Here is a 72089-nt window from a genome sequence, read left to right as displayed (position 1 = left end):
AAGGACAATTTAGACAATTTAAAAGCAGTGTAAGGGAGGTAATCCAATTCCAATTAAAATTTAAAGAATACTGTTATATATATGTTTGATAACTTGATTACCTCCCTTACACTGCTTGAAAATTATGTTAAAGGAAGTGATAAGTGTCTTAAGATTTTATTTTTAGAAGTCACTGTTAATAGTAATCTTAACCATGACTGTAAGTTATTTTATATTCTAATACTTCATGATGTATTTTAATGAGTAGTTAGTGTTGCCAACTTAATCAGAAATTTGAATTGAGATTACTTATGGAAAAAGGGATTAGGGAAGGTGAAAAAAAATGGTGAGGGGTAAATTTTTTCTCATTTCAGATTTGAGAAATTAAAACAAAAATTCTTCAAATATTTTTTTTGAGGAGATTTATATTCAACAGCATGGTTTTTTACTCAAAAGCAAAATAAATAAAGAAATTGAAGGTTCATTAGTCCACATTCATTCTGTGTCAGAAACCTTTGCTGTGTCAACTTTTTAATCACAATCCAAATTCAGAGCTGTATCAAGCTTGAATGTTGTGTCCATACTTGCCTCAACTTTTCCGCTTTCAACCTCTGGGGTCGTATAAAGCTGCACTCTGCGGAGCATCTGGTTTAAGTTTTTGTAAACACTTTAAACTATAATAGATACAAAGAGAGAAACAGTAAGTACCACAGCACTTATGTTGATAACAGTCAGAATCAGTCTGGATGGCTGTAATTGTCAACTAACTCGATGTAGAAGTTATTTCCTATGAATGGTGATTTTTATCCATATTTTGCATTTTTGTTAAAAGGAATATGGAGGCACATTTTAAAAGCCAAAAAAAAATCAATCAATAGAATCTACATATGAGTCAACATGCCCAAATTGTCACACTAGCATTTAGGTCTGTCTGGAGGCACAATTTTAAAGCCAAAAAAAAATCAATAGAATCTACATTTGAGTCAACATGCCCAAACTGTCTGTCTGTCTGTCTGTCTGTGTCTTGTGAGCCTCCTGTCTGTGTCCTGTGAGCCTCTTGTTTAATAAAGTTGACCTACTGCTAAATAAAAAGACGAGTGAGTGTCATAATCAAATGTTTGTTCATTTTAACACCAATGTTTTGTGGGGGTTTTGCATTTCTTTTGGTAAACCTGATAAATAATGCAAAAAAAAAGCACAGAATCGTTCATGACACTTGGAATATCAACAAGATACTTTTTGCCTATCTTCAAACATATATTTCCTGATTTATGTTAATTTTAACCTACGATAGTAGAAGGGCGTTATGTTCTCTGGTCTGTGCGTCCGTTCGTTGTCCTGTCCCACTTCAGGTTAAAGTTTTTGATTAAGGTAGATTTTGATGAAGTTGAGTCCAATCAACTTGAAACTTGGTACACATGTTCCTTATGGTATGATATTTCTTATTTTAATACCAAACCAGAGTTTTTAGCACAATTTCACAAAGAGTGTAAGTTCTCAAATCCCACCAATTTCTATAATTTTCTCCTGTCTCATTTGTTCCCTTCTGTTACTTAGATCCTACTTTTTTACACACTATATACTGCAATATCACCATTTTTCAAGTTCCACATCTTATCCGATATCACCATTTTTGAACACCCTATATCCCTCATTCCATTCTTCTATCATGTTTCGTTTTAATACAAAATAATAAGAGCATTACAAAATTTGGGTAAAATCATTAAGAAAGCAACACCATGACACAAAAATGAAAGTTAAAGGTCAACAGTGCGTCATCAATATAGCATACATAAAATTGAGAATGGAAATGGGGAATGTGTCAAAGAGACAACAACCAGACCATAGAACACTTACAGACAACAGTAGAAGGTCTCAAATAGGTCTTCAATGCAGCGGGAATTTCCCGCAATCGGAGGCGTCCTTCAGCTGGCCTCTAAACAAATATAATAGTTCAGTGATAACTGACGTCATACTAAACATCAAATTATACACAAGAAACTGAAATTATAAATGCCAGCAGAGGCGGATTTAGAGGGTTTTTCAGGGGGCCCGCCCCCCCCCCCCTTTTCTGTGAAAAAAATGGTTGATTATATAGGGAATCATTGAAGCATGACTGGAGCAGGCCCCCTCTTAGGCAGTCAGTGGGCTCCCACTTATGAAAACTTGACACTCGAGTATAATTAGATGGGTATTCGGGCCAGGGATTCGGGCTTCGCAGGATATATGGAAGATAGATATTTTCCGGACCATATTACTGAGTACTTGAACCATACGTATGTTCATAGCTATATTCATGATATATGCAAATGCTATTATAGTCCGACATACGCGTACCGGGTTGGACCATATGAGATTTATACTCATTTGGTAATGTTCCGGATCATATTTAATTTAGTACAATGTATTAGGAGTTTAGGACCATACGTGTATGGTCATGACCATATGCGTATATTCATATAGTCCGACCATATGAGTAAAATACTCGTTTGGTTATTAACGGGCCGGACCATATGAGTATTTGGACCATATAGGTATTTTTTTTCAAATTACATTATAAACGTTTCAATAATACAAAAATTTTATCTAAAAAAAACAATGATGGTTACATGAAAATTTAATTGTTAATTTTTATAATTCAAAAACTACGTAAAAATTAAATATTGATGTCATAGTTAGTTTTTATCGCTAGTTACATTCTTACTAGGCTTGGGTGACATTTACTTCCACAAGGCTTTTTTGCATTTGCAAGTCTTAGTTGTGCAAGATCCTTTTCATGTACACCTTTTGTCTGCGAGTGAAAATCTAGCGTTATTGCAGCTGCGTACAGTGAAACCGAGGTTTTTGGCCATTGTATGTATGTATGTAAATGTATGTACGAAGATCCCTCCGTGAACGGAGCACCCGATTGCTCCGAGGGTACAATGTAATCCCTATCAGGATTAATGGAGATGTTTCGGTCACTTATATACAACCCACCACAGGACAATCCCCAACCCAACACAGAGGGATTGTTAGGAGACACAAGAAAGTCAGTTATTATGGTGTAGGAAACCGTAGAACTCGAAGAAAACCACCGGGCTTCTCGGCGGGAACAGACAAACCGAGGGGATATCTATAGATTGGTCTCCACGTCAAAGTCGGGGACAACTTTGACCAACCGAGGCCCCCAAAGTACCTATTCTAGTTTAATCTCCGGTCTAGGTCCCAGAGATGTGTGTGGGAGGGTCAAAATCACCCTACTAATGGTATTGAATTTCCAGCGCCCCGAGTCAGGATCGAACCTGGGACCTTCAGCACTGTAGCCTTCGGTCTTAACTACTAGGCCACGAACCAACATATGATATATTAAGCTTCTCAATGATCAAAATTAGTTTTTGTCAAAATGCTATATAACCAGTGTAATTTTTCTGAAAAAATGGTTGGCTCAAAGTTTCTGAATTTTTTATACTTTTGTCAAATGGTCAAAGTAAATACTTTGTCATAATTTTATGAAAATTAAATGAGCCAAACTAATTTTAGTGAAGGTGTTGGGTACCATGTACTTAAGAAGTTCTAGATCTCAAATATCGTAAATATGACTGCAATACACCATATTCACACGACATTTTAAATAAACTATGTTACTTTCCAGTAATGGAATTGATTGGTGCGACCCTATAGTCCCTAATCATAGATATACATTATACTCCATTTGAAAGTTTATTAAGAGATGAACAAAAGGTATTTAGTCGATATGTTCAGCAACGCATATTAGAGGAGTAACGAAGGAATTTCACATCGAAATACGCTTGAACATTAAGAAATAACTTATTTTGAATAACGGAATGCACTGCTGCAAGCCGTTAGCCCCTTATCAAGGCAAAATTAATTTACCAAATTAAAGCTTATTGATAGAAGAATAAATTTAGTTTAAACGATATGTGCCGTAATGACCATTATAGAGGGGTTACGGAGGACCTTATTTCAAAAATACGCGTGAAAATAAAGAAATAGCCAATTTTTAATAACGAAATTGATATTTTGAATAATGGAATTGACTGGGGCGACCCTTAAGCCCCTAATTATAGATATACATTTTACTTCATTCAAAAGCTTATGAAGAGATGAACAATTAAGAAATAGCCAATTTTGATAAACCAAATTGATGTTTTGAATAGTGCAATGGGCTGGTGCGACCCTTTAGTCTCTAATTATAGATATACATTATACGTCATTCTAAAGCTTATGAAAAGATGAACAAGGGGTATATAGTCGATGTGTTCAGCAACGCATATTAGAGGAGTAACGAAGAAACTAAACATCGAAATACGCTTGAACATTAAGAAATAGCTTATTTTGAATAACGGAATGGACTACTGCAAGCCGTTAGCCCCAAATCAAGGCAAAATTAATACAACAAATTAAAGCTTATTGATAGAGCAATAAATTGAGTATTAATTATATGTGCTGTAATGACTATTAGAGTGGTTAAGAAGGACCTAATGTTCAAAATACGCGTGAAAATTTAGAAATAGCCAATCTTGAATTATGAAGTGGATATTTTGAATAATCGAATTGACTGGTGCGACCCTTTAGTCCTTAATCAAAGATATACATTATACTCCATTCGAAAGTTTATTAAGAGATGAACAAAAGGTATATAGTCGATATGTTCAGCAACGCATATTAGAGGAGTAACGAAGGAATTTCACATCGAAATACGCTTGAACATTAAGAAATAACTTATTTTGAATAACGGAATGCACTGCTGCAAGCCGTTAGCCCCTTATCAAGGCAAAATTAATTCACCAAATTAAAGCTTATTGATAGAAGAATAAATTTAGTTTAAACGATATGTGCCGTAATGACCATTATAGAGGGGTTACGGAGGACCTTATTTCAAAAATACGCGTGAAAATAAAGAAATAGCCAATTTTTAATAACGAAATTGATATTTTGAATAATGGAATTGACTGGGGCGACCCTTAAGCCCCTAATTATAGATATACATTTTACTTCATTCAAAAGCTTATGAAGAGATGAACAATTAAGAAATAGCCAATTTTGATAAACCAAATTGATGTTTTGAATAGTGCAATGGGCTGGTGCGACCCTTTAGTCTCTAATTATAGATATACATTATACGTCATTCTAAAGCTTATGAAAAGATGAACAAGGGGTATATAGTCGATGTGTTCAGCAACGCATATTAGAGGAGTAACGAAGAAACTAAACATCGAAATACGCTTGAACATTAAGAAATAGCTTATTTTGAATAACGGAATGGACTACTGCAAGCCGTTAGCCCCAAATCAAGGCAAAATTAATACAACAAATTAAAGCTTATTGATAGAGCAATAAATTAAGTATTAATTATATGTGCTGTAATGACTATTAGAGTGGTTAAGAAGAACCTAATGTTCAAAATACGCGTGAAAATTTAGAAATAGCGAATCTTGAATTATGAAGTGGATATTTTGAATAATCGAATTGACTGGTGCGACCCTTTAGTCCTTAATCAAAGATATACATTATACTCCATTCGAAAGCTTATTAAGAGATGAACAAAAGGTATATAGTTGATATGTTCAGCAACGCATATTAGAGGAGTAACGAAGGAATTAAACATCGAAATACGCTTGAACATTAAGACATACATGTAGCTTATTTTGAATAAATTAAAGCTTATTGATCAACGAATAAATTGAGTATTAATGATATGTGCCGTAATAACCGTTAAAGTGGTTAGGAAGGTGCCGTAATAACCATTAGAGGGGTTACGGAGGACCTTATTTCAAAAATACGCTTGAAAATTAAGAAATAGCCAATTTTGAATAACGAAATTGATATTTTGAATAGTGGAATGGACTGGTGTGACCCTTTAGTCCCTAATTATAGATATACATTATACTTCATTCAAAAGCTTATGAAGAGATGAACAAAAGATATATAGTCGATATGTTCAGCAACGCATATTAGACTAGTAACGAAGGAATGAAACATTGAAATACGCTTGAACATTAAGACATACATGTAGCTTATTTTGAATAAATTAAAGCTTATTGATCAACGAATAAATTGAGTATTAATGATATGTGCCGTAATAACCGTTAAAGTGGTTAGGAAGGTGCCGTAATAACCATTAGAGGGGTTACGGAGGACCTTATTTCAAAAATACGCTTGAAAATAAAGAAATAGCCAATTTTAAATAACGAAATTGATATTTTGAATAATGGATTTGACTGGGGCGACCCTTTAGTCCCTAATCATAAATATACATTATACTCCATTCAAAAGCTTTTTAAGAGATTAACAAAAGGTGTATAGTCGATATGTTCAGCAACGCATATTAGAGGAGTACCGAAGGAATTAAACATCGAAATACGTTTGAACATTCAGTAATAGCTTATTTTGAATAACGGAATGGACTGCTGCAAGCCGTTAGCCCTTATCAAGAAAAATTAATACACCAACTTAAAGGTTATTGTTAGAGGAATAAATTTAGTATAAGCGATGTATGCCTTAATAACCATTAGAGGGGTTACAGAGGACCTTATTTCAAAAATACGCGATAAAATTAAGAAATGGCCAATTTTGAATAACGAAATGGATATTTTGAATAGTGGAATGGACTGGTGCGACCCTTTAGTCCCTAATTATAGATATACATTATACTTCATTCAAAAGCTTAAGATGAGATAAACAAAAGGTGTATAGTCGATATGTTCAGCAACGCATATTACAGAAGTTAGGAAGGAATTAAACATCGAAATACGCTTGAACATTAAGAAATTGCTTATTTTGAATAACGGAATGGAATGCTGGAAGCCGTTAGCCCTTATCAAGGCAAAATAAATACAACAAATTAAAGCTTATTGATAGAGGAATAAATTTAGTTTAAACAATATGTGCCGTAATAACCATTAGAGAGCTTACGGAGGACCTTATTTCCAAAATACGCGTGAAAATTAAGAAATAGCCAATTTTGAATTACGAAATTGATATTTTGAATAGTGGAATGGACTAGTGCGACCCTTAAGTCCCTAACTATAGATATACATTATACTTCATTCAAAAGCTTACAAAGAGATGAACAAAGGGTATATAGTCAATATGTTCAGCAACGCATATTAGAGGAGTAACGAAGGAATTAAACATCGAAATACGCTTGAACATTAAGAAATAGCTTATTTTGAATAACGGAATGCACTGCTGCAAGCCGTTAGCCCCTAATCAAGGCAAAATAAATACAACACATTTAAGCTTATTGATAAAGGAATAAATTGAGTATTAATGATATGTCCCGTAATGACAATTAGATAGGTTACGAAGGACCTAATGTCCAAAACACGCGTGAAAATTTAAAAATAGCCAATCTTGAATTATGAAATGGATATTTTGAATAAGGGAATTGACTGGTGCGACCCTTTAGTCCCTAATCATAGCTATACATTATACTCCTTTCGAAAGCTTGTTAAAAGATGAACAAAAGGTATATAGTCGATATGTTCAGCAACGCATATTACAGAAGTAACGAAGGAATTAAACATCGAAATACGCATGAACATTAAGAAATTGCTTATTTTGAATAACGGAACGGACTGCTGGAAGCCGTTAGCCCTTATCAAGGCAAAATTAATAAAACAAATTATAGCTTATTGATAGTGAAATAAATTTAGTTTAAACAATATGTGCCGTAACAACCATTAGAGGGGTTACGGAGGACCTTATTTCCAAAATACGCGTGAAAATTAAGAAATAGCCAATTTTGAATAACGAAATTGATTATTGAATAGTGGAATGGACTGGTGCGACCCTTTAGCCCCTAATTATAGATATACATTATACCTCATTCAAAAGCTTATGAAGAGATGAACAAAAGGTTTATAGTCGATATGTTCAGCAACGCATATTAGTGGAGTAAGAAGAAATTTAAAAACATCGAAATACGACTTGAACATTAAGAAATAGCTTATTTTGAATAGCATTATGGACTGATGCAAGCCGTTAACCCCTAATCAAGGCAAAATTAATACAACAAATTCAAGCTTATTGAAAGAGGAATAAATTGAGTATTAATGATATGTGCCGTAATGACCATTAGAGTGGTTAGGAAGGATCTAATGTCCAAAATACGCGTGAAAATTTAGAAATAGCCAATCTTGAATTATGAAGTGGATATTTTGAATAATCGAATTGACTGGTGCGACCCTTTAGTCCTTAATCAAAGATATACTTTATACTTCATTCGAAAGCTTATTAAGAGATGAACAAAAGGTATATAGTTGATATGTTCAGCAACGCATATTAGAGGAGTAACGAAGGAATTAAACATCAAAATACGCTTGAACATTTAGAAATAGCTTATTTTGAATAACGGAATGGACTGCTGCAAGCCGTTAGCCCTTATCAAGGCAAAATTAATACACCAAATTAAAGGTTATTGATAGAGGAATAAATCAAGTATAAACAATATATGCCGTAATAACCATTAGAGGGGCCACGAAAGACCTTATTTTCAAAATACTCGTGAAAATTAAGAAATAGCCAATTTTGAATAACGAAATTGATAATTTGAATAGTGGAATAGACTGGTGTGACCCTTTAGTCCCTAATTATAGATATACATTATACTTCATTCAAAAGCTTATGAAGAGATGAACAAAAGATATATAGTCGATATGTTCAGCAACGCATATTAGAGTAGTAACGAAGGAATTAAACATTGAAATACGCTTGAACATTAAGACATACATGTAGCTTATTTTGAATAAATTAAAGCTTATTGATCAACGAATAAATTGAGTATTAATGATATGTGCCGTAATGACCGTTAAAGTGGTTAGGAAGGTGCCGTAATAACCATTAGAGGGGTTACGGAGGACCTTATTTCAAAAATACGCTTGAAAATAAAGAAATAGCCAATTTTAAATAACGAAATTGATATTTTGAATAATGGATTTGACTGGGGCGACCCTTTAGTCCCTAATCATAGATATACATTATACTCCATTCAAAAGCTTTTTAAGAGATTAACAAAAGGTGTATAGTCGATATGTTCAGCAACGCATATTAGAGGAGTACCGAAGGAATTAAACATCGAAATACGTTTGAACATTCAGTAATAGCTTATTTTGAATAACGGAATGGACTGCTGCAAGCCGTTAGCCCTTATCAAGAAAAATTAATACACCAACTTAAAGGTTATTGTTAGAGGAATAAATTTAGTATAAGCGATGTATGCCATAATAACCATTAGAGGGGTTACAGAGGACCTTATTTCAAAAATACGCGATAAAATTAAGAAATGGCCAATTTTGAATAACGAAATGGATATTTTGAATAGTGGAATGGACTGGTGCGACCCTTTAGTCCCTAATTATAGATATACATTATACTTCATTCAAAAGCTTACGATGAGATAAACAAAAGGTGTATAGTCGATATGTTCAGCAACGCATATTACAGAAGTTAGGAAGGAATTAAACATCGAAATACGCTTGAACATTAAGAAATTGCTTATTTTGAATAACGGAATGGACTGCTGGAAGCCGTTAGCCCTTATCAAGGCAAAATAAATACAACAAATTAAAGCTTATTGATAGAGGAATAAATTTAGTTTAAACAATATGTGCCGTAATAACCATTAGAGAGCTTACGGAGGACCTTATTTCCAAAATACGCGTGAAAATTAAGAAATAGCCAATTTTGAATTACGAAATTGATATTTTGAATAGTGGAATGGACTAGTGCGACCCTTAAGTCCCTAACTATAGATATACATTATACTTCATTCAAAAGCTTACAAAGGGATGAACAAAGGGTATATAGTCAATATGTTCAGCAACGCATATTAGAGGAGTAACGAAGGAATTAAACATCGAAATACGCTTGAACATTAAGAAATAGCTTATTTTGAATAACGGAATGCACTGCTGCAAGCCGTTAGCCCCTAATCAAGGCAAAATAAATACAACACATTTAAGCTTATTGATAAAGGAATAAATTGAGTATTAATGATATGTCCCGTAATGACAATTAGATAGGTTACGAAGGACCTAATGTCCAAAACACGCTTGAAAATTTAAAAATAGCCAATCTTGAATTATGAAATAGATATTTTGAATAAGGGAATTGACTGGTGCGACCCTTTAGTCCCTAATCATAGCTATACATTATACTCCTTTCGAAAGCTTATTAAAAGATGAACAAAAGGTATATAGTCGATATGTTCAGCAACGCATATTACAGAAGTAACGAAGGAATTAAACATCGAAATACGCATGAACATTAAGAAATTGCTTATTTTGAATAACGGAATGGACTGCTGGAAGCCGTTAGCCCTTATCAAGGCAAAATTAATACAACAAATTATAGCTTACTGATAGTGAAATAAATTGAGTTTAAACAATATGTGCCGTAACAACCATTAGAGGGGTTACGGAGGACCTTATTTCCAAAATACGCGTGAAAATTGAGAAATAGCCAATTTTGAATAACGAAATTGATTATTGAATAGTGGAATGGACTGGTGCGACCCTTTTGTCCCTAATTATAGATATACATTATACCTCATTCAAAAGCTTATGAAGAGATGAACAAAAGGTATATAGTCGATATGTTCAGCAACGCATATTAGTGGAGTAAGAAGAAATTTAAAAACATCGAAATACGACTTGAACATTAAGAAATAGCTTATTTTGAATAGCATTATGGACTGATGCAAGCCGTTAACCCCTAATCAAGGCAAAATTAATACAACAAATTCAAGCTTATTGAAAGAGGAATAAATTGAGTATTAATGATATGTGCCGTAATGACCATTAGAGTGGTTAGGAAGGATCTAATGTCCAAAATACGCGTGAAAATTTAGAAATAGCCAATCTTGAATTATGAAATGGATATTTTGAATAATGGAATTGACTGGTACGATCCTTTAGTCCCTAATCATAGATATACATTATACTTCATTCGAAAGCTTATTAAGAGATGAACAAAAGGTATATAGTCGATATGTTCAGCAACGCATATTAGAGGAGTAACGAAGGAATTAAATATCGAAATACGCTTGAGCATTGAAAAATAGCTTATTTTGAACAACGGAATGGACTGTTACAAGCCGTTAGCCCTTATCAAGGCAAAATTAATAAACCAAATTAAAGATTATTGATAGAGGAATAAATTTAATTTAAACAATATGTGCCGTAATAACCATTAGAGGGTTACGGAGGACCTTATTTCCAAAATACGCGTGAAAATTAAGAAATAGCCAATTTTGAATAACGAAATTGATATTTTGAATAGTGCAATAGACTAGTGCGACCCTTAAGTCCCTAACTATAGATATACATTATACTTCATTCAAAAGCTTACAAAGAGATGAACAAAGGGTATATAGTCAATATGTTCAGCAACGCATATTAGAGGAGTAACGAAGGAATTAAACATCGAAATACGCTTGAACATTAAGAAATAGCTTATTTTGAATAAGGAATGCACTGCTGCAAGCCGTTAGCCCCTAATCAAGGCAAAATAAATACAACACATTTAAGCTTATTGATAAAGGAATAAATTGAGTATTAATGATATGTCCCGTAATGACAATTAGATAGGTTACGAAGGACCTAATGTCCAAAACACGCGTGAAAATTTAAAAATAGCCAATCTTGAATTATGAAATAGATATTTTGAATAAGGGAATTGACTGGTGCGACCCTTTAGTCCCTAATCATAGCTATACATTATACTCCTTTCGAAAGCTTATTAAAAGATGAACAAAAGGTATATAGTTGATATGTTCAGCAACGCATATTACAGAAGTAACGAAGGAATTAAACATCGAAATACGCTTGAACATTAAGAAATTGCTTATTTTGAATAACGGAATGGACTGCTGGAAGCCATTAGCCCTTATCAAGGCAAAATTAATACAACAAATTATAGCTTATTGATAGTGAAATAAATTTAGTTTAAACAATATGTGCCGTAACAACCATTAGAGGGGTTACGGAGGACCTTATTTCCAAAATACGCGTGAAAATTAAGAAATAGCCAATTTTGAATAACGAAATTGATTATTGAATAGTGGAATGGACTGGTGCGACCCTTTAGTCCCTAATTATAGATATACATTATACCTCATTCAAAAGCTTATGAAGTGATGAACAAAAGGTATATAGTCGATATGTTCAGCAACGCATATTAGTGGAGTAAGAAGAAATTTAAAAACATCGAAATACGACTTGAACATTAAGAAATAGCTTATTTTGAATAGCATTATGGACTGATGCAAGCCGTTAACCCCTAATCAAGGCAAAATTAGTACAACAAATTCAAGCTTATTGAAAGAGGAATAAATTGAGTATTAATGATATGTGCCGTAATGACCATTAGAGTGGTTTGGAAGGATCTAATGTCCAAAATACGCGTGAAAATTTAGAAATAGCCAATCTTGAATTATGAAATGGATATTTTGAATAATCGAATTGACTGGTACGATCCTTTAGTCCCTAATCATAGATATACATTATACTTCATTCGAAAGCTTATTAAGAGATGAACAAAAGGTATATAGTCGATATGTTCAGCAACGCATATTAGAGGAGTAACGAAGGAATTAAATATCGAAATACGCTTGAACATTGAGAAATAGCTTATTTTGAACAACGGAATGGACTGTTACAAGCCGTTAGCCCTTATCAAGGCAAAATTAATAAACCAAATTAAAGATTATTGATAGAGGAATAAATTTAATTTAAACAATATGTGCCGTAATAACCATTAGAGGGGTTACGGAGGACCTTATTTCCAAAATACGCGTGAAAATTAAGAAATAGCCAATTTTGAATAACGAAATTGATATTTTGAATAGTGCAATGGACTAGTGCGACCCTTAAGTCCCTAACTATAGATATACATTATACTTCATTCAAAAGCTTACAAAGAGATGAACAAAGGGTATATAGTCAATATGTTCAGCAACGCATATTAGAGTAGTAACGAAGGAATTAAACATCGAAATACGTTTGAACATTAAGAAATAGCTTATTTTGAATAACGGAATGCACTGCTGCAAGCCGTTAGCCCCTAATCAAGGCAAAATAAATACAACACATTTAAGCTTATTGATAAAGGAATAAATTGAGTATTAATGATATGTCCCGTAATGACAATTAGATAGGTTACAAAGGACCTAATGTCCAAAACACGCGTGAAAATTTAGAATTAGCCAATCTTGAATTATGAAATAGATATTTTGAATAAGGGAATTGACTGGTGCGACCCTTTAGTCCCTAATCATACCTATACATTATACTCCTTTCGAAAGCTTATTAAAAGATGAACAAAAGGTATATAGTCGATATGTTCAGCAACGCATATTACAGAAGTAACGAAGGAATTAAACATCGAAATACGCATGAACATTAAGAAATTGCTTATTTTGAATAACGGAATGGACTGCTGGAAGCCGTTAGCCCTTATCAAGGCAAAATTAATACAACAAATTAAAGCTTATTGATAGAGGAATAAATTTAGTTTAAACAATATGTGCCGTAATAACCATTAGAGGGGTTACGGAGGACCTTATTTCCAAAATACGCGTGAAAATTAAGAAATAGCCAATTTTGAATAACGAAATTGATTATTGAATAGTTGAATGGACTGGTGCGACCCTTTAGTCCCTAATTATAGATATACATTATACCTCATTCAAAAGCTTATGAAGAAATGAACAAAAGATATATAGACGATATGTTCAGCAACGCATATTAGTGGAGTAAGAAGGAATTTAAAAACATCGAAATACGGCTTGAACATTAATAATAATAATAATAATAATAATAATAATAATAATATCTTTATTTAGAGAGAGTAACTCATTTGGATTACACCAATTTTCAATAAGGCTCTCTTAATACAATAATAATTACATAACAAATAAACAATGCATCAATAAAAATGGTAAATAAAGATTATGTACAATTTAAAATACAATAAACAATTATGATATGGCATTACAGTAAAAATATGATGGTAATGTTAAAAGTACATAGATTTGTATATATGTTTAAATTCTGATACTGTATTTGATTTTTTTTATTGAATTAGGAAGAGCATTCCACACTTTTGGTCCATTGTACGAGAAACTAGACTTATACAACTCTGTATTTGGTTTTGGAATAATAAAATTATCTGAGGATGAAAATCTCGTATTATATTTTTGGTTTGCAGAAGCTGATACAATAAGACTGGACATATATTCTGGAGCTAAGCCATGTTTTGCCTTATACATTAGTAATGATTTGTGATAAAGTATTCTTTGTGTGATTGGCACAATGTTACATTCGTGAAATAATTCTCTTGAAGGTTTGGTGTAATCATGTTCGTCTAAAATTATTCTTGCTGCCCTTTTTTGCAGTTTTAGTAAACTATCTAATAGAAAGTTATTACAGTTTCCCCATATTGAACAACAATAATCTAAGTGAGGTAAAACGTAAGCGTTATAGTACATTTGTCTAGCTTTATGATTTAAATATTTCTTTATCCTTTTTAGTAAAGCTAAAGAAGAGTTAACTTTTTTGATTATATAATCGATATGAGATGACCAAGATAGAGATGCATCAATAAAAACACCTAGAACTTTTTCACATGTACTTTCTATAATTTGTTGTCCATTTAAAGCAATATTGATGTTTTCATTTGATGTAACGGAAAGCTTTTGTTTAGATCCAATGCATATAGCTTTCGTTTTAGATACATTTACAGCCATTTTATTGTCATCACACCAGCGAAAAATATCTTGTAAAACCGTATTAAGTTTTTGACTGATGCAACTTTTGTTTTGTCCAATGACATTAAGAAATAGCTTATTTTGAATAGCATTATGAACTGATGCAAGCCGTTAATCCCTAATCAAGGCAAAATTAATACAACAAATTCAAGCTTATTGAAAGAGGAATAAATTGAGTATTAATGATATATGCTGTAATGACCATTAGAGTGGTTAGGAAGGATCTAATTTCCAAAATACGCGTGAAAATTTAGAAATAGCCAATCTTGAATTATGAAATGGATATTTTGAATAATGGAATTGACTGGTGCGATCCTTTAGTCCCTAATCATAGATATACATTATACTTCATTCGAAAGCTTATTAAGAGATGAACAAAAGGTATATAGTCGATATGTTCAGCAACGCATATTAGAGGAGTAACGAAGGAATTAGATATCGAAATACGCTTGAACATTGAGAAATAGTTTATTTTGAACAACGGAATGGACTGTTACAAGCCGTTAGCCCTTATCAAGGCAAAATTAATACAACAAATTAAAGCTTATTGATAAAAGAAATAAATTGAGTATTAATGATATGTGACATAATGACCATTAGAGTGCTTAGGAAGGACCTAATGTCCAAAATACACGTGAAAATTTAGAAATAGCCAATTTTGAATTATGAAATGGATAATTTCAATAATGGAATTGACTGGTGCGACCCTTTAGTCCCTAATCATAGATATACATTATACTTCATTCAAAAGCTTTTTAAGAGATGAACAAAAGGTGTATAGTCGATATGTTCAGCAACACATATTAGAGGAGTAAAGAAGGAATTAAACATCGAAATACGCTTGAACATTTAGAAATAGCTTATTTTGAATAACGGAATGAACTGCTGCAAGCCGTTAGCCCTTATCAAGGCAAAATTAATACACCATATTAAAGGTTATTGATAGAGGAATACATTTAGTATACATAATATATGCCGTAATAACCATTAGAGGAGTTACAGAGGACCTTATTTCAAAAATACGCGTGAAAATTTAGAAATAGCCAATCTTGAATTATGAAATAGATATTTTGAATAAGGGAATGGACTGGTGCGACCCTTTAGTCCCTAATTATAGATATACATTATACTTCATTCAAAAGCTGATGAAGAGATAAACAAAAGGTGTATAGTCGATATGTTCAGCAACGCATATTAGAGGAGTAACGAAGGAATTAAACATCGAAATACGTTTGAACATTAAGTAATAGCTTATTTTGAATAACGGAATGGACTGCTGCAAGCCATTAGCCCTTATCAAGCAAAATTAATACACCAAATTAAAGGTTATTGTTAGAGGAATAAATTTAGTATAAACGATATATGCCATAATAACCATTAGAGGGGTTACGGAGGACCTTATTTCAAAAATACGCGAGAAAATTAAGAAATGGCCAATTTTGAATAACGAAATGGATATTTTGAATAGTGGAATGGACTGGTGCAACCCTTTAGTCCCTAATTATAAATATACATTATACTTCATTCAAAAGCTTACGATGAGATAAACAAAAGGTGTATAGTCGATATGTTCAGCAACGCATATTAGAGAAGTATCGAAGGAATTAAACATCGAAATATGCTTGTACATTAAGTAATAGCTTATTTTGAATAACGGAATGGGATGCTGCAAGCCGTTAGCCCCTAATCAAGGCAAAATTAATACAACAAATTAAAGGTTATTAATAAATGAATCAATTGAGTATTAATGATATGTGCCGTAATGCAATTAGAGTGGTTAGGAAGAACCCAATGTCCAAAATACGCGTGAAAATTTAGAAATAGCCAATCTTGAATTATGAAATAGATATTTTGAATAAGGGAATGGACTGGTGCGACCCTTTAGTCCCTAACTGTAGATATACATTGTACTCAATTCGAAAGCTTATTAAGAGATGAACAAAAGGTATATAGTTGATATGTTCAGCAACGCATATTACAGGAGAAACGAAGGAATTAAACATCGAAATACGCTTGAACATTAAGAAATATCTTATTTTGAATAACGGAATGGACTGCTACAAGCCGTTAGCCCTTATCAAGGAAAAATAATACACCAAATAAAAGCTTATTGATAGAGAAATAAATTAAGTTTAAACAATATGTGCCGTAATAACCATTAGAGGGGTTACGGAGGACCTTATTTCCAAAATAGTGTGAAATTTAGAAAAAGCCAATCTTGAATTATGAAATAGATATTTTGAATAATGGAATTGACTGGTGCGACCCTTTAGTCCCTAACTGTAGATATACATTATACTCAATTCGAAAGCTCATTAAGAGATGAACAAAAGGTGTATAGTCGATATGTTCAGTAACGCATATTAGAGGAGTAACGAAGGAATTAAACATCGAAATACGCTTGAACATTAAGAAATATCTTATTTTAAATAACGGAATGGACTGCTGCAAGCCGTTAGCCCTTATCAAGGCAAAATTAATACACGAAATAAAAGCATATTGATAGAGGAATAAATTTAGTTTAAACAATATGTGCCGTAATTACCATTAGAAGGATTACCTTATTTCCAAAATACGCGTGAAAATTAAGAAATAGCCAATTTTGAATAACGAAATTGATATTTTGAATAGTGGAATGGACTGGTGCGACCCTTTAGTACATGTAACTAATTATAGATATACATTATACTTCATTCAAAAGCTTATGAAGAGATAAACAAAAGGTATATAATCGATATGTTCAGCAACGCATATTAGATGAGTAACAAAGGAACTAAACATCGAAATTCGCTTGAACATTAAGAAATAGCTTATTTTGAATAACGGAATGGACTGCTGCAAGCCGTTAGCCCCTTATTTATGCAAAATTAATAACCAAATTAAAGCTTATTGATAAAGGAAAAAATTGAGTATTATTGATATGTGCCGTAATGACCATTAAAGTGGTGAGGAAGAACCTAATGTCCAAAATACGCATGATAGAGGAATAAACGGAGTATAAACGGTATGTGCGACAATGACCATAAAGAAAATCAAGAAATAGCCAATTATGTATATGAAATGGATATTGATTTATAGCATGGACTGCTCCACCATTTAGCCTCTAATTATAGATATGCCTTATAGCTCATTCGCAAGCTTATTAAGAGAGGGAAAAAAATATAAAGTCGATATGTTCTGCAACACATATTAGAGGAATAACGAAGGATCTTAACATCGAAATTCGCTTAAACATTAAGAAATAGCTTATTTTGAATAATGAAATGGACTGCTGCAAGCCCTCAGTCTTTATTAAGGCAACATGTATAGAGGAATAGAGTGACTTTAAACGATATGTTCAGCAATGCATATTAGAGGAGTAACGAAGGAATTAATCATCGAAATACCCTTGAACATTAAGAAATAGCTTATTTTGAATAACGGAATGGACAGAAAACCTGTCAGATAGAAAGATAGCTGTTTCGTCGATGTATTTCCACACCACCTATTATTCAGATTTTTAAAAGATATAAATATGCTAAAAGGGCATGTGTGTCAGAAGTCACCTTAAAACAAATGTCTAAATATTAAAAGAAATAAGAAATGCATCTATTTGCTTTAATTATATTATAATTGTGCAGATCAGAAGATCTTTCTATCATGTCTATATAGCATGTTTTTGAATGATATTTCCCAGTTCAAAGTGTTTTATTAAAACCATATATTTAACACCAAAACAAAATTTTATTTCCAAATTAATACTCGGATACAAACACTTTGGTTTGTTTTGAGACTAAGAAATGAGCGGGAAATGTAACTGTAAGCTATACATTATAAATCATCATGTGTTAACCCAACTAACATGTTTATTTAGATAGTGTCGAAAAATGTTGCGACAGAAGCGGGAAATATAACTGTAAGCAATTATACATAACATGCTGATTACGCATTTCTCACGGATATTTGATACAGGGAAGGTCGTTGTTTTATCATCTCAACCACAAGTACACATTCCATCGTCTAGTTTCCGCTGCAATTTATAATTAATCGACAGTGCTCGACATCATTCTTAAGTATTTTACGTCACCGATAAAGGATTAGATATAAAAAAAATCAAACAATTATTAAATAAATATGATACTTTAAATCTTTTTCATTAATAATATGATACTTTCAGTCTTTTTTCTAACTATTTTAACACATCGACCATCTTTTCATTTTTAAAAGAAACCATGTATATTGAAAAAAAGAATAAATTAGTTTGTTCCAGGGTGTTTATATCCTTCGATTTGGAAAACAAATGTTTGTTCCAAGCAAATATAACTATGCCCCCTTGAAAAGATGAATATTGGGGCTAAAAAATATTTGGTTTTTATTTAGAAATTTTTTTTATTATTTCATGATTCAAAATAAGCTATTTTATAATTTTCACCCGTATTTTGATTTTTAGGTACTTCATAACTCCTCTAATATGCGTTGCGGAACATATTTACTATATACCTTTTGTTCATCTTTTAATAGGCTTTCGAATGAGGTAAAAGGTATATTTGTATTTAGGGGCTGAAGTGTTGCAGCAATCCAATCCATTATTCAAATTATCCATTCAATTGTTCAAAATTGGCTATTTCTTAATTTTCACGCGTATTTTGGCATTTTGGTCCTATGTAACCGTGTGGGTTTTCTATCAATAGCTTTCACATGGAGTTTTTAAAGTTTTCCTAATTTAGGAACTGAGTCATTGCCTCTAAATAAAGTTGTTATTACTGACCAGTCACAGCAGTTCATTCTTTTATTAAAAAGAACTATGTCTTAATGTTTATATAAAAAAGATGTGGTATGATTTCCAATGAGATAACGGTCCATAAGAGATTTAAATGACACTGAATACGCATTATGTATATTTCGACATGTTAGATCCTTCGTTTCTCCTCTAATATACGTTGCGGAACATACTAACTACATATATTTTGTTCTTCTATTGATAGGCTTTCGAATGAGGTATCATGTAAATATGTAATTATGGGTTGAAGGGTCACAGCAATCCATTGCATCATTCAAAATTGGCTATTTCTTAATCTTCACGGTTATTTTAATTTGTGCTCCGTAATCTCGAGCTCCCTAATGGTCATTGCGGCACATATTATTTATAACCTAAACCATTTTGTTTCTCGGTCAATGGACTTTCAAATGGTTATAACGTTTTCCTTAATTAGGGGCTGACGTTCTCAGCAGTCCATTTCATTATTTAAAATAAGCTACATTTGTATTTCTTAATGTTTACATGTACATTGTATTTCGATTTTTAGATCCTTCGTTACTCTCCGCGTTGCGTAGTATATACGATTTGTTCCTCTATGATTAAGCTTTCGAATGAGCTTGAAGGTATTTCTGTAATTATAAGGCTGAAGGGTCACAGCAGTTCATGTCATTATTTCAAAATATTCATTCCGTTATTCAAAATTGGCAATTTCTTTCTTTTCACGCATTTAAGTCATCCGTTACCTCTCTAATGGTCATTGAGGGACATATTATTTATACATTTTATTTCTCTATCAATTAGCTTTCACATGTTGTATAAAGTTTTCCTTCATAAGGGGCTTACGGGTCGCATCAGTCCATTCCATTATTCAGAGTATAAGCTATTAATAAAGCCATAATGTTCACCCGTATTTCGATTTTTAGGTCCTTCATTACTCCTCTGATATACGCTACATTTGGTGACCTTCGGCTGTTGTGTTTTCTATGGTCGGGTTGTTTGACACATTCCCAATTTTATTGCAGATCATATTGACAAAATATCTTTTGTTCCTCTTGTAATAGGCTTTCAAATGAGATATAAAGTCATATGTAATTAGGGCTGAAGGTTCACATCAGTCCATTACATTATTAAAAATATCCATTCCAGTTTTCAAAATTGTTTATTTCTTAATTTTCACGCGTATTTTGGTATTTAGCTCCTCCGTTACACATCTAATTGTCATTGGGGCACATATTAGCTATAAACATTTTGTTCCTCTATTTATAACCTGGCAAATGGTGTATAAAGTTTCCCTTAAGTAGGAGCTTACGGGTTGCAGGAGTTAATTTCATGATTCAAAAAAAGCTATTTTATAATGTTCACCCGTATTTCGATTTTTAGGTACTTCATTTCTCCTCCAATATGCGTTGCGGAACATATTAACTATATACCTTTTGTTCCTCTATAATTAAGCTTTCGAATGAGGTTAAGGGTATTTCTGTAATTAGGGGCTGAAGGGTAACAGTAGCTCATGTCATTATTTCAAAATATTCATTCCATTATTCAAAATTGGCAATTTCTTTCTTTTCACTCATTTAAGTCCTCCGTTACCTCTCTTATGGTCATTGAATGACGTATTACTAATACATTTTGTTTCTCTATCAATAAGCTTTCACGTAGTGTATAAAGTTTTCTTTTATAAGGGGCTGACAGGTCGCATCAGTCCATTCCATTATTCAGAGTAAGCTATTAATAAAACCATATAATGTTCACCCGTATTTCGATTTTTTAGGTCCTTCATTACTCCTATGATATACGCTACATTGAAAACCTGTTGGTGACCTTCGGCTGTTGTGTTTTCTATGGTCGGGTTGTTTGACACATTCCCCATTTCCATTCTCAATTTTATTACAGATCATATTGACTAAATATATGTTGTTCCTCTTGTAGTAGGCTTTAATGAGATTTAAAGTCATATGGAATTAGGTCTGACGGTTCACATCAGTCCATTACATTATTAAAAATATCCATTTCAATTTTTCAAAATTGTCTATTACTTAATATTTAGGTCCTCCATAACCCTTTTAATTGTCATTAGGGCAGTCCCCGCACATATTATCTATAAACATTTTGTTCCTTTATTTATAACCTTGCAAATGGTGTATAAAGTTTTCCTTAATTATAGGGGCTTATGGGTTGCAGAAGTTCATTTCATGATTTAAAATAAGCTATTTTATAATGTTCACCCGTATTTCGATTTTTTAAAGGTAGTTCTTTACTCCTCCAATATGCGTTGCGGAACATATTAACTATATACGTTCTGTTACTCTTTTAATAGGCTTTCGAATGAGGTAAAATGTTTATTTGTAATTAGGATCTGAACTATCGAAGCAATCCATTCCATTATTAAAAATTGGCTTTTTTTATTTTCACGCGTATTTTGGCATTTTGGTCCCCTGTAACCCTATTAAAACGTCATTGTGGTTTCTCTATCAATAAACTGTCTCATTGTCTATAAAGTTTTCCCTAATTAGGGCATGAGTTACTGCCTCTGAATAACGATACTATTACTGACGAGTCGTAGCAGTTCATTATATTATTAAAAAAGCTATTTCATAATGTTTATGTATATTTTGACATTAAGATTCTTTGTTACTCCTGTAATATGCGTTGCGGAACATATTAACTACATACATTTTGTTCCGCTATTAATAGGCTTTCTAATGAGGTATTATGTATATCTGTAATTAGGGGTTGAAGGGTCACAGTAATCCATTCCATGCGTACATGTTATATCTAAAATAAGCTACAGTTGTATTTTTAATGCTCGCATGTATTTCGATTTTTTGTCTTTCGTTACTCCCCCGCATTACATTTTAACTATACAGTTTTTGTTCCTCTATAATTAAGCTTTCGAATGAGGTTAAAGGTATTTCTTAAATTAGGGGCTGAAGGGTGGCAACAGATCATGACATTATTCATCCATGCTTTCATTCAAAATTCTTTCTTTTCACGCGTATTTTTGTCAATTAGATCCTCCGTAACCCTTCTAATGGTCATTGCGACAGCAATGAACTTTCAAATGGTCATAACGTTTTCCTGAATTAAGGGATGAAATGTCGCAGCAGTTCATTCCATCATTTAAGAGAATTTAATCTATTACTTAATGTTAATGCGTATTTCGATATGAAGGTATCGTTACTCCTCTAATATGCGTTGTGGAACACAGTAACTATGTACCTTTTTTCCTCAATTAATAAACTTTTGAATAAGGTATATATAAAGTATATCTGTAATTAGGGACTGAAGTGTCGTTGCAGTCCATTCCATTACTTAAAATATCCATTCCATTATAATCAAAATTGGCCATTTCTTCCTTGTCTTGCGTGTTTTTTCCGTAACCCATGTAGCAATCATTGTGACACAATCGACATGTTTTATAATCAGTGGATAAATAACAGCAAATGTCAAGTGAAAATACATATTTAAAAATAACCTTAATCTTATATATGTCTTGGTTTTCAGGTCGTCCATACATTTAACCTTCACTTTTTATCTTGAAAACAGAAATACAAACTATATCATTATTCATTATACATCCCTTAACATTGAATTTTGACTACTGAAAAATTAATAATGGACATACATCAGTGCAATGCTTTCTGGTCTTAAATTGTCTGATCTAGCCAAAAAATCCTTGCTAAAAATTCTGCATGACCTCCTACGGCACCTATAAGTAGTTAAAGATTTGATGTTACGAAACAAATTAATTTAATTTATGACCTGCATGCACGTATCGCTTAGAAAACGGCCATATACCATAAAGTCAATATTAATCATCGATGTAATTTGCTCTATGGGATGTTTGAAATTTCAACGGAGGCAATTTTTTGGCATGACAAGCCAGCCTCTTAGCGATAAAAGAATATTTTGAAAGAACTTAGCATTTTGCTACCTTTTATTCTTCAGTTCGTTTTTAAAACCTCTTTGTTTCTCCAATTTGAAAAATAGAAAATAAAACTATATATCAAACGAAAACTGAATAAAGTGAGAAACAAGTTTCTTTCATTAGTGAAAAATACTGCTTCCTTACTTATTTCAGAGTTTGAACACTTGGTGCTTAGTTTCACTTCATTCGTAGTTGACAAAGATGGACAGATTCCATGTCGAAGGTCAGTGTCTCTCTCCGGGCGTCCAAGTTTTTTCTCTACATGCCATGAAATAGCGAATAATGATAAAAGTGGCGTTAAAGACCAACAATGAACACACCAATCATTAGATATCCTTCGCGTTTCACAAACAGATCATAGTTTTGTTAAACATAAATATTATTATTTGAAATTGAATTTGACAATAGAAATTTCCTCGAATCGTTTAATGGTGAATCCGAATAACACTGTAATATGTGCCGCTGGATATAAACGGGCTCAAACTTTAATAACTTTCAACAACTAGTGGAATAGATATTTTTAAAGCAAAACTATCTTAATGTTTTGTCAGCTACCTTTAGGAAAGCAATAAGTAATGAGAAGATATATAAGATTTCCAAGGATAAGGTTACATTTCTTACTCAAAGTCGACACCTAATAATGTAGAATATCTATTTCCAATAGAAAAGAGTAATTCTGAGAATAAATAAAGCAATCGCTATTCAAAAGGAGCATTCGCTAACTGAGAAGACATGTTTGGAGGGTTGAGATCTCGAAAAACATGTTAAACCCCGCCGCAATTTGCCCCTGTCCCAAGTCAGGGGTCTCTGGCCTCTATGAGTCTTTTATTCTTAGTTTCTTGTGTATAATTCGGAGTTTAGTATGACGTCCATTATCACTGAACTATATATAATATACATTTTGTTAGGGGACCGGCTAAAGGACACCTCCGTGTGTGGAAGTTTCTCGATACATTGAAGACCCATTGGTGGCCTTCCGCTGTTGTCTGCTCTATGGTCGGGTTGTTGTCGCTTTGACACATTCTCCATTTCCATTCTCAATTTTATGTCTTTGACTAGCAATACTTTGAACCACTGACAACGGTCTCTTTAACGATCCCATGCTCAAAAATGACAAAACTAAAGAACAAAGTATATTGTCCCTGCTAGCCTGAATAGTGTGGGTTTCAGCTCGAGAGTTCCCACTAAAGGCATTTGTTTTTTAGATAAAAAGATTTGTGATACCCAGTCTACAAAATCAAACAAAAGTTCAAAATCTGACTCTCGTCTGTACTAATTGTTTCATTGGCAATTATACTACATTTTCTCATTATTATGTTGCTGCATAAATGTCTCTAAGGATGAAACTTCTGTTGGTGGTTACGGTTCGGAGATGGGCTATTCTGCCCTTGTCAGATTTCTCATACAAGTGTTTCTATATTAGTATTCTAGTTAGAAGAAAATAGCTTGCAGTTATCCGCTATCTCAAGAAGTTACACATTTGCATTAAATAACATGCGATGAAATAAACACTTGAAATGAGTGAAATTCTAAAGATGTCGTAGACATGTTGATTTATCAATTGATTAGGATAAGATATCTTGGTTTTCAATTGATTGCATCCGTGTCGTTCTCTCACAAGTACAAATGAAGATCTCGATCATTGTTCTGTTTATTTCTGTGTCATTTTGTCTCTTGTGGAGGGTAATCACACCACCTAGTCGTTTTATGAAGATCTCGATCATTGTTCTGTTTATTTCTGTGTCATTTTGTCTCTTGTGGAGGGTAATCACACCACCTCGTAGTCTCGATTACCCAGACGCTTGAATTTTACAAAAACGTCTGGGTTTTCGCAATGGTAAAAATTCTTATGACAGATTTCTGTCAGAGACTCGGAACATTTTGGATTATTCCTAGACCCTATGAAAAGTAACGATAGTATCCGAAATGATAGTTTGACCCACAACATCCAAAATGGCAGCCTCCATGAGTGCTTGTTTTTTATCGACTTCAACCACAGAACATCAACATGCAGCTAGCATATACGTGTTAAAGGGTCATGGTGTAATTAATGTGTTGTCAAAAGGCAGTAGGTGAATTGTAGGTTATAGTTGATAGGTTTACAAGCAAAAACAGTAAAGTCGCGCAACATAAATTTATTGAACAGTTGAACATCTGAGATCATCTGAGCACAGGGTTTGAAACAAACCCCTGTGATCTGAGTTTCAAAATAATTTTAATTTAATAATTGTATTAAAAAGACAATGCCTCCAACAGGTTAGGAACAACCCCTCAATTGCATGACTATCCCTTAGGGAGCTACCATTTGATTTTTATGGGGGGGGGGGGGCTAGGATGAAAAATTTTGTCCTGAATTTTTTTTTAGCTGTAATATCTGTCCTGCCTTTTTATTTTTCACTCTGTTCGGTTCTGTCTTTTTTTTTTAGTTTATCCTGACTTTTTTTTACCTCAATTGCCGTCCTTACTTTTTTTTTTTGCAAATGTCTCATCCTGCCTTTTTTTTTTACTCAAAACTCCTGTCCTGCCTATTTTTTTCAAATTTCATCCTAGCCCCCCCATAAAAATCAAATGGTAGCTCCCTTATATGAGTAATACATTTGAAGTGATTAATTTTGTTTTTGTTGTAAAAGCCACTTTTTAGTACAAAATTTATGTCAAATGAGCATATATTTATATTATTTGAAGAAATGTTTCCCATTGGCATTGAAAGAACTATTTACATCTATCTGGTATCGTAAGTTCAAAACATGTCCAAGAGTCCAAATAATTTTGACACTTTGAAAGACTATTTTATATTTTTGCTTACATGTAGATGCAAAAATTATAGGACTAGGCATGTTTTTTCTGTGATGCCTTCCCTCTCTAAACATTCTTTTTTAAATTTGTATGGAGCTTGTGTACCTTATTTGGTCTTCTGTCAGTCCTCTTTGATTTAAAGTCTTTAATATTGTATTTCTTTGTTACCCTGGTAATGGTTTATAATATGAATAAAACACTGCAAGTATGCAACAGCTGTACAAGGTCTTATTTTATTGAGTAAGACCTCAGACTATTATTATAGACAATTTTTTACTCCGGTGATTCAATATTTAATGTATAATAAATTTGTTTTATTTTGTAGAGCAAAGCAGTATTGCATTGATCGATTGCTGTCAATATTCTTCTATGGATTTTTGCAGGATTAAGTAACTCATGATTTTATGTACTGTGCATATGTGTGAATTGTAGTCGTATGCCTTTATATGATATACTGAGTTGCACATCAATCAACAGAATTTCACCAGATATTTTTGGCTGTGAATGGTTTTAACTAAAAGAACAGGAAAATCTGATTATTTTATTTACATGCCCTTCAATTTAACATAAATCTACATACATATATAGCCACATCGAGATAGTGTTTGTTGACCTACTTTCTACTGTATTGTTATTCATTGCAATTTTATTTTCTTAATATACCCTAACAACAAGGATTAGAGGCTTGATAGACTTACTAATTCAGTTTACTAGGTTATTTCTTTTTCCTAGTATTTATAGTCATAAAGAAGGACACAACGCAACAACAAAAACTAAAGAAAGCAACACAAACCCTACCAAAAACCATATATTTTCAGTATCATAGTTCCTGATAGCCTTTTATGAAATATTACAATTTCTGCAGTTGGCAATTAGATAGATAGCTGGGTATTTACAAATAAAGCCATAAAAGGCATGCTTTCAAATTAATAGTATTATTTAACCCTTGTATAGTGTTATGCCTTAAGCTTTAGTTCAGTGGTTGTTGTTGGTTCATGCATGTAATTTTTAATTTTCGATATTTTTTGTTTTGTAATAAATTAGGCCGTCAGTTTCTCATTTGAATTGTTCATATAATTTATGTCTGGGCCTTTAACAGCAGACTATATATGGGTTTTACTCATTGTTGAAGACTGTACAGTTGCCTATAATTGATAACATCCACTTGATTTGAACTTTGATTGAGTTGTCTCATTGGCAATCATACTCAAATGTACCTTTGTTGTTGGGATATACAAGTACCCGGCCACGTCCACTCTATGTAGTATTTCTAATTGTATCCATCTGATGACTAGCCTTTTTCAACTGATTTTTTTATAGTTCGTTCTTATGTTGTACTGTTACACCACTGTCCTAGGTATGGGGGGCGGGTTGGGATACCGCTAACATGTTTAACCCAACCACATTCTGTATGTATGTATATATGTGCCTGTCCCAAGGCAACAGCCTCTAATTCAGTGGTTGTCGTTTGTTTTTCCTTCATCTTTATACAACTGTATATTTGTATTACGTTGTATGGGTTTTGCTCATTGTTGAAGGCTGTACAGTAACCTATAGTTTTTCATTGGAAATTATATCACATCTTTTTTATACTCATCTTCTTATTTTTATGCATGTTAAATAGCCTTGTAGGACTTTCAATCTTAGTTCATTTATGTTTTGAAGTTTTGTATGACATCTATTTTCACTGAACTAGTACACATTTTGTTTTAGAGTTCAGCTAAAGCTTGCCTGAGGGAGCTGGATTTTCTTTGCTGTGATAAGAAGCATTGGTGTCCTTTGGCTGTTTTCTTCTACTTAATTGTCTCTTTGACACATTCCCCATATCTATTATCAATTTAATATATTCAACATTAAAGTAGATTTTTTTATTCCTACTTGTCGTTTGACTGTCCAAAGTAGGCATTTGCAAAACTCCTAGATGGTCTGTGTCCATGACATAAACATGATAAACTGTAATGCCACTTATTTTCTCCATCATAACAATTGAACATTCAGTAATTTAGAAATATCAGTTAGATTAACAATGTTTTTTGCCATGTTAGAGCATTTTAAAGCTTACTATAGGCTATGGATTTTGCTCATAGTTGAAGGTTGAAAGGTGACCTACAAATTGAATGCACAATATTTGAACTCTGGTGGATATAAATCTCAGTGGCAATCATACCATATCTCATTATAATTATAAGCATTCAATGTAATGATTACTTTTCAGAATCATATTAAGGTACACTCGATAGTGTTCTTTCTTCATTCTCTTTGGTTTTAATATTAAAATGCAATTTTTAGGATAAGTGTTTCTAGTTTCAAATTGTATTTTTTTAAGCGGGTTTTATGTCAGAAATAAACAATGTAAAACGAAATACAACAAATAGCTACAGCTAATTTATTTTCATGGTATTGTCAGAGGCGGATTTAGAGGGGGCCAGCGGCCCCTGGCTTCCCCTTTTTTGGAAAGAAATTTGGTTGATTATATAGGGAATCACTGAAGCATGACTGGAGTGGGCCGGACCCCCTCTTAGGCAGTCAGTGGGCCCCAACTTATGAAAATTTCTGGATCTGCCACTGATTGTGTGATAAAGTGCTTATTAATGTACTGGAAACAAATAAGAAATATCTATTTAAAATCACTCAAACACCATACCAATTGTCTATTTAAACTTTAAAAAAATACTTGTACTTCATTCAGCAATGATCTTTGTCATTTGTTTTTTCAACATTCTACTCCATTAATAACAAAAAAGTCTTTTTAGAAAATCATACAACCAAAATAACAAATGCAATTTATTAAGAAATGAGAGGCATTGACGACCAAGATGATAATTCTATGGATGCTGTAATGTATTATCATACATGTATGACACTACAATGTAGTATGGACATCAATCACAACTATTGGAGTATTGCACAAGTATTGTAAGCACAGTTGGTCAAATGGTGTCTACCGGTACTCTTGTTTCTTTATTTCTTCACTAGTATCTGAAAAGCAAAGTAAATTATGTGGTTATAATCAGACTATACAACATTTTTGGTAATGGATATCATGAAGTGGCTAATTGTTATTACATGTACAATTGTTACAGAAATATTTATATTTTAAGAGTTTTACCCACAATCCTGTACCAAAATGTTCAGGAAATATTATTACAAGTTTATATGTTTGACAAAATTCTCAGAACTATACAACTATACTGGTAATCGTTACTAGTTTACAGGAAACAGACATATGAAAATTATACAAAGTTATTTTCCTATGTGTAACTTTACATTGAAAATCATTGTGTACAAATAATCTTTATTCTATACCAAGTATGGCTAATTTGACAGAGGTACAGAATGAGACTGTTATGAACTATAAATCATATACAAGCAGTGTATGTTCACTTTTAGCACCTGATATAACCTGGGTTTTAAGAGGGTTGTATTGTGTTTGTAGTCCATACAATAACTCTTAAACAGAGAAACATTCCTTTTGTTTTTCAACACATCTATGTCATGCATTTGTTTCAATTTTTCTGTTTTTGTGAATTGTTTTTTTTTTACTCTCGCTTTCTGACGTTCCATTTAAAATATATACTGGTTGTAAAAAAATATTATATTTGATGGAGAATATCTATAAGTGTTAACTTACTTATCTTAATATAAAAAAAAATCAGGATATCAAGCACAACAAAAGGAGGCTATATTTAACTAAAATCTGGGTTTAATCCATTATTATATTTTACTAAACTAACATAACAATAATGTATGTAAGTTAAACAACAAGTGCCCATCCATGGAAGGATAAATATAACAGATGAAAAAAGTAGATTTTTCAACTATAGCTAATAAAGTTAAATTTATACTTAATCAATAATCAACTGATAGAAGCCAATTGAGAATTTCACTAACATTTTCATTGCAATTAACCCCACCCCACATTATAACTTTGGATCTCTAAGTGTCTTCCCTGGTCCCAATATGCATGCATGTATGTTTAAATGGAAAAGCCTTAAAACAATATGTTGTGTATGTGTTACCTGGTAGATTAATTTGACCTGTCACCATCATCAGGACTGTTGTTCTTTTTCTTCCAAGATGAAATACATGCTTTGTATGGCTGCAAAGCCTTTTGCTGAAATATAATTAGCTCAAGTTTAATAAAATGCAATTTGTGTGAGGCCAATGTCTACAAAACTATACATTTGTTTAGAAATTTTACTGAATAAAGTAATTTTGCAAAACTAAGAAACAAGTTCAAGTAGATATGCAAGGTTCAAAAACATTTAGTCTGACTTCATGTATCTGTATCGGAATAAAACCAAAGAAATTATTTTTCTTATTGGTAATTCATGTCGTACCGGTATTAGGGTGCCAAAAAAATATTCTTAAAAAAACCATTGGTACAATATATTCAAGATATATTTCATATGCTAAAAAAAAAAAGTCAAAAAGTGATAAAACATATCATGCATATAGTGTATGACATTTAAAGTTAAGTTTACATATGTCCGAGGAACATGTCAGTAACTGCTAGTAGTCCTTTGTAAATTTTTTCATCGTCATTTTGCTTAGTTTGGTTTGTTTCCTATTCTGACATAGGACTAAATATGACTTCTTTAAACTGAGATTTAATGTGCCTATTGTTTTTGTTTTTCTACAATGGCTAGCTGGATAGGTTGAGATCTTGCAAAACATGTTTAACCCCAACACATTTTTTCGCATGTCCCAAGTCAGGAGCCTCTGGCCTTTGTTAGTCTTGTATGATATTTAATTTTAGTTCATTTATATATTTCGGAGTCTAGAATAACATTCATTATCACCTTGACCCCATGTTACCAGGAGTAGTACACATTTTGTTAAGGTGGCAGCTGAAGCATGCCTCTGTGTGCGTGATTTTCTCAGTGTTTTGTAGATCCATTGGTGGTCTTTGGCTGTTTTCTGCTCTTTGGTCAGGTTGTTGTCTCTTTGACACATTCCCCATTTCCATTCTCAATTTTTTATTAATAATAAAATTACCCAATGACAGTCAGTTATATGTGAGGCCTCTTCGTTCCCCTATATACATTTGTACTAGGTTTGTATTCTCCAGCCATTCAATACAGATAACTGACCTGGAAAAGATATAATATGTCAGTATTTTACTATTTCAGATGCAACTCAATGCAGATACTTTATGCATAGATTACAATGTACATAGATTATAGATAGTTATAATATACTGTATTCTGTTGGTCATATTATTTATTTCATTCTCAATACTAATCAGCCTGTTATGGCAATCAACAATTGTTACAACGGTAAATCTGTATTTATTTAATTGTTAGTTTCATTAAGTGCATTCTAAATTCTAAATGGCATAATCCATATATATAGCATGAGGATAAATTGTCTTATTGTAAGAAGAATTTCATATTCTCTTGCAACGTCCCTTGATGATCTTTGCTGGTTGGACACAGAATCTATAATCTTAAAAATATGCTTTTAAAATATATTTTAAATAATTTAGGAGTTTGACTCATCTGCATAAAGTACAAGAAGGGACTTCCCTTTAAGCATCAATTCTTGGTGCTTACTGCAGATTAGTCATATTAAATATCCTTGTGATTTGCAGTATAACTCAAGAGTCAAATGTTTTGGTAGTTTTGGGTTTTTTTTATATTGAGATTTCAGCTGAGATTACTGTGTTGTCTCAGATTTCATTGATCGATGCATGAGGTAAAATAACTACAAACCTAATACAAACTGTCAAATATTTTATTTTTATGATACTAGTTGTCAGTGGCAGATCCAGAAATTTTCAAAGTGGGGGCCCACTGACTGACCTAAGAGGGGGCCCGCTCCAGTCACGCTTCAATGATTCCCTATATAAGCAACCAATTTTTTTTCTCAAAAAGGGGAGGCCAGGCCCCCCCCCCTAAATCCGCCTCTGGTTGTTATGATTTTGCAAACTAATCCTTGGTTGCATAAAGGTGTACAAAAACAGTAGGTTGTAACAACCAAGGATAAGTTTGCACCCCCCCCCCCCCCCCTTTCTGAGTTATGTGTTAAAAAACTACCTTTTCCCTATCCTATTAAAAGAGACATTCGTAAACATGAACCTTGATAAGTTAATTGTCTAGTTTCCATGCTGTTTAAACGTTTCATTTTACACTGAACCTCACAACTCTGATCAACTCTGGTCAACCACTGCCGCATGTTATCGTCCATATTCCTGAAGTTTTTCCTTCCGGGAACATGTAGTCAAGGTCATTACCTAATTTTAAAACGCCATCTATGAACGAAATCCAAAGACACAAAAATCCAGACGCTATATTCATAATGCGTCTGGGTGATCGAGACTAACCACCTCGTCGTTTTATAAGTACAGAAAATCTTGGAAAGCTCATTTTTAATTGTTTTATTTTTTCTTTAATCGAATATTACAATCGTTACACCATTTTCCAAAGTCATGAATGCTTGGCGCCTTAAACATGATTTTACCCTGTCACATTATGTATATATATCTATATATATATATATATGTGTGTCTGTTCTTATTTAGGAGCCTGTAAACCAGTGGTTGTCATTTATTGCTGTATATCATATTTGTTTTCCGTTCATTGTTTTAGTACATATGTCATTTTTTTTTATTTGTCATTTTGGAGCCTTTTATAGTTGACTGTACGGCATGGGTTTTACTCATTGTTGAAGCCCGTGCGCACGTGGCGACCTAATGTAAATCTGTAAATTTCAGCGTCATTTGGCCTCTTGTAGAGTGTTGTCTCATTGGCAACCATACCATGTATTCATTTTTTTTAAATACCAGTTTATAGGTAGTCAATTGCACCAGAAAAAAACTTAATATGGGGAATTCTATATGTGCATGTACCACATTAGTAGCCTGTAAAAATCTGTATTCTTGCATTTATTGCTATGTATCATAATATTTTTCCGCTGTTGTTGTACATAAGTTGTTTTATATTTGTCATTTTGCCATTTTGAGGCCTTTCATAGCTTACTATATGTGGTGTGGGTTTTGTTCATTTTTGAAGACCGCGTACGTTAACTAATAGTTGTATAATTTTTGTGCATTTGTTCTCTGACCATGTCTCATTGGCAATCATACCGAATCTTCCTATATAAATATACTAGTTAAGCATGTTTTGTAAGGGAAACCCCGAACGATTACACGGTTAAATAACTGGTGAAAAACTTCATGGATTGTAGAGTTAAATCATCTCAGTGAAGTTAGATATGTCGATGTTAATCCAATTGCGTACCATATATCATTAATATAAGGGACCTATAATCATGATAATCAAACTTTAAATCGTGCCAGTAACATAGACGAAAAGTTCCAGTCGATGAACAGTCCACTATGCGGACTGTGGCGACTGGGCCATGTACTCTGCGGCATAGAAATGAGATGTTCTAATATTATTTCAACTGCATACCAAATATTATGACTGAGCAGCTTTATATGGGTCCATCTTTGATTGACAGACATTCCATCACAACTTCAACATTGAAAGTATATATAATATATAAGCAAAAGTTTCAAAATCGACCATGCATTCATATAATATTCACGGATATGAGTTTTGCTAATGCTAATACATCTGCAAGTTTTTGTTAATTAGTATCGTCCTGAATTTCATGAAATATTGTCCAGTGGACGTGAAGCAAACAACTTATATCCATACATTGTTTTTGATATTTAGTCTATTATATCATAACGCAAGAAATCAAAACCATCCAATAGTCATTTTTTTCGGTTTAAATCTAAACGTCATTCTTGTGTTGGTAACAGTTTGACATTATTACATTGAAAAAAAAAACCAACAGTTAATATTGTTTTATAAGTCTCACTATAGGTTATTAGAACAAAATGAGTATGGTTAGATTATTAAATGCATGTGTAAACCTAATATTATATGTAAAACTGAAGTTTCTTTTCAATTTCCTTCATTCTTTTTTAATGCATTAAATGTATGTGTATAGATAATTTGTCAAAGTTGTCCCATTCCTAGAACATGTACTATATTTTTCTATCTTTGAGTGGTTATCAGAAAATCCTAAAACCTTAGAACTTGTTGTTTTAGCATATGTTATTATCTGCATGCCATAACAGATTAATAGCTTTACTTTGCCTTTTTATAACTGAGAAAAAATCTCAACGGCTTAGATCATGCAGGACTGTATCTTACTGATGTAAAGCTTAAAAAAATACAAATCATAATACTAAATTACATCTCTTCGCACCTTTTGATAAAACTGTTGCATATAAATGTTTAACTCAATTGATATGTATTTACTTAGTCGTTGCTAATGATATAAGTGCGAGAACTTTAGACGGTGCATCATTGAACTGAATTGACCTGCGTAGGCGTAGGTACAATAAAGCTGTCATTTCACTTATCAAGCTTTTAACCACATAACGGTAACCAATTCATCATGCATGCTGATTTTGAGCACGCGTCTAATCGTTACAGTCCCTTTAACAAATACCGCTGTTATAAAAGACCTTTAATAGATAATCAGGAGCGTAGCTTACGTTGAGGCAACCGATGCAACTGCCTAAGTAAAAAAAAATCCTTCACTGTATTTTCTTTTAAATGATTATTGCAGCAAACTGGCTACTAAACAATAATGTAGCAACTTGTTATGTCTTGTTGGCGTGGTTATTGATTCATACCCTTTACGAATTATTCAAGACTTATGGGAACATTTGAATTAACTTTCCCTCCTCTACTTGGAAATGCCCTTTACGGTAGTTTTCTGTAATTCAAGTTTGTCAGAGTAAAAGGAAATCGACAACAGATTTATTTTGTCCTACCCCATTGCAAGCGAAAACAGTGAGTAGAATAGATGAGGATGCAACTCACGAGTCACCCGATCAAATCACTTTACCATTGAATTAGGTCAATTAGTTTATTTTGTGTCAGAATAATTTCTAGTATATGAGGGCCTGGGTGAGGTTTTAAGAAAACAGAAAAATCGGTCCTGAAATTAATTTAAATTTGAAAGAATATGGATTTAAAATGGTGCTAACTTATAAAATAAAGGAAAATCAAATTATTGGCGACAATGATTAAAAAATAAATATTTGATAATCCCATTCTAAGCATTCAAACCATCATTTATAACCGTTGACATGTTCCCCTACGACTATGTTCATTGACTTTGGTACTAAACAAAACAAAATATGCATTTACATTTATATATATATATTATAGTGCACAGAAAATAATTTATATGTTGTGGTTCTCAAGTTTTATTCTCGCTATTTTAAATTCATAGTACGTTTTCACAAGCAGGGAATTTAAAATATTTAAAGGAATCACTAATTCCAGAGAAATATGTCTGTTAGTTAATACATAATGTCAGTTTGTATATATATAAAAGAAAATCAACCGAATGCTGTTCATTTATAATGAAGACTTCAGAATAAAGTAAATCTTAGTTATTCCCCGGTTGGCATGTTCATCGTGAATGAAAAAAAAGTTAAAAATCATTCAATATGTAATTTCAAGACCTTCGAAGGAATACACCACCAAAACAAGTGCCGTGCTACACTTTACATATAGCATATGTTTTTATCCTTGTTTATCCTGAAATTCGTTTGTTCAATCCAGCAGTCATTTTGTGGTGATTATCTATAATTCGTTGATTCGTGACCTACGACCAAACATATTATCATCACTAAACTTATTACAAATAAACCTTAATATTTGCGTTTTTTTTCTGTATTGAACATTTTGTACAGGTTTCTTCTATCCACCGAGCAAGGTCATGATATCTTGTGATATGACGTGTGATGTACAGCCAACTATATTAGAGTGTACTACGGCTTGGAAATATATTGGGAGACATTAGGCATTTGAGCTGGCTTTCTGCTGGGAACAGTATGTCAATATACATATGTATGTACATATGTTCCTGCTTTTTGTAACTGCTAGCAAGTCAGGAAACTGACTTTTCATTGGTTGTCTAATGTGATACCTTCACCGTCGTATTTTGTTATTTTTATAGCTTTGAGTATAGATAGTAAGGCATATAATAAACATTATTATGATGAAATAACATTGAACAGCAACTGTCCCCCCCCCCCTGACCCCCTGCCTCGGTATAAACAGAAGGCAAGCTACGCCACTGGATATTTTCAGCTTCCTTTTTTTAATCATTAATTAGAATATTCATTCTTCCGACTTAGGTATCTTGTTATTTAAAAAGATGTCTTTGTTTTAGATTAAATTTCTGTAATAAATAGGATTTTACCGAAAAGCACTAAACTTAAATATTTTGATATACGTAATTCCAGAAACATCTCTTATTATTTATTATATGGGATGTGATATGACTGTTGTTTCTCTACTATCTGATACTATCTAATATTTGAGACCATTCAGGTAAATGGTATTTTTTTTCAATCAGATTTTCAATCTGTTTTGTCTAAAACTACTACATATAAATTCAACATATTTTTATTTAATATATAACATAAAAATATAAAATCAATTTACACTAGTACAAAAACTGTCTGTAATAAAAAAAAAAAAAAAAAAAAAAAAAAAAAAAAAACCCTCTAGATCTAAATAATCGAGGTCCCGAATTTACAGAAATTTAAATCCCGACATCCCGAAATTAGAAAAAATAAATCTTGGATCCCGAAAGGGTCAATCCCGAAATCCCGAGCTTATAAACACCTGATCCCGACGTCCCTAAAAAGTCAAGCCCTCTCCCTCTGCCATGTAATTATCAAAATTTTCCGAGCTTAACTTGAAACACCCGATCCCGACGTCCCTAAAAAGTCCTGCCCTCTCCCTCTGCCATGTAATTATCAAAATTTTCGTGTTTATGCTGCACACAGCAGAATTTGTTTTCTTTCTTGATACTCAACCCAAACAACTCAGACTAAATGATCTCATTAAACATATTGCGGATAGCCATTTAATAAAAAATTAGTATAGAAACTAACTAACTAAAGTTTATTCAGTACAAAATCCAGCACAAAAGGATCATCGCTGAAACACTTGAGCACATATAAAAAAAAAAATTAAAAAAACAAACAAACAAAAATCATGAAACTGTTATTTGAATTATAGAAAAAAGATATCAGTTTTAACGTCGCACAAAGTGCTATAATATATAGATACGATGATGTCTTAAAAACCTTTTTATTAGATTTTATGATGTAAAACGACAAATTCTATGCGTGGATTAAGTTTTTAGACACTATGAACGTTTTATTCGATTTTGATGAAAACAGAGTCTCTGATGAAAAGACAAAGTGTTTTTAGCTTTTACTGAGAGCCTTAGTCTATACTGTGACTGTGTTATAGTAGTCTCAGGTCTATATTGTGAAAGGCGAACTATTTTAGATTTTAATGCTGCAAGCTTGTTATTCTTTTTACCAGTGCGAACGTGAGCGTGAGTGAAGTAATTTATTTTACAACATTTATCTTTAAGAATGAACTATTTTACTATTTTACTACGTAAACATATATAATCCCCCTGTATATATGTCCGGTAACTAGCCTATTAAACGCAACTAAGAATACATACTACAAGCTATACGTGCAACTAGAAAGTGATCCTGTATATATTAGTGGAGGATATAGTGTACATATTATATTCCTACATTCGTGGTGGTGGGTTTTGTTCTACACGCCGTAGCGGTATGGTTGTCCTACAAAGGATGTGAAGATTTAAAAGAAGAAGTTTACCTTATCTCCCTTCCAGAACTATTTATAGGTGGCGCTGTATACAGCATGGATGCTGATTTGTTTTGTGCATACAGAGTATAGTTTCAGTAAATTACATCCACATGGCGCAAAATTATTTAGTAAAGTTGTTTGATTGCCAGAGGGATGTTACATCATATCTCAAAAGGTTAGGACTGAAATGTGGGCAGAGACAGAACAGAACAGAACAGAACATATTTTGGGCTCGCGGGTCTAAAATTATTTTATTTTTTTTTATTTATGAAATATAGGATTTCTCTATATTTTTCTATAAATGAACTTTATCTTATACTTAATAGAAAAATGAAATAAAAAAATGGGGTCACCGTTCATTTACGCTCACAATCTGCCTTCGAAAGGAGCATACATTTTTGTTATAAATGTCCTTTTTTTCTGTTGAACTAAATAGGAGAAATAGCGGCAATATCGAAATAAAAAAATAACTAAATTACAGAAATCGCTAAAATTTTACAATTATTTAGTCTATGTACAGCTTATTCGAAAACAATAAAAAATATAGGTCACCGATGAGTTAAAAAAGATATTTCAATTTTTATGCCAAAAAATGGCATTTTTGCACCAAAGCCGAAAGGGAGATTATTTGAAGCTTTTTCAATGGCATCTACATTTTAAAAGTCTGCTGGGGCCAACACGAATTGATTTTTTGGAATGATTTTTGTACCATATGATAAAGTAACAGCTACTTAAGGTAATCAATAAAATTTGTAATAAAAAATTAATGTTTAATTTTTTTCTGAAAATCTTATACCCGCGAGCCTCCTTAAGGGCCCACAAGGGGCATACAGAGCATACATGAATAAGGAAAAAGAACATTGATTTGCATAGATACATGGATACAAACAATTTTTTTACATACAGTTACAATACAATTACTAACTCATATTCACAAGATTTTACAGCCGAAATTCTGTCGGAAGGCAATATAATCGCTATGCGGATAATTTGGGCAGTTTTTGTTTAAAATTAATTATGTGGGTTCGTGGTCTAGTATTTAAGATCGATGGCAACAGTGCTAAAGGTCCCAGGTTCGATCTTGACTCGGGGCGCTGGAAATTCAGTACCATAAGTAGGGTGATTTTCATCCTCCCACACACATCTCGGGGACCTAGACTGGAATGGGTATCCAACCGTAGTCTAAAATCGGTCATCTTGTCAGTTCGTTAGGTATTTGTGTTTGAACTTACATAATGTAAGACATGGGGAAACTACGCATTGACGTCACTACAGCGTAGAAAAACAGTGTTGAATACGTTTTTTTCTGCACTTTTGAATAAAAAAACATTTCTTAATGTATGTTTTCATACACCTTATCGCTAATCCCGGCTGACCCGGCCGCTTGAACTTTTGACGTCAACAACAATCACTTTTTCATTGTGGTGTCAGATATTTTGCTTTATGAAGTCAAAATTTTATGGGAACCTGTGTGATATCCAGTAATTGCAGACAAATAGCAATAAGGTGTACATGTATTGTTGTTCCCAATTATTGCTAAAAAATGCCAATTTTCTAATGCTCATTTCGATCCTGATTTCCTTTTGTCTAAAAACATTCTAGAACTTCACAAAATACCACTTCCGGCATCCATTGCTTTGTGTACATTGTTAATGTTAATTATCACTGAACTAGTATATACATGTATGTAAGCTTCAAAGCTATGTCTGGCCTCAAATCTATGTCCTTTCAGCAAATCTATGTCCTTTTTAATATTGCGTCATAGACGTTCCAAATATTCATCCTTTACTGTCTTTTTAGTAAAATAAATATGTGCGGTTTCATTTTTGAAGGCGGCATACAATATTAACACATAAGTCATGTAAAGATTTTAACCACATACATGGAGAAATGACTTAATAAAAAAAGTCATAAGACCGTACTTTAAACAATATTATAAATACCAGCGAAATAATTTAGCCAGATTTATTTACTTAACCATAAACTATATTTGAGCCCTTGCACACACATGGAGAACACATACCAACTTAATATTAAATTAAGGGAAATGACTTATATTATTGGAGGTTTCTCAACATCTTAGGAACGAACGAAAATTGCCCTAACTTAACGTTACTTGCCATAACGAGAAAAGAGGCAGAAATAATTTATTTAATAATATTGGACTATCGGCTGTGTTCTTCTTCCTTTTGAAATGTCTTTTATTTAAAAAAGAATATATACATGCTGTATTTTTTAAGACCATTTAGCATGTTTAAAGTCGTAGACATATCATGCATACTGACTTGATATATATATCATATAATATACAATTTATGGTTCAATCAATGACAGTTGGAAATCTTATTTATTGAAAAATTTTGTGAAAGAATATAAAATATTTAGACCAAGGACATTTATAAAAATATGCACCTTTCAACAAGAATACACAAAACTATTACTTTACGATTGGTCGAGTGCTCCTGTATATTTCTGTAACCTTTTCCTAATAGATAATTTTCTTTTAAATAAATAGTGGTGTTCACGACATATTTATCCAAGATACTCTTGAGCATGTAAATGACGCTCATGCATACGCTCATGCGTATCAGCAAGTCGGACTACTTGGACCTAGTGCACCTTAAGACTATCCTGTTCGGTGCTTTATTTTAGGAGACAGTCTATACCTAAACAATCCTCCTTTATTCGTTCCATATTTATAAAGGATGTGTCGATATAATAAAAGAAAAATACTAAACTTGTGTCATATTAATCACTTTTCAATCCGTTATCAAACGCTAATTAATCTTGTCGTGAAATTCATGGAATACTTGCCACTGAACGTTTAACATCAAACAATCAATCAAATACAAACCAGACGCGCCAATTGTTTTTAACATTAACATTACATAACAATGATCTTTTAAAATGGATTAGGCAGATAAATGAAAAGCATATACGACATGTAAACAAACGAAACTCAACGTAAGAATATGTAACATTCAACAATAGAAAACAAATTGGAACACTAATGTTTACCCACAAAAATAAAATTCAAGGTTGCAAAAAGACTAAGAAATTAATAACTGTTGTCTTTAAACACACGGGTATATCGGAAGAAATTTATCGTGGATTTTATTTTTACAAAATTACTACTCCATAACAATACGTTGGAGAGTTTCGTTCGTTCGTAAACTATGATGTTGAGAAACGTTTTATAAAACAAAAAACCTACAATGCCGAACTTATTAGATGGGCATAAATGTGCACATGGTGAAACAAACTGGAAAAAGGGTTTAAAACATTACACAGATTTGAGGCCTTATCTTTTTTAACGGACATAGATTTGCAAATGACGTCACGATTGAAAATCGGACACAGATTTGAGGCCGAATCTTTTTTACGGACATAGATTAGCGATGGACGTCACAATGGGGCATAAATTTGAGAAACAGACACAGATTTGAGGTCGTACACGCGCAGACCTGAGGTTTACATATATATTTATTTAGCAGTCAGGGGACTTACTGAAATAAGTGATTTTTAAATCACTTATTTGAGTAGCAAATTCGAGGTTTTGTCACAAATTGGGATTTTGTAGTTTTTTCAAAATTTTAAACACATAGGTTTAAATAACATCTTTTAATTAGTAAAATTAAAAAATATGAACTTTTTGCTTCTTTTAAGTAGCAAGTTTTATGCCTTTGATGCTATCATTTACCTGAAAATTCTATTTTAGTTGAAAAAATGCTATAATAATGGCTTTACATAATGAACTGATACTTTCTTAAAAGATTTTTGACAGCAGTGGGAGTATTTTTCCTGTGAAGTTCAAGGTTTCATCTTTCAGATTATGTAATAAAATTCTACTGTTCGCGATAAAAATTTCACTGTTCGGGGGTGTTGAAATTAGTGGGGGTTATTAAAAGAATGATACTTAAAGAAGTGATTTTTGGGAAGGAAATTAAGGTCTGATACTTAAACAAGTGATTTTTATGTCATTATCCTAGATTCAGTACAAGGTCATCACCTGAAATGACCTGGTCATCCTAGACAACACAGATGTTGGTTCTGATAAGTTTAGAAACATAATTAGTCCCTGGATCATTAGTATTCTATATTTAAAGCTACACTAATATTAAATCACTTCTTCTAGTAATTTATTTGTACTACTTAAATAGGTGATTATTAAAGAAAGACAACTCTAACTTCCAACCTTTATGGAAATAATGTTACTTGAATCAGTGATTTAGAAAATCACTTGTTTAAGTAAGTCCCCTGACTGTTTAGGGGACATCTGAAGGATGAGGGAATTTCTGGCTGCATTGAAGACCTCAATATGTGATACAAGGGGAAAATATTAATGAATTTAAAAAAATATTATAATCAAACGATTGTGTAATTACAATGAGTAGTTTTTATACGACCACAAAAATTTTAATTTTTCGTCGTATATTGCTATCACGTTGGCGTCGTCTTCGTCGTCGTCCGAATACTTTTAGTTTTCGCACTCTAACTTGAGTAAAAGTGAATAGAAATCGATGAAATTTTGACACAAGGTTTATGACCACAAAAGGAAGGTTGGGATTGATTTTGGGAGTTTTGGTCCCATTATTTTAGGAATTAGGGGCCAAAAAGGGCCCAAATAAGCATTTTCTTGGTTTTTCGCACAATAACTTTAGTATAAGTAAATAGAAATCAGTGAAATTTAAACACAAGGTTTATGACCACAAAAGGAAGGTTGGGATTGATTTTGGGAGTTGAGGTCCCAACAGTTTAGGAATTAGGGGCCAAAAAGGGGCCCAAATAAGCATTATTCTTGGTTTTCGCACCATAATTTACGTATAAGTAAATAGAAATCTATGAAATTTAAACACAAGATTTATGACCATAAAAGGAAGGTTGGGTTTGATTTTGGGAGTTTTGGTCCCAACAGTTTAGGAATAAGGGCCCAAAGGGTCCAAAATTGAACTTTGTTTGATTTCATCAAAAATTGAATAATTGGGGTTCTTTGATATGCTAAATCTAACTGTATATGTAGATTCTTAATTTTTGGTCCCGTTTTCAAATTGGTCTAGATCTACATTAAGGTCCAAAGGGTCAAAAATTAAACTTAGTTTGATTTTGACAAAAATTGAATCCTTGGGGTTCTTTAATATGTTGAATCTAAAAATGTACATGTACTTAGATTTTTTATTATTGGCCCAGTTTTCAAGTTGGTCCAAATCAGGGTCCAAAATTAAACTTTTTTTGATTTCATCAAAAATTGAATAATTGGGGTTCTTTGATATGCCAAATCTAACTGTGTATGTAGATTCTTAATTTTTGGTCCCGTTTTCAAATTGGTCTACATTAAAGTTCACAGGGTCCAAAATTAAACTAAATTTGATTTTAACAAAAATTGAATTCTTATGCTTTTTTGATATGCTGAATCTAAACATGTACTTAGATTTTTGTTTATGGGCCCAGTTTTCAAGTTTGTTCAAATCAGGATCCAAAATTATTATATTAACCCTTTCACCGATTTCTGCCCAGACAGAAGCTACTCTGAGACAACGGCTTCCCTGGCTACTGTTACTCAAGTGGGAGATCTTCATAATAACTGTCAATAAAAACTTGTTTGTAGTTATTTGTGTATTTATTTCATTCACTTACACCATGTTCACAGTTTTATTCATGTTTTAATAATTTTTTCTTCTTAAAATATTCAAATTTTCAAATTTTCGGCATTTTCTAGGTGAAATTCTCAAAATTCTGCTCTTTGACCCCAAATAGAAATTTTTTAACCCAAAACGGCAAAATTTTGAAAATTTTTATGAGGCTGTACAAATTCCTCACACTGAACGATGTCCATTCCAAGTGTTTTGTACTTAAAACGACATTTTATGTCAAAAAAGTATACTAGTTTGGCTTCAATTCTTCCATATTCTTTCAAAAAAAATGTTCCCTCATTTCAAATTCTCGTAAATTCCGTAAATTTCCTCTGATTTTGACACGGTTTTCAACAAACGGAAGCGCCATGTTTACACTTTCATCCGGGTATTCATCAAAGAAAGATAACTCATGTTTGCACTGTTTTAAGCGGGAAACATAAAAGAGGTATTCCGATCCCGGTAAAACGGGACTCATCGTCAGCTGTCTGAAGCGTGAATCCCGGTAAACCGGGACTCATCGGCGAAAGGGTTAAGAATTGTGCAATAGCAAGAAATTTTCAATTGCACAGTATTCAGCAATAGCAAGAAATCTTCAATTGCACAGTATTGTGCAATAGCAAGAAATTTTCAATTGCTCAGTATTGCGCAATAGCAAGAAATCTTCAATTGCACAGTATTGTGCAATAGTAAATATTTTCAATTGCACAGTATTGCGCAATAGCCAGAAATATCTAATTGCACAATATTGTGCAATAGCAAGAAATTTTCAATTGATTGGAGTTATCTTTCTTTGTCCAGAATAGTAATTGAGTCAACTTAAATCATTGTTTTATACAATATACAATGTATATTCACTTTTACTACCAACTGATAAATTAAAACAATCTTTACCATTCAGTGATAACAAGCACCTTTTGTTACATTTTAATATTTTATGATGTATTTAAATGAGTAGTTATTGTTGCAAACTCCATTAGAAATTTGAATTGAGATCAGTTTTGGAAAAAGGGAAAGGGGTGTGTGAAAAAAAGGGGGGGCGGGTTAAATTTTTCTCATTTGCTCAAAGGCAAAAACAAATTTTTAAGTTCATTAGACCACATTCATTCTGTGTCAGAAACCTATGCTGTGTCAACTATTTAATCACAATCCAAATTTAGAGCTGTATCCAGCTTGAATGTTGTGTCCATACTTGCCCCAACCGTTCAGGGTTCAACCTGTGCGGTCGTATAAAGCTGCGCACTGCGGAGCATCTGGTTGAGTTATCAATTTTTAAAATTTTATTACCAATCAACATTATCCAGTCAGTCTTTTTAGGCAAAATTTTTAGAAAATGGGTGAGGGGTACAAAAAATGATTTTACCAGAAGCATGTACATCCCATATCTCTTTTTTCTTTTCAAATTTCTTAGATATGTATTTTCTCAATCATTTATAACAAAGAAGTTAAAAAAATATGCATTTTGTTCTTCAAACACACAAATTTACAAAATCGACAGCATGGTGAATTTGACTCAAAAAGCATCAAAATATGATAAAACTTTCTTATATTAATACCTACCTATGTATAGTAATTTTAATTTAAACTTATTCAGATTCAGTGGTGGATCCAGCCATTTTAAAGGGGGGGGGGGGTTCCCCAACACAGAGTAAAGGGTGGATTCTAACTATATGCTCCCATTCAAATGCATTGATCGGCCAAAAAAAAGGGGGGATTCCAACTTTCGGAACCCCCCCCCCCTGGATCCGCCACTGCAGATTGGTCCTCTTCATCTTAATTGAAAATATGAACAATGATGAAAAAAAGTTTAATTGTGGATTTGGGTGTTTTTTTCATGATAATAGCCCAAAAATAGGTAAAAATTGATGAAAAATGGGAAAATCATGAAAATTTGGTACTTTAAAAGGGCTGTAGCTAAACATTGCTAAAAAAGAAGTGCACCACCATATGATTTATAATGTCTTTACAAGACTTATAAACCCAAAAATCACTCAGAGGTGTGCATCCTTAATTCAATTTAAATATTTTCATAATTTCATTTTATTTCAGCACAATTACACTGTAAGTGGTCAAGTAACATCAAGCCAAGTAAACGTGTGCAATAATCCAAATTTAATTGTACGACAGTCTCCTGATTCATACAGCACACCTGCAGGATCAAATGTATCTACTTTGAAGCAACTCACAGAGTCCCATTGCATAACAACTGAAGAATATGAAGTCAATTATCCTATGGTAAGTTATCAGAGAGTGTTGGCAGTTTCTTAAAACGTTGGAGATTTGTTTGCCTCACCTACTATAGTAGAGGGAATTATGTTTTCTGGATATTTGTTAATTTGTAATCTTTTTATCTATCTATAGTAGAACTTGTAAACATGAGAATTGTATTGAAAGCAAATGTCAAAATTAATGTTCGTCTTATATTTGTAGGTCAGACCCAGACGTGAATTTCTTGACCGTCATTGTACTTAAACAAGTAGGTGCATCATGGGAAGTGTTAACCAGAAAAGAGGTAAAAATTTCTCTGAATTCAGAAATTATTTCCATGATTTTATTAATGCCAAAACTGCACAGCACCAGGTTTCACAATAATTAAAGCTTTTATTCATATTTTCAGTAGTGATTTTATCTTTATTGCAATCAACATATTTAAATACTGTAAACATAATAATAAATGAAGAAATTTATGTCAAGTTTTTATTATTCATGTTATTGTAAAAATGCTACCATATCAATTTTGACACTATAAAAACTTGCATTCTTAATTTCAACTGGTTTATGTGTAAATTGAAGGTCTGTAGTTATCTGAAGGATTACATTGGTAGCAGACAGTTGTATAATCGAAATGACCCTAGTATAGTGTTCTGTAAAAAAGATCCTCTGGGAAAAGTATTTGGAGTTGATAAGTTTACCTTCACAGAAGCAACGTAAGTATTTATCTATAATTGTATACATTATCACTGAACTAGTATACATATTTGTTTAGGGGACAGCTGAAGGACTCCTCAGGATGCTGGAGTTTCTCTTTGCATTGAAGACCCATTGGTGGCGTTCCACTTTGTTGGCTCTATGGGCAAGTTGATGTCTCTTTGACACATTCCCCATTTCAGTCTTCACGACGAGTGGCAGCCCAGGCAGCCCAGGCTGGTAAAATTGCTCTCGGGCCTGTAAAAATCAGACCTGCAGGCCAACAGAATCTAACTAAAAAATTTCAAAAATTGAGCTGCGGGCCTGTAGATTTAGCAGTTCAGCGTGAAGACTGCCATTTCCATTCTCAATTTTATGTATATGTATATAATATGCATGTTCTGTACCATTGAGGCCACATTTAAAAGAATGTCTGTTTCCCCTCCCGCGGGTCTACTCTTTGTAAACAAACCAGGCAGGCAGGTAATTTTTTTTTCCATGGTTTGACTTGTCCACTGGAGGCCACTTATCAGTTGTTAGTGCTCAATTTGAGTGTATTTATTTAGATTATCAATCCTTTTGCTTTCAAGCACTATTCAAAATATGCACATTTAGTGCATAAAACTAATGTAGCATTAAAGTGTATATTTACTACTTTCTGATTTGACAGTTATTAAAGCTTTTATTAATAACATATTTTAAAGTACAGCTATTTTTAGAACCAGGCAGATCTTAAAAAAAGTGATTCATCCAATATTCCAATTCTCAGTTTTTTGTGTATAAATATCTTCACTACAGTATTAAAGATAAGAATATACAAAAAAAATCACCAACAAATAGTAATACAAATAAAAATAATGATATTAAATCACTAGTTGTTCCTATCATTCCTTTGTAAATTGCACACTATTGAATGATGCTTATTTGGATGAACAACTCAGAACCCAGTATAATTATACACCAAATTGAAGTTTTATAACTTTTCTATGTTTATCATGTAAACATGGTAAAAGTGTGTTTTTTTTTAATAAAAGTGTAGAAAAAGAAATTTGAAAATTTGTTAGTTTGCCTGAAATTATCTCCCTTTTCCCGTAAAATTATGGAGCTCTCTTACTTGAAAACCATAAAAGGTCTATTGTTTATATTCCATATCAACAACTATGGAAGCAGACGTTGAGATGAGATGCAGTTTCTCATGCTTTAGTAATGTAAAATGTGATACATCAATCTTCTATCCCGCTGAAAACGCTGTGATTTTGAAAAAGGAATGCATTAAGGATATAAGAAATCACCTAATTTCTAACAAACTGGGAAAATTTACAAATTTAAATGAGGGACATTTAATTTGCTTTCGGGCTGGAATATTTTCTGTCATGGGAGAATATTTGGGGTGTCCGAACCACAGGTATTCTCTCTGTATGAAATGGAGGAGGAGCAGCATATTATGTGGTCATCCTGACCACAAGGGTAAATCCAAGCCTGAATCCGACCGGGCAGTCACGCCTCAGATAAGCCACCACATTTTGAGAACCAGAGGAGTTGTGCTTCCAATAGGATCAGGTAATCATCTCAAGTTTAAAGATAATTAGGAGGCTGTTTGATAACTTAATAAAACTTCAGAACCCAAGCCCTTAATTTGCAGTGTAGTACTGACAATTTTTTTAAAGAGTAATGTGGGACAAATGTGGGGGTAGAGTGAATTAATCTTAATTTTCAGTCTGAACTGTATCATGTCTGTTCGCCCTAATAACACATTTGCCCTGAGTCCGTTTTCTAGAAAATATTAATATTCAGGGCATCGAAGTTGAATAAACTTATTCAGATATTCGGGGGGGGGGGGGGGGGGGGGGGGGGGGGGGGGGGGGGGGGGGGGAGCTATGCTAAACATGTATTTTTAAAAAAAAATCTAAGTAAGTTTACATTTTGTCTTGCTAGTACTAGTGGCTACATGTATGCAATTTTTTAAAGTCTGAACATGAAAGTAATATATTGTCAATATAGAACTTCCAAGGTCTGAAGAACCATATTTTTTGTCTGTATTATATCATTTAAACCAACCATTTTTGGAGTAATTTAGGTGCCTTTCAAACCATATGTGTACACCATGTACACATTTACTCCAAAAATGGTTGTTTTTTATGATATAATACAATGTAATACAGACAAAAATATGGTACAGGGTCTACTGAAATGTCTGCTTTTCTTGAATAGAACTATATATACAGTTGGGACAAAATTTAAGATGTGGTCTTCTGTGACATGTCATACATTTATGAATGTGCCAAAATTTAAACTTCAATCCCTGCATACAAGTGTTACTGTAAAAAATTTAGAAAACAATCAAAACTTATGAATGCAACAATGATTTCCCCATATACATGTTCATTATTTATATATTTCTTGACAATCTGTTCATTGCATGATTTGGTTTTTCACAGAATAAAACAATTGTAGTAATAAAATTATATTATCCCTAGGCCCATAGACATGATACACTTATTAAATTTAAAATAAAATGTACAAAATTTTAAAATTTATCACACACATTTGTACTTTTTTTATAAATTCAAAAATTAGCTTGAAAGTGCAAGTATCAAAATTATTTCTTTTTTTTATATAGGTTTGTGCAAAAATTGCAGACAGATTGTTACCAGAGAAATGGAAGAATCTATCTGGCCAAATTTTGAGGTACAACTTAAATGTGTACATGTATTATATAATCAAAGCAATACACCTTATCACTATTTATCTGCCATTACTGCAAAAATTCCAGTAAAATTTAAACGTCTGACATGATAGATAATATATCTGACACCACAATGGAAAAGTTATTGTTGTATTATCTCATAAGTTTAAGCAAAAGAGGTTTTTTGGTCAAGGGGAACAGATTTCCAAATACTGATATGGTGTATATATATACATGTAAATGCATACCAAAAAAAACCAAAACAATCAAAACATTTTATTTGTATTGACACAAAACATTTTTTTTTAATTTAAAACAACAGGCCTGAAGGTTATAAATTGTAGACATTCTGCAGAGAACTAAACGCAACCTTCAAAAATGAGCAAATCCCATACCACGGGGGGGGGGTCTCTTCCTATATAAAGGTATATACATATGTGCTGCTGGAATGGGTCCCTTTTTTGATCCGTCAAATATATCAATGGGGTGCAATTTTACCGAGGAAATATATCAATAGGTAGTAATTGACCGATTGTGATATATCAATGGGTCATAAATTTCAGTTTGTTGTGCAACGATCTTCACTGAATTTCCCAAACTCTTTGTCATTAAAATTTCCACATCTGCTGAAACTTATTTACACAAGTTTTGATATTGATTAAATTTAATTACACTGTCACAATTAATAATCTTCAGTAAATTACCCAGTAGATATTGAACCTTTTGCACTAGTTGCGTCACATGAGTTGCGTAACACATCGATTTATTTGCACTTAATTTGTTGCGTCTATTCTCATTGACATTGTGTGTCTTGCTTAATCACTTTTAATTTGTTGAAAGAATTTGTCATTATTTGATTGCCAAAATGAAAGACATACGAAGCATTGACAGAGGGAAATGTTTAAATTGTCATGAATGTGAGGAATTTACTGGAACTTTAAGATGTGATTATTGTGACTGTGTAGCTGCAAAACACATTCGAAAACAAGAGGAGGAAGCTATAACGGGAGATGAATCAAACAAACATTTCAAATTGGACACTTTGGAACATAGTGGTCATAGTGATGTAGGATTAACATCACTGACGAGTGGGTTCGAGAATTTAGAAGAAAACTGCGTAGAAGAAGTTTCAAATGGTATGTGCAAACTTAATTTCAACCAAGTGTTGTATTTTTATTTGTTCGTCCATAATAAACAACGTTTCACGTTTAGGGGACGACCTTTTGATATTCTGGAGGGGGGGGGGGGGGGCAGGAGTTTTTGTTTCGGATGAGTTATTTGTTTTCATTTTATGCCAATCCAACGTTATTTATTTTTCGCCGCGTAACTGTTTATTTTCAGCTTTTGCCAGGACAAGTTATTTATTTTCAAAACCTGTTATTAATTTTCAAAATCCTGCCTGATGAGTTATTTATTTTCACTTTATGCTTAACCAGTTTATTTATTTTTCACGGCTTCGCTGCTCAACTATTATTTTTCAGCTTTTGCCAGGACAGGTTATTTATTTTCAAAATCCTCCTCCCCCTCCTTGGCAATATATCAATTACAATTTAAATATTTCCATTAAATATGATGTTTTGTAAAGAAAAGACTTTTGAACTAATTTATTTATGTGATATTTGGTTAAATTTTGCAAGATTGATGAAATGTGAAACCATTTTTAAAAAAAACTATGTTTACATAATATAAACATTAACTGACCCTTTTAAAGTCTGACAATTGTAACATAATCTGATGAAGACTGTGTAAAAGACTGTCAATATAAAGATTAAAATAAGACTGTACATGTCTGGTGTTCAGAAGTCAGTTTCACAAAAAAACTTAAGACTAAGATTGATCATAAGTATACTGACTTGTTCATGACTTACGATCAACTGTAGTCGTAAGATTTTTTGTGAAAATGACTGCAGAATCTTATTATATATCAAAAATATACAATTCCTTGATTTCATTTTAATAAAAAGAATGAAGTCATTTAAAATGATATAACCAATTGTTTTCAACCAATTGTTCAGAGAACAATTGATGGTGGTGGTCTTTCCCCATTGGTTAGTTGGTTGGTTATTTTGCAAAAATCATTATTTTTATTGATTGATCGGCAATCTGTCACACAGATAAATGGGGGCCAGTATTACACATTGTACTTGGTAAATTGATTGATAGGCAATCTGTAACACAGATAAATGGAGCCCGTATTACAGTGTACTTGATAAATAAATTTCTAATCATGATTAAATGATTACTCTGAATCATGATTTGATTGATTAGATCTTCATGAAGATCGATTGAATGGTAATTAATAGTAAAACTGGATTGATTGATCGGCAATCTGTAAAACGTCAATGGGGCCCGTATTACACAGTGTTCTTGATTGATTGATTACATGGTCATTTTGAATCAAGATTTGACTGATTAGATCTTTATGAAGATCGATTGATTGGTAATACATGGTAAAACTCGATCGATTGACTGGCAATCTGTAAAACGGCAATGTGGCCCGTATTACACAATGTACTCGGTTGATTGATGCCTGATCATGCATGGTTGATTACATTGTTATTTTGAATCATGATTTGATTGATAAGATCTTCGTGAAGATCGATTGATTGGTAATATATGGTAAAACTCGAGCGAGCGACTCCGTCCGTCAGTCCGTCCCATGAACTTTGTATATATGAAGTGTGATTATAATAAAGACACCGACCTACTGTCTGCTGATACTTCCATTTAAACCAAGAGAGGAAGTATTCTTAGCACGACACAGCGTGCATTATTGTTACTATTTAAGTGTTTATAAATAATGCATTTTATTTCTTTTGCAGTTAATGATAGCATTTTCCATGATGGGATTTCAAGATTGGAGAGTCTTATTAGTGAACTAGAGAAAGAAGAAAATGAAAAATTCAATGTAAGCTGTAAATTTAAAGTTGTTGAGGAAGATGGAAAATCTATGTTTTCTTGCTCTCTTTGCAACAAAAATTACAAGTTGGGAGATTTTGGAAAGAAAATCCAAAATGTTAAATTTCATGCCAGTTCAAGGGGACATTTGGCAAATGTTTATGCAGCTGGGCAGATATTATCAGATTCTGATGAATATTGCGATGACGACGATTTGGATCCATGTATTGCTACGGATGAAACTCAGGAAATACATGATAGTAGTGATGATAGTCAAGATGAGAACTCTACATATACGCCAATGAGTAAGTACATTATGTTCAAAACAGTCTATTGACTTAAGGCACCTGAAAACACGTGTGCCTGAAAGTATATATGACAGACTATGGTCATAATTCTTTTAAAAGTATTCTTCAGGTTCTAAATTGTAAGATCGAACTATTTTTAGACAAATTTTGCGATCAATATGTCATCATACATGAAACAATTTTTAGTCACTTGTTTCCAATAACAATAATTTTTAGTCACTTGTTTCCAATAACAATAATTTATAGTTCTACATGTTCTTTAAACAATAGTTTGTTCTGTGGAATTAATTATGCATAGGTGTTAAAATGATTTCTTGCCTTTTGACAAAAAGAACAAATACAAGTTAAACATATAAAAATATATTATTAATATAAAACATTTTTTGAAATCCCTAGTCAAGAGATTTGTCAACACGACCTCAGTTCCATTGAATGTTTAAAAAAAAACAGACTATTATAGCATAGGTTTAAATTGCACAAGTTTATTCATTACATAATCATGATAATGTGAATACAAAATGTAGATGTCTTAGAAATTCACGAAAATGGAAATATCTAAGAAGAAAAAATCGTGACATGGAACAACACCTTAATATCATTGTTGATTGTCATTTTTTTAATATTATTCGATATTCTATTTTTTTGATTGGATACTTGTTAAAACAATAAAAGCAAACACAACTACAAATGTATTGTTTTATCCAAAAATCAAAGCTTCTTAATATAAAACAGAGATGATTTTTTTTACTTGTATCTAATGTAACCTTTATCAATATATTTCAGACATTTTTGAACCAACAAGTTCAGAATTCATGGAAATGCATGAATGTATAGATGTAGCAATCGACAATTTTGAAGAACACTCTGACCAGAATAGCGTTAATATTGATGACAGTATACCGAGCTCTTTACAGAAACGGTAGTTTAATATATTTAATATATATATATTCAGGAATTCTAAGGCGATAGTGATTTACCGTGTCATGGGACATGCATTTTCTCTCTCTCATAAAACCTGTACACATGTAATGTACGCATTATTTATCTATGTCACAGTTGTTCTTTGTGGTGAATGTTACTGATATGTCTGTTTTTTAGTCTACAGTGGTGTGATGTATGTGTTATTTTTTACACTTGCCATACATGCGGGAGGTTTGACTGGCCATAAAACCAGGTTAAATCGACCATTATTTTCTGGAATAATGTCCTGTGCCAAGTCATGAATTGGCAACTGTAAATCAGACAGTCCGTTTCTGTGTTTTGGTGTTAGGCTTTGTGTAATTATGTGTTTGCTGTTTTCTTGTGGTTGGTTGTTTCCCTCGGTTTTGGTGTGTTTCACGGATTGTTCACTTTTTATCGTATTATGACTTTGTGAACAGCGGTATACTACTGTTGCTTATATTTATTTATGTTTGAGTACGCTGAATTGATTAAGAAGAAAGATAACCTTTACTGTAACAAACACTGAGGAAATAAGACATTAAAAGAAGTTACATGAGGCTCGCACAACGTTATCAAAGGACTCAGAATCAACCAATCAAATTATTGCCAGGTGTGATTCTGTCACCAGCTATGCTTGAATCACCCCCATCAGTACCCGAAAATGTGTGTTGCTAGCCAGTGCTATATGCACAAAAAACAAACCCAATAAGTAAAACATCTTTATATTATATAAATGTTATAGTTAAGCATGGGAATTATGATAAGATTCTTCACATACTTTTACTGAATACAACCATGACAACTATTAATGAAAGATGTACAAAAGATCACTTAATTCAATGGAATTTCAGAGACAATTAATATTTTTTAGACAAAGAATAGACGCAACACTTCTGGTTCCAGAACATGGCATCCAACATAAGTCAACTCTTGTAAAACTTCTAAATGAAGACCCAAATTTATCAAAAGACAGGTATGCAGTTAATTCTTACAGATACATTAATTTTTGTCAGATATCTTTCATGCCCTTAAATATAAGCCATACAAAAAGGCAGTGGCTATTTATCAAAATATCTAATTATAGCAGGCAAAATAGCATATTTCTAAAGCAATCTTCCTTTTAAGAAAAATCAAAAACAAAACCAATGCAGATTGTCTTAGAATTTAAAAAATAATTTTACAAATTCACTCATATACAATGTATAAGTCGTTATACACAAAGAACTGACAAAGCGGAAAAATAAGAAATTTTAATCATAGCCGGCAAAATAGCACGATGCCGGCAAAAATGTCAGCTGCCTACAAAAAGATTGATGAGGGGTCCTTGCAGTGGGTCATTGATGCATACACCTTTTAAAAAAAAACAATGGAATAATCGATTTGTTTTTAAAATACATACGGAAATGACTTACAAATTTATAATAACATTTTCCTGTGGTCGCAATGCAAAATATATGAATAAAGGCGGGTAGAGAGCAAGGAGGTGAACTGTGGTTTATTTTAATCAATAGTACAGAGTAAAGCGATGCTTGGGGCTGTCTTGATTTGATTTGTGAGAATCATGACAACCGAAACATTGAAGGTCATGCTCTGACCTATAATTGCATACATTAAATAACTTGGGTCTTGGACGGAGAGGTGTCTCATTTGGTCATTGGCAACATAGCATATCTAATGTTTTGGCCTTCTTTTACTTTAAGGGTCCCTATACTTTAGAGTTAAGGAGCATTCGTGGTTATGGTTAGGTTAGGGGTTGTTTTAGGTTAGGGTTAGGGCTAGTGTTAGGTTTAAGTATGGGTTACGGCAAGGTTTGAGGTTTGAGGTTAAGAATAGTAGAGTTCTTTATGGGTTGGGATCCCTAAAGTAAAAGAAGGCCAATGTTTTTTATGTATAAACCCAGTGTATAAACCCTCTTTCATGGCATCATGCGTATGAATTCCTACATGCATAGGAAAACTAGTTTTTTAAATATTTATGAAATATTTAATTTAGGCAAATTTTAAGTGCATTTGAAACTTAAAAAAAGCCTCCAAAAATGGGTTTAATTTCGAAAATTGACGATTTATATTTGTTACAGGTTAGTGCGTGTACGACAGGCTGCCTTACCAAATATGGCCAAATCGGCACAATTAGGAACAGACAACGGCATTAATCTTTTTGAGGACTTCGCCTATGTTGATAGGACAGCAAAGACTTTTCAAATTGGACGCATCCAAAGGATGCAAAGAACAATTGTAGCTAAAAACAAAAGGCAGTTGGACATAAAGATACGGTTTCTTTTTCGGCAGACTTTTTAAACGACTTACAAATTACATTTTCAAAGTACGAGAGGATAAGTGAAGACACGTACAAGATTAACATATTTGAAATAGTCTCAATAACAGCCTCTGATATCATATGCCATGTCAATTTAACATTTCAATCTGGTGTATTAATTCTTTCTGCAGAAGAATTATCTGTTATTGAGCAATCAGTCGAAAAGTTAATGAACACAAACCATGGTAAAACAAAAGAAGGTAGAGCTACAGGACAGAAGAGATCAGTTTCACATCAACATGCATTTCAGGACTTTGACGGGAGATTTTGCTGAAGTTTTTATCCCGTCACATTCTGAATCGGACAATCGCCGAAGTTCAAGGATACAGAAGCAAATCCACTACATTACATAGGTGCAAAACCACCAGTTTTCTATTACTTATAAATAAGAAAATGTGGTATGAGTGTCAATGAGACAACTCTCCATGCAAGTCACAATGTATAAAAAGTTAACAGTTATAGGTCAAAGTACGGCCTTCAACACAGAACTTCTATTACTGTTTGTTAAATTAAATTTTTCAAAAAATTGTGCAGAATTTGCTTAACTTTTCAACTGATTGCTCATAGAGCAAAAAAAATGCATTAAATACAGGTTTATTTCCTCAAAACTGCGTGTTTTTGGCTCATAATTATAACCAGCTGTGAAGTCATATTGTTTGTGCTATTGCACCTTCAAAACAGTGTTTTTACTTGTTATTGTTTGAAAAGTTCAATGTTTCATATAAATTAAAGTGTATTGTATAATTGAAAAGTGTTTTTGATGTATAATAAGATTGTATATGCATATAGGTACTATTTGAGCTGATAAATATATGAATGGGTTATGATTTCGCTGTGAAATATATGTATAGGTAGGGATTTCACAATTATTCGATATATGAATGGGGGGTGTTTTTAAAATCCCAGCTGCACACCTGTACCCAAAATCCCATGTTGAGACCCCCCGTGTCCCATACAGCTAAGTCAGATATAAAAAGCCGTGAAATCACAAATGTAAAACCATTCATACTAGAAAAATAAGGGCCTATAATTAGGGTAAAATTTCTTTTTTTAAGGAAAACCAATATATGTTACACAGCAACATATATCAACCACTTAATTACAGGCTCCTGACTTGGGACAGGCACATAACTTCAGAATGAGTCAAAATTAAAAATGTTAGCAGGATCCCAACCTTACTTCTAACCCGGGACCAGTTTTACATTACATGTTTATAAAATCATGCTTTTTTCATGACAATAAAATATAATGTCAGGACTAGTATACATGTAAGTAACATGTACATGTATTACATTTTAACAATGAACAAAAGTTATTCTGAGACCTGTCAAACATTGTCAAAAGGAGTTGCACATTAGACGGATAATATTGATTTTAGTGATCAGCTTGTTATGATATTGATTTAATGTAAACATTTCTTCAAATATTTTATGATTGTAGGTTTTTATGCCCGGACAAAGGGCATTATATTTTTTTTGTCTGTCCGTTCATCTGTCTGTCCATTGGTCTGTTTGTCTGTCTTCAGGTTACAGTTTCAGGTCAAAGAAGTTTTTGATAAAGTACATTTAATCAACTTAAAATTTAGTACCAATCTTGCCTAAGATATGATATTTTAATCTCAATGCCAATTTGTCCACTGAACATAGTAATTGATAGTGCAATTGGGGCTCATGTGATCTATGGACATATTCTTGTTTTTCTAGTTATTTTCAATGTTTGTAAGGCCTTGAAGAATATTTTTTCTATTTTATTTTTCAGATATTTGTAGCACCAAGTAGAGCAGATCCTGTAGAAGAAAATAAAGACTTCAAGCCAGATAGCTTATTAAAGGTATAAACCTTCATTATTGTACACACTATACTATGTTGCCAAAATATGTAAAACTTCTCTGGTCTACAAACAAATTTATTTCAAACTTTTTGTAGATGATGCACTTAAAACTTTTTTATTATCATGATTACATGTATATTCATGTAGATATGAGAAGATGACTGATATGGTATAAGTCCCAATGAGACAACTTTTCCTCCTAGTCATAATTTATTATACCGTTGCGGAGGGTATAATGTTTTTGACCCGTCAGTCCGTCCGTCCGTCAGTCCTGTTTCTTGTCATCGCAACTCCTCTCAAACCACACAACAGAATTTCACGAAACCTTTTCAGATGAAAAGGACATACTATGTAGTTGTGCATATCGACAGGAAATTGCGATTCAATTTTTATGCCCCACCTAAGATAGTAGAGGGGCATTATGTTTTCTGGTCTGTGCGTCCGTTCGTCCGTCCGTCCGTTCGTCCGTCTGTCCCGCTTCAGGTTAAAGTTTTTGGTCGAGGTAGTTTTTGATGAAGTTGAAGTCCAATCGACTTCAAACTTGGTACACATGTTCCCTATGATATGATCTTTCTAATTTTAATGCCAAATTAGAGATTTTACCCCCATCTCACGGTCCACTGAACATAGAAAAATGATAGTGCGAGTGGGGCATTCGTGTACTGAGGACACATTCTTGTTTTTATAAGAGTTACACCCCTTTGAACTTATTTGCTTAATGTACTACTACAACAGTTTGTCATCGCAACTCCTCTGAAACTACACAACAGAATTTCACGAAACCTTTTTAGATAATAAGGACATACTATGTAGATGTGCATATCGACAGGAAATTACGATTCAATTTTTTTTCTAGGAGTTACCCCCCTTTGAACTTATTTACTTTATTGTACTACTGCAACAGTTTGTCATCGCAACTCCTCTGAAACTACACAACAGAATTTCATGAAACCTTTTAAGATAATAAGGACGTACTATGTAGATGTGCATATCGACAGGAAATTACGATTCAATTTTTTTTCTAGGAGTTACATCTCTTTGAACTTATTTGCTTTAAGGTACTACTTCAACAGTTTGTCATCTCAACTCCTCTGAAACCACACAACAGAATTTCATGAACATTTGTAGATAATAAGGACATACTATGTAGATGTGCATATCAACAGGAAATTACGATTCAATTTTTTTTTCTAGGAGTTACGCCCCTTTGAACTTATTTGCTTCAATATACTTCTGCAACAGTTTGTCATCTCAACTCCTCTGAAACCACACAACAGAATTTCATGAACATTTGTAGATAATAAGGACATACTATGTAGATGTGCATATCAACAGGAAATTACGATTCAATTTTTTTTTCTAGGAGTTACGCCCCTTTGAACTTATTTGCTTCAATATACTTCTGCAACAGTTTGTCATCTCAACTCCTCTGAAACCACAAAACAGAATTTCATGAAATTTTGTAGATAATAAGGACATACTATGTTGATGTGCATATATATTGACAGGAAATTATTATTCAATATTTTTTCTTATACAATTTTTTTTTTCTTACACTTATTTAATTTCTCCAATGACAATGTGGGGACGTGGGGTATGTGAGCGTGCTCACTAAGGTTCTTTAATTATGTCAAAAGTAAACATTTACAGGTCAATAATCTTCGAAAATATTAGGCAATGATGTCATTTATCCTCCTTCCTATAGTCGTCTGCTCAGTTGCTCCGAAATTCTATTAATATCACAGCTTTAACATCATCAAGTGCAAACAAACATTCATTACCGCTTGCTATAAAGTAAAAAAACATTAATATCTATGTACATGCATGCAGAAGAGTATCTTAAGAATGTAAGTATCTTTGCAATCTCAAGGAACTATAACTCTGCATGGATGATTACAGATTTTTTGCAGGAAGATACAAATGCCTACCCAAATCCATTCTATTAGAAAAATTGAAATTATATATATATATTTGTACACACACATGGCTGCTCCCCAATACGCCAGCGTAAAGTGGCTTTTATCATCCACGCACGAGAGACTCACTCTCAGGAATAGAGATGTGATTTTTTTTCTAAGACAAGTACTTTTTGGACAATCCACAAGAACTTGGGTCATCCAATGTTCAGTACTTCAGTACTTTGATTATTAATTTGTTGCTGCACTCAATCACTAAAAAGGTTCACATTCAATGTGGCTAACGGCTGATATTTTACGATATCAATGTGTAAACCCAATACTATGTACGTAATAGTACAGCAGCATACATACATACCGTATATATATATATATATATACAGCTTAGTAACTATCACAATATTTTGTATGATTAAAAGTAGTTTTGCAAACTGTTTTTTTATACCCCCGCTTTAAAAAAGGGGGGGTATACTGTTTTACCTCTGTCTGTCCGTCCGTCAGTCCGTCCCATGAAACTTTCGTCACATTTTTCTCAGGAACTACACATCCACCCTTTCTGTAATTTGGTATCAACATTTATATATGTCAGCCATACCGTGTGATGCGTTTTCAGATTCATCACTTGACAACTTCCTGTTTACCGAACACTTGTATGATTTTACACATGATAGCCAAGTTGAAAATTTTCGTCACATTTTTCTCAGGAACTACAATACAATACAAGGATTTCTGAAATTTGGTTTCAGGGTTTATCTAAGTCAGCTATACCGTGTGATGCGTTTTCAGATTGATCACTTGATAACTTCCTGTTTACCGAACACTTGTATGATTTTACACATGATAGCCAAGTTGAAAATTTTCGTCACATTTTTCTCAGGAACTACACATCCACCCTTTCTGTAATTTGGTATCAACATTTATATATGTCAGCCATACCGTGTGATGCGTTTTCAGATTCATCACTTGACAACTTCCTGTTTACCGAACACTTGTATGATTTTACACATGATAGCCAAGTTGAAAATTTTCGTCACATTTTTCTCAGGAACTACAATACAATACAAGGATTATCTAAGTCAGCTATACCGTGTGATGCGTTTTCAGATTGATCACTTGACAACTTCCTGTTTACCGAACACTTGTATGATTTTACACATGATAGCCAAGTTGAAAATTTTCGTCACATTTTTCTCAGGAACTACACATCCACCCTTTCTGTCATTTAAATATGTCAGCCATACCGTGTGATGCGTTTTCAGATTCATCACTAGACAACTTCCTGTTTACCAAACACTTGTATGATTTTACACATGACAGCCAAGTTGAAAATTTTCGTCACATTTTTCTCAGGAACTACAATACAAGGATTTCTGAAATTTGGTTTCAGGATTTATATAAGTCAGCTATACCGTGTGATGCGTTTTCAGATTCATCACTCAACAACTTCCTGTTTACCGAACACTTGCATATTTTTACACTATTAATATTATCCACTTGCGGCGGGGGTATCATCAGTGATTATTAATTTGTTGCTGCACTCAATCACTAAAAAGGTTCACATTCAATGTGGCTAACGGCTGATATTTTACGATATCAATGTGTAAACCCAATACTATGTACATAATAGTACAGCAGCATACATACATACCGTATATATATATATATATATATATATATATACAGCTTAGTAACTATCACAATATTTTGTATGATTAAAAGTAGTTTTGCAAACTGTTTTTTTATACCCCCGCTTTAAAAAAGGGGGGGTATACTGTTTTACCTCTGTCTGTCCGTCCGTCAGTCCGTCCCATGAAACTTTCGTCACATTTTTCTCAGGAACTACACATCCACCCTTTCTGTAATTTGGTATCAACATTTATATATGTCAGCCATACCGTGTGATGCGTTTTCAGATTCATCACTTGACAACTTCCTGTTTACCGAACACTTGTATGATTTTACACATGATAGCCAAGTTGAAAATTTTCGTCACATTTTTCTCAGGAACTACAATACAATACAAGGATTTCTGAAATTTGGTTTCAGGGTTTATCTAAGTCAGCTATACCGTGTGATGCGTTTTCAGATTGATCACTTGATAACTTCCTGTTTACCGAACACTTGCATATTTTTACACTATTAATATTATCCACTTGCGGCGGGGGTATCATCAGTGAGCAGTAGCTCGCAGTTTCACTTCTTTTTTCAACAAAAAAATAGACGTATTGCCACCAAAATTATAATGACATTTTATTATTTATACACTTCATCAGCTTGCCCCAGCAAGCTTGCTTAATATTCTAGCTGATTCAATCAATAATGATGTATGTCTAATGTTTAGGGATTTTCTTAATTTCATGAATGCAAACATTGAATTTTATCAGAATGAAGAGCCTGTATTGAAAAGACCACGCAGAGAAATTGTCAGTTGTTTTGATACACCAGGACTGTATGAAGTATCATCACAGGTAAATATAGTGTTCCCATACCCAAGTTTGGTGAAAATGTTATTTACATTTCAATATTGTAGTGGGGAAAAAATGTCCATGAGACAAAAAACAAATTAAAACATTGAATATATAAGAATATAAAAAAAAAAAGAATACTACACAGTCTACACAGTCAACATCAAGTAAAATAAGACAGGATCTGGGATTCTTAATGAGCCTTCGACTTCAGTCAAAAAAGCGAGACTGAGCGATCCTACATTACAGCGGCGGCAGTGACATCTACAAATATTCACTCTGTGGTTACAGCAAAAGTAGGCGAGACACTGGTTTCCAGGGACCCTTAAATTTTTTTTTTATTAATAATTGGACCACACGACCAATGAAGCCGCATTGAAGGTTTTATACAAATTATTATTTAATAAACTACTGCAAGGCTGGTTTAAATGTGAGTGGACTTAATGACCACTGAGGTTCAAAGAAAATGTGATCAATCATTGCCAGCTAGGCCCTATTGCCACAAAATTAAAAAATAATTCTTAAGTCTGATAATGCTCTTAAAAAATTTGATGAAATCTGATAAGAGATTCGATTAAAAAATTGTTCATCATAAAAGCTTTAAAAAAAGTTTTGGTTTCATAATTAAACAATGAGGAACACTAAAAAAAATATAAATGTTCCTGGCCTACAGCAGGCACATAAATATTTCATGGAGTTCAACTTGATTTGAATATTTTAAAACCTGTCCCTTCATATGTACCAACAACTATTATGTCCATTAAAATGTTTTATTTCTTAGTATTTGAAATGGTTAACAGTTGTCAAAATTTGATAGAAAGCAAAATTGTAAACATTTGTTTTTCAGTCTGAACCATCATTGTCACAAGAATCCAGTTGGAGCCTAACTTCAGATGGTCAAAAGCATCTCAACAGCGGAATACATGTTTTGAATGAGCCACTTCAAAATCTAAGTAGTGGAAACATGAGTCCTATCAAATACATACTTCAACAGCCATTGGAATGTGTACAAAATAGTACTAAGAGGTATTTTTTAAGAGTTTTTAAACAACAGAGAGGTCATTATAGAAACAATTCATGGCATATAAATCATATAATCATTGACTGCATATATTATATTTAAATTTCATACAGAGCAATAGCCAAGGATTAAATAAACAAATATAACAACAGTTTTTTTAATGGAAAATAACTATACACACAGTCCTGAATTATTTTTACTTGAACAGGGCAAAGAAGATCTATAATTTTCTCATCTGTCCAAGGACAGTTCTTTTTATTTGTATATGCCTGTTTACGTGAAGTATTATAGGGTTATTGCATGAATATTGGGGAATATTGCCCCGAGTAGAATTTTATATTACACGAGCTTGCGAGGGACAATATTCACCAATATTCATGCAATAACCCTTTTATTGTATAGCAATATGATATTTGGAAGTAAAAATTGGTTTAAACTAAGATTTTGTCGTTGATGATGTCATGAATTTTGACGTTTATTGCACTAGTGCAATATTAGAATTTATTGCACGCTAACTTTTGGTTACTTTTTGTGAGAAATATTATATTGCTATGCAATAATATGGTATACTGTTGTCCATCTGTCATCAACATGTCAAAATTACTTAAACCAATTTGCATAACACTTTGGTAAATCGTTTATATCTATTGACGTCAGCTCCCTTTTCCATTTTTATTAACTTTCTATTTTACATTGCCTTGTTATTATTCATTACAAAACGTGGGATTTTCCACTTTTAGTACAATAACTCAAAAATGTTTGAGCAGTTTTCATGAAACTTTGGTTAATTGTTTAAATTTATTAATGTTGTCTCCCTTTTCATTTTTATTAATTTTAAATTTAAGGTTGCTGAGTTCATGGAGTTGTGGGATTTTATTCATGAAATTGTGGGTAGTTTTCCAATTTTCGACAATAACTCAAAAAGAAGGGCATTAGGTTACACCCTTGTCTAAGTTGATTTCCGTTCTAAAACTTTTGAATGCCTCAACTAAATGGTATGACACTTATACACGATGCTTATCAATGCAAGATCAAGTTTGAATTTTGGTGGTGTCACTTTAGCTGTTCTAGAGTTATGCCCCTTTACAAATTCAAAAATTGCTAAATTCTCGTATCCATTCTTGAACTTTATTTTGTCTCAACCAAATCGCACATGCTATGAAACTTATACAAAATGCTTATTACCACAAAATACAGATCAAGATTGAATTTTGGTCATGTCACTTATATTAATCTAGAGTTATGCCCCTTTACAAATGGAAAAACAGGTTTTTTTTACCTGTTCTCTGAGTTAACTAAAATTTGCCTCAACCAAATGTTATGAATACACAATGCTTAGTACCACAAAATATAGATTACAATTTTTTTTTAGCTGTTCCTGAGTTATGCATACAATATGCAAGCAGGGGCATCATCTGTGTCTCATAGACCCATTCCCATTTATTTTGTAATACTAACTCCTTTTTAATTTCAATCGCAGGTATGTAAGAAGAAAAGCCTCAGAAGCAGTTTGTACAGTGCTTGACCATATTGCACCTGGACAGTCATCAAAACTTCTTGATCTACTCGTGGAAGACATCTGTAATAATAATGCTGTTGACAAGCAAAATGAGAGCAAAGATGAATTATTGAATTTGATACTGAGATTATATGATGAAGCTGACAGTAATGCATTAAATATGCAATTACTTTCAATAATATCAACCACATCATTAAACAGTAAATCACAGCTGCTAGAATTAAAACCTGGAATGTCAAAATGGAAAGTTGACCAGAGTAGAAGCCATGCAACACGCTTTGGTGTTGGGACAATACAAACTGAAAAGACCCCAAACTACAGAGATAAGATGGATAAGGAAAAACTGGAGCATGCAATGGCATTTTTTCTGGATCCTAATTTTATACAAAGGACAAGGTACAATAAGCATCAGAGAACGGCCCCCTAATTTCGTTCAAATTAAAAGTGACCTGCCATTAATTATAATACATTATTTTTAAAGTTTAAAACCTATATTTTTGTAAACATCAATATATTTTTCAACTTCCGCTGATATTATTCATGCTCTGTTGCTTTAAAGACCTCAAGATTCGCGAAAAGGCCAGAAAAATGGCAGTTTCTAAACCTTTTTCTGCATTTTAAACTATGAGCGTACCTACGACCCACGATCATATTTATACCAGACATTCCTTGAACATAAATGTTGATGCAGTTCAAATATTTTAGTTGGTCGTAAGTACGCTCATAGTTAAAAATTCAAAAAAGTGACAAAAATCGTCGGTAGTTTTCATTGAATCATCGAAATTTTTAACCGAACTGCGGACCGGAGATGATTTCCGGTATTTACTGGATCCGACGGAAATGTATTCATGGTACGCTATAATAATGGCTAGTTTCTTCAGGACGAAAAATAAACATATTTGAGACAGGAAAACAGGCTATTCCTGTATAATTCCTTGTTCTTGAATTTAAAGTGACATTTTAGCAGACCGTCGAAATTTGACCCAAAATTAGATGGAACTGTGACAAACTTCAGAGAAATTCTGGGAACGTAATTGTGAATGAATATAATAACTGGTTCATATTCAAACAGTGCATATACTTATTTTGTTTCATAATTGACGAAATCGTCGCCCTGGAATGTTTTAATCTCCGATGATACTTTTGTGAAAAGTGCTTTCTTTCACGTCCGCTTTCTACCAAGTATGGCATGCCAAGTTAACATTTTAGACAATCATTTAATATAGATACAGATGGCGAAATAAACTACAGAACTGTGAATAATAACATACATTGTAATTCGTATGACATAAGACACCATGTGACAATTTTAATTAGTTAATTGTGTAAGTATAACAATAATCAAGATTAAACAAAACTATCCAACACTTTTATGATCTAAATTATGTATCTTGAGTTATGTTTTGGTCATGGTGTTGAATTTATTGGACTTATTATTTGTAATTGTCACCCGCCTTCCTGTTGTTCTATCTTGACGACAACGCGTGCTACTTCGTATTTCTTGTTTGCATATAATTCTCTACATATCTTTCCATTAAAATTTGCATGCATAAAGTATTTGTCACTGGACGGTCAGGAAACAACATTCAATCAATCATATATCTTCTTAAATAACAGCACTACATGTAGAATGAATTTAAACATATTCAAAAGAATAAAAATAAGTATTGAATATGAAAGGAATAAAACGCATCATAATTAAAGATATCTTGATTGTAAGACGTGTGTTTCGCATACAAAAGACTCATCAGTGACGGTCGAATAAAAAAATGTCAAAAGACCATAAAAGGCTCAATATTCCGATTTTTTTTTGCGATATACAGCTAATAAAGGTTATTTATTCCTGAATATATTATCCGTAGTTTTTGCAAACAATATAAAGTTTTGTAAACAGTTAATTCATATAATTGACTATTTCAATAATAATTCATGTTTACACAAAGTGCTAACTTTTGGACATCGTGTTGCTGCATGGGTTGTTTGTTTCATTAATTTTTATTGTGCTATAGCTAAAAAGGTTACAGTCCACAGTAAGACATATTACCCGAACTTGACACTCCGATCCAACTAGTCTTTGTTCTTACCCCTTAATGCCAATTGATTAACGGAAATCAGCAAATACCAATTTTTGAGTCTTAGGTTTGACCAGGCCGGTGTCAGAACCCACGATATCAGGCGTTTTAATTCATTTATTATATTTATTTAATTGTACAATGAATTAATAAAAGGGTGCATACTGTAAGAATCCATCTTATATAAATCCGCGCTTAAACATACACATCCATCCAAAAGAAATAACTTTTGCAACATATATAGAAATAGAAAGATGTGGTATGAGTGCCAATGATACTACTCTCCTTCCAGGACACAACATGTAAAAAGTAAACAATTATAGGTCAAAGTACGACCTTTAACACAGAGCTTTGGCTTACACCGACCAGCAAGCTATCAAGGACACACAAGTGACTAATGTAGCAATTCAAACAGGAAAACCAACGGTTTAATCTTTTTATAAAAAAAAAAAAAATAGAAACGAGGAACACGTATGAACCACAACAACCACCGAACAGGTTCCTTACTAGTTGCAAACAAACACAGCATGTGAAAACGTTTAAACAGGCGACAACCTTTACCCTAACCCGAACTTGTATACTTTTATTAGTAACTTGCATGTCCAATTATAACTGTAGTTCATTTTGATAAACAAATTACAAAAACACAAAAACAAAACGAAACAATACAAAATGCAACTTAATCACATACATGCATTTTACATGATATTTCACAAATCATTTGACACTGACAGGAAAGTGAAAACATTTTTCGTCATTGCCAGTATCCACATCATAATTACAGATAACAAAAATGTTCCATAGACATAGGAAGATGTGGTGTGAGTGCCAATGATACAACTCTCCATCCAAATAACAATTTATAAAAGTAAACCATAATAGGTCAATGTACGGCCTTTAACACGGGGCCTTGGCTCACACCGAACAACAAGCTATAAAGGGCCCCAAAATTACTACTGTAAAACCATTCAAACCATAGTCCATTTCATCGTGAAAGAAACATCAGTTTATTCTGTACTCAGTTTTCACTTGTCTTTGTCAATTTTCCCTGGCTTCCAAGATGAAATGAATGGATACATTATGTTAAACATAACTATTCTTCTTCTTTTTTGGAATTTTATTCTCATACACACTTGTCCGGGTCTACACTTATTTAGTTTTTATACATTGACTTATGATATTTGGCATACAGTGTATAGCCATGACTCAGATATCATAACAGTCTAATATTAGTATGACATTTACCGTTGATCTCAAGGTACAATTAATTGACCTTTAACTTTCATGGTTAAATGATTGTCCAACCTTAAACCATATATATATATTCTTACAGGCTATGCCATTTTTTTTTTACTGCACAATAGGATTAATTTCTTAGGTCAATTAATGCCTCGTTAATAACTTCAAAAATGATTTAAATCCCCCCCCCCCTTTTTGCCTTGATAAGTCGTTTCTAATTCACTATAAGTTTTGTACCCATGCAGAGGACACATTCCCATTCCAACCCCTACATCATATTAATTCGTAATTGCCTGGATTAGACATTTTATTCCACACAATGTCTGTATATGGTACAAGTCACGTCTCTTTCATTCCATTAACTGTTAAGTATCTTTGAAAGCTGTTCAAACTCATCTCAAATTATTAAATCCTATATATTCTTGTTTTCATGAAAAAACTTTCACATTGAAAGTCAAACAAAGGTGTTGTAGTGGTCTACAATTTAAAAAAAATGTTTGCTGTTGCTAAGCAAGATGTGGGATTCTATACTCGATATAGAATTCGTCCAAAAAATAATGATAATGTAGATGTTTATATTATAGTGTAACACCGTATTAGGAAGTATATTCCTAAAAAATAACTAAGTTCATACTTCAAAAAATATAAAGAACCTATTATTGCATGGTTGATATGCACTTGTTATGTATCTTAGTTGTTGATCAGCGTGTAGTGACCTACAATTGAACTAAGTGTTCATTTCTAACTAAACATGTTCACAAACAGACAATCTGCATTGCATTCAATTTAATTTGTTCAATATAATGACTAATTGATTTGTAGTTGGCTTTAATTCAAACATGTTTTGCTGTTGCTAAGCAACACTTGTGTTGCTATGCTCAATACGAAATTTGTAAAGAATAAAAAAAGATGTATATGAAAAAATATTGGAAGGAAACTTCAAATGGAAAGAAATATCTTCAAACAACTGCTTAATTCATACTTAATAGTGGCAAGCACCAATTTTTTAACCGTTGCTAGGCAACATTTCTGTTGCCAAGGTTGTTTTAAGCATATAATAAACAAATTCAAAGGGTATTTTCATTTGTGACTTCAAGTTCTTTTTGGACAAACAATATTATTTGCAAATATTTAAATTTTTACTGATAAAGCAATTATTATGTGATAATTTTCATTCTTAATAAAAACCGTTGCTAGGCAACCTTCCTTTCACCGGAACACAATAAAATCATTATTTTTTCAAATGTCTACACTAAGACCATCATTGATATCAATATAAACTTATTTGGAGAGGGGGCCAAAAATAGCCCTTATCATACCTTGTCCTTTGTTCCTTTGGAAATAAGGACTTGCATTTTGATAATGGAGATGTCATAAATATACCCCAAGTTGTACGAAGAACTTGTCATTCTGCACTGATACATATGTACAAGACAGTATGCACAGAAGCTGATTTTACTCCTCTGTCAGACAGTACTCTTTTCAAAATTTTGACTACTTGTTCAGCAGCAAAACGGTCTAATTTATGTGGACTTGATAATATTACTACTGATGGCACTTTTGCAATTGAAAATCTTATCAGAATGACAGAAACTCTAAAGGTTGGGATCAAATAACACAGTACTTTCATCCCTCAAAACAGCCTTGGCAAATTTCAAGTTATATTTAAAAACAGAGTACAAGTTCCATGTAACTATGTCTAATTCATGCCAAACCCATTGTATCAAGTATGCATTGAGCAATCCAGGAAATGTTCTGCTTCAAGAAAAATGTGACCATCAACATCAGAATTACTGCTCCAAATGTTTACTGTTGACCAATGCAAGATCTCAACTTGAAGATGAAATTCAGAAAATACAATGTAAGTATTTTTTAAAATGTAGAAGATTATATATCTTTTGAGTGGCCATTGCAAAAGCATGGGTGTAAAACGCACACTCTTAAAGTACAGCCATTTAATATCAATCAATATCTAAAAATACCACATTTCCAATACTAATTTAACAACCACATGCACACATATAACCTTAAATTAGTGTAGAGCGAAGCAGTCTATAGTTTTTTAGAAAGCTAAAACTTGTCGCAATTTAAGATCGGTTCCGCTAGCTATCTTTTAGAACATTGTAATACCATTTCCAGTTATTTCCCTTTGGATGCAATCAAATAAGTGTCATGATTGGATCGGCGATTGACAACATGGAAGTAATTTATCTGCGAATTTTAACTGAAGACAATTTAAAAGAAGACTAGACGATCGTCTGAGCTATACTTTTTAGATGCAGGGAATAAACTATAACATTTCAAAGATCAGTAGGCTGTTCATATATTTTCATATGACAATGATTTATACATGTATGTGTATCCGATATGATAATTTTTTAATGACTAATGTCCACGTGGAACTTTTTACACCTCAAAATACACCCCCCCCCAGCATCACTACATGTAATATATAAACTCACATTTTATACAACACACAGAAGGCATTCATCATTTTCCTTAAATCAGTAAGGTTTATGACCCCCTTCTGTAGCCATTTTTAGCTTAAATGGCCCAAATGGCCAAGTGAGCTTTTCTCATCACTTGGCGTCCGTCGTGGTTTATAATCCGTCGTAGTCTGTAAAATTTTACAAAAATCTTCTCTGAAACCACTAGCCCAAATTTATCCACACTTGGCCGCAATCATGACATCAATTTGGGGTATGAACTGACGCGGCCAACGCCATGCAGAAATGACCATTTTTTTTCTGTGTCCAGTAGCATCGTATTTCTTCAAATATTTTCTAGCACAATGTCTGGACATCCGTGGACATGCAACATTGCAAAACCACACGTTTACAAATAAAAATTCGTAAGGGTTCCGCGGAACCCAGTGTCTCGCTTACTTTTGCTGTTAATCGCAGACTCAACAAAATGAGGAAAACATCAATAAAAAATTTCCTTCTCGATACTGTCTTTTGATGGAAAGAAGCTTCCAAGTTTGGTAAAAAATCCAGGATAGTTTATGAATCTAATAAATGTTGTGCTTCTGTCTAAGTTTGGTAGAAATCCAGGATAGTTTAAGAACATTATAAAAATTTTAAAAACTTAAACCACAGAGTGAATGTTTTGTTTCTGGCTAAAAAATTAAGTCCATTTATAAGTAAAATACGGAAAAGTGGAAATTTATTTTACAAAATATTCTTCTTGATACTATCTTATGATCATAAACCAGCTTCTGTCCAAGTTTGGTACAAATCAAGGATAGTTTATGAAAGTTATTAAAATTTTAAAAACTTTAACCACAGAGTGAATGTAATGTTTCCTCACAGAAAAACTAAGTCCATTTATAAGTAAAATACGGAAAAGTGGAAATTTATTTTTACAAAATATTCTTCTTGATACTATCTTATGATCATAAACAAGCTTCTGTCCAAGTTTGGTACAAATCAAGGATAGTTTATGAAAGTTATTAAAATTTTTAAAACTTTAACCACAGAGTGAATGTAATGTTTCCTCGCAGAAAAACAAAGTCCATTTATAAGTAAAATACGGAAAAAATGGAATTTTATTTTTACAAAATATTCTTCTGGATACTTTCTTATGATCATAAACAAGCTTCTGTCCAAGTTTGGTAGAAATTCAGTATAGTTTAAGAAAGTTATTAAAATTTCAAAAACTTTAACCACAGAGTGAATATTTGTGGACGCCACCGACGACGACGACGGAATGTAGGATCGCTTAGTCTCGCTTTTTCAACTAAAGTCGAAGACTCAACAAAAATCAACACCCAGACTATAGCTATAGTCATAAAGAAGGACAATAAATGAACAAAAGACAAACCCCGGGACACAGAAGTACAAACAATAGACCATCCACTCTGAAAACTAAAAGTAAGATAGAAACATGGATCACGAAAAACATGCAGGGACGACATCAGAGAGTGAAGAGAACTTGCTTCTTGCAAGACACTTTCCGTGAAAACAATTTGATATGAAGACAATTTTTGTTTTTATTTATGGTTTTTTAGCTCACCTGGCCCCCAAGTGATTTAAACTTTGTAAATGAGTTGACTGTATCAAATGAAACTCAGATGTTTGTTTATTTTGCTATCTTCTACAGACTGGAAAAAAACTGCACATAAAAATCCAAGTAAGTTTTTAATTTTCTGAAACGTATACTATATTTAACTTATATACTAGTATATATCTAGTTCCTGCTATGCCTTAAATTTTTCCTAGACGTTGCAGTTTGTCTGTACTCATAGTAACTTTTGAGGTGTAAACACAGCCATATTTTTCAATTCCTTATAATGAACCTTAATTGGTTCCTGGTTGAACACACAAAGTTTACACAGACATGACAGAAAACAACTGATAATAATTTATTTTATATGTTTAGTAGTAAATACGCTTTATCATATATTTCAACAGACGAGTATTATATTATATGAACTGTTTTCTGATCCA

The 72089-nt window shown here is 32.8% G+C and overlaps 3 protein-coding genes and 1 long non-coding RNA gene across 4 annotated transcripts; 3 read left to right on the top strand and 1 right to left on the bottom strand.

Moving 5' to 3' along the window:
• Positions 1-29119: 29119 nt before the first annotated feature.
• On the bottom strand, positions 29120-32440 carry LOC143058978 (uncharacterized). The gene is made up of 4 exons (XR_012973313.1): positions 32253-32440; positions 31213-31307; positions 30234-30328; positions 29120-29193 (listed from the first exon to the last, which is right to left on the bottom strand). It is a non-coding gene; the product is annotated as an uncharacterized LOC143058978 (long non-coding RNA).
• Positions 32441-37583: 5143 nt separating this feature from the next.
• On the top strand, positions 37584-46549 carry LOC143059839 (E3 ubiquitin-protein ligase Mdm2-like). Its single transcript, XM_076233409.1, has 4 exons — positions 37584-38067; positions 45572-45757; positions 45953-46034; positions 46316-46549. Exons 2-4 carry the CDS (start codon positions 45738-45740, stop codon positions 46451-46453), a joined length of 240 nt encoding a protein of 79 aa, XP_076089524.1. The 5' UTR covers positions 37584-38067; positions 45572-45737; the 3' UTR covers positions 46454-46549.
• Positions 46550-48312: 1763 nt separating this feature from the next.
• LOC143059437 (uncharacterized) lies at positions 48313-67030 on the top strand. The gene is made up of 6 exons (XM_076232932.1): positions 48313-49117; positions 57338-57409; positions 61710-61793; positions 62638-62816; positions 64292-64726; positions 67021-67030. The coding sequence occupies exons 1-6, from the start codon at positions 49088-49090 to the stop codon at positions 67028-67030; spliced, it is 810 nt and encodes a 269-aa protein (XP_076089047.1). The 5' UTR covers positions 48313-49087.
• LOC143058313 (uncharacterized) lies at positions 49148-55837 on the top strand. Its single transcript, XM_076231793.1, has 5 exons — positions 49148-50251; positions 51938-52318; positions 53105-53240; positions 54135-54236; positions 55341-55837. Exons 1-5 carry the CDS (start codon positions 49981-49983, stop codon positions 55558-55560), a joined length of 1110 nt encoding a protein of 369 aa, XP_076087908.1. The 5' UTR covers positions 49148-49980; the 3' UTR covers positions 55561-55837.
• Positions 67031-72089: the final 5059 nt, after the last annotated feature.

The sequence above is a fragment of the Mytilus galloprovincialis genome, chromosome 14 (genome assembly GCF_965363235.1).
Source record: "Mytilus galloprovincialis chromosome 14, xbMytGall1.hap1.1, whole genome shotgun sequence".
Lineage (NCBI taxonomy): Eukaryota > Metazoa > Mollusca > Bivalvia > Mytilida > Mytilidae > Mytilus > Mytilus galloprovincialis.
The sequence above is the reverse complement of the archived record's forward strand: the minus strand, read 5'-3'. Positions and strand labels throughout refer to the sequence as shown.

Excerpts from the sequence above, each read along its gene's own strand:
- LOC143059839 (XM_076233409.1), top strand. The coding sequence starts at position 45,738 with ATGAAGTCAATTATCCTATG. Across the intron at positions 45,758-45,952 it reads ATGAAGTCAATTATCCTATG|GTCAGACCCAGACGTGAATT; the intron begins GTAAGTTATCAG and ends TTATATTTGTAG. Across the intron at positions 46,035-46,315 it reads AAGTGTTAACCAGAAAAGAG|GTCTGTAGTTATCTGAAGGA; the intron begins GTAAAAATTTCT and ends TGTAAATTGAAG.
- LOC143059437 (XM_076232932.1), top strand. The coding sequence starts at position 49,088 with ATGGAAGAATCTATCTGGCCAAATTTTGAG. Across the intron at positions 49,118-57,337 it reads CTATCTGGCCAAATTTTGAG|ATATTTGTAGCACCAAGTAG; the intron begins GTACAACTTAAA and ends TTTATTTTTCAG. Across the intron at positions 57,410-61,709 it reads AGCCAGATAGCTTATTAAAG|AATGAAGAGCCTGTATTGAA; the intron begins GTATAAACCTTC and ends GAATTTTATCAG.
- LOC143058313 (XM_076231793.1), top strand. The coding sequence starts at position 49,981 with ATGAAAGACATACGAAGCATTGACAGAGGGAAATGTTTAAATTGTCAT. Across the intron at positions 52,319-53,104 it reads CTCTACATATACGCCAATGA|ACATTTTTGAACCAACAAGT; the intron begins GTAAGTACATTA and ends AATATATTTCAG. Across the intron at positions 54,237-55,340 it reads CCAAATTTATCAAAAGACAG|GTTAGTGCGTGTACGACAGG; the intron begins GTATGCAGTTAA and ends TATTTGTTACAG.